Here is a 72,089-nt window from a genome sequence, read left to right on the forward strand (position 1 = left end):
TACCTCCGAGAGGAGCACCCTCTGCATCTGTCCTATCTGATATTGATAAGGAGGAAGAGATTTCTGTCACTGGCAACAAGCGGCACATCCACATTCAGAGTTAAGAAGGGGTTAAACCAGAAGCGCTGTTGCAGAGGCAGGCATCTGCAGGCCCTGCAGAGCAGGGGGAGCCGCTGTGAGAAGGAAAAAAGGGAAAACCAAGGGGGAAAGGAGGGGAGCTCGAGCAGCTCCAGTGTTTGAGCGTGGGAGGAGGGATGTCGGGAGGAGGTGGGGGAGTGGGCTCCTCTTCTGTGGGACCGGACCGGTGTGCGTGCTATGGGGGGTTTTGGACGCTGGAAGTGAGACTGCCTCATATGATTAATATAGATGGTATCATAGTTCAGTGGTGGCCCGTTCCTAAAGGGAAAGGATGGTATTGGTTATGCGGAAAAAATGCTTATAAGATTTTACCCCCCAAATGGAAGGGGGCATGCACCTTAGGTGCTGTAATACCCAATTTTACTATTATCAACAGGTACCCTTCCGGGACCTGGATTAGAAGTTTTGCTAAACGAATTAAGTGAGGGTTTAACCCTATTATTGAACGGCACACCGCATTTCATAGTTTTGTAAGAAGGCTAAATGATGTAATCCATACGTAGCCTCATGAATATGTATGCATGCCCAGGGACTATATAAGGGTGGCTTGCATAGCAATACGGGGACACACGTTAGGAGGATCTATCCCCTGTGTCTCCTGGCACCACAATAAAGAACACCTGTTTGTCAGCTTGAAAACTTTGTTGGCAAGTTTGTTCCTGGAGTTTTCTACGAATCAACACACATATTTTATTCAGCCATCTCTAATTCAGAATTCGTGTAAATTTTTGTCATGGTTTAAGCCCAGCCGGTAACTCAGAACCATGCAGTTGCTCACTTACTCCCCCCCCCACTCCCTGAGGGATGGGGAGGAGAATGGAAAGAATGTAACTCCCACGGGTTGAGATAAGAACAGTCCAGTAACTAAGGTATAACTCAAAACCACTACTGCTACCACCAATATTAATAATGATAAGGGAAATAACAAGGCGAGAGAACACAATTCCTCACCACCTGCCCACCGATACCCAGCCCAACCCAAGCAGTGATTTGGGCCTTCTGGGTAACTTCCCCCAGTTTATATACTGGGTGTGATGTGCTGTGGTACGGAACACCCCTTCATCTAGTTTAGGTCGGGTGTTCTGTCTCTGCTCCCTCCTGACTTCTTGTGCTTCTCCACCCTGGCAGAGGATGAGACTAAGAAAATCCTTGATTGAAATAAACATTATTTAGCAACAACTAAACATCGATGTTATCAGCACCAGTTATCAGTTCCCAAAGTCAAAACCACAACACAGCACCAACTACTAAGAAGAAGAAAAACGACTGCTACTGCTGAACCCAGGACAATTTGATATAGCAAGTATGGCCAGAAGTAGAAACATGGAATTCCAAAGTTAAAAGCATGAGTCTTTATAGCCTGGTATCAAACTGAAAACTGCCAGATTCCCACTTGCCTTGTACTGGAACAAAAAAAATCACTAAAAATATTGAACAGATATTAAATTATTATGTACATAAAACATCTCAACTTTTAGATACAATAGCCACTGCAAAGTAAATTTCACTTTCGCTGCTTAGTCCACAGCTGGCAATCAACAGCAAAAAGGTTTGAAGGCTTTGGCATTTTGTTTCCAGCTTCAGACACTTAGGATGTTAAGTGCTAGCTACTAGGCCTCCTCCACACCAGCACCAAGGAAGGGCCTCAATACAAAGTGAAGAGCAGGTCACACAACCAGGTACCACTCAGCCGTGGAATAACGTTTCCGCAGAGTATCCCTGTTCCCGGAACAGGGCTGCAAGTCGCGGCAGTCACAAACTGATTAAGACGGGCGCGGCATAGCGCTGAAACCACAGGGTGTCCGAGTTACCTGGACTCCAAGCCAGCCTCAGGTCCCCTGAGGTAGCACAGCGAGGACCCTAGCTACTCTCGCTCGCCTCACCCCGGGACTGGCAGGCTTCGCAGGCCGAAGCTTTCCCGGGCGGGCAACTGGTCGCACTCCTTCCTGGGCTCCGCGGCGACAGACGAACACCGGGCGCCCTCTCCGGGTGAAGCAGGACACCTTCACCAACCAAGCGAGGGACTACGGCGCTGCTGGAGGTGGGGACCCGCCTCCGCTTCCGCCTGGGGTCTCTCTTTTCCTCTCTCCTTGGTCGGTTCCGGTTGGAGCTTAGTGGCTGCCATTGGCTTAGTGACCCCATCCGGGCACTCGGTGCAGCGTTATCCCTCATCGTCCTAATATGGCGGAGGTAAGCGATTTAAGGGGGCTGGAGCGTTGAGGTTCAATTGGCTCCCTGCGAGGTTCCGCCACCAGCAGGCCCCCCCTGCACCATCCCCATAAAGCGCTTCTGGGGTGACTCGGTGGTTGGCAGCACTGGGGTAGCAGGAGCCTGTATCACTAGGCCGTGTAGCGCGGGTACTGAGTTCGCAGTCTGCTAGCGGCCGACAGGCTGCAGCCGGACGCGGGTAGGGAGAACGGTAGTCACACCAGGTCTCGAGAGGGTGCGGGACGGATTAGCGGTGGTGCCGCAGCGCGGACGATGGAAAAACGTCTGGTGAGCTGGGAATGAGGAAGAGGCGGCTGGTCCATCTTCCTTTGCCTGTCCCCGTCATGTCCCGCTGAGGCCGGACGGAGTGGAAGCGTTAGGGCGGGCGCGGCTCCTGGTCGGCTTCTGGCAGGAGAGGAGGAGGAAAGGGAAGCAAGCGAGTGAAGGAGGGATGGGAGAGTGAACAGGATGCAGCAGTGAGAAGGGCAAGGGACGGGGACGGGGACGAGGCCGGTGGGGAGCGCGAAGCGGCGGGGAGGGGGGCGTGAAATAGAGGCTTCCTACCTGCTGCTAGGATGGAAGCATCTTGTGTTTCACTTAGTTTTGTTCTCTCCCCGCAGGCTTCCTTTGGGAGTTCGAGCCCAGGTTCGTCCTTATCCGTCTCCTGTCCTAGCACCTAGTCTGCTGCTCACATGCTGCTCTCTCCTTTCTGCTTTTTCTCAAAGTTGCCTTCTCTTGCCTTGTAGTTTTCCTAACACTTCATGTAACTAGTTGTCTGCCCGATTTTTTTTAAGCAAAGATGTGTGCTGTGGAGTTCTTTCCTTAACTGGTCGCAGTTAATAATTGGTTGCTTGGAACCCAAAATTAAAACAAAGTTTTGTAGCATTTTTAAGTCGGTGTCTCAATAAAAGCCATGTATCCTGAAGAGAGGCTGCTTATATTGTTGCTCATAACTGCAGGGTTGTGTAATTTTTTGATTTGGTAATATCAGAAAATGCTTAAAATCATAATGATATGTAATTATTAAGGCTTATCTGTTGTTAAGGTTCTTTGGAATACTTCACATAAGCAAGCATATTTAACATTAGCAGGGCTCCCCATGAAGAAGTATTTGGGGAGTGCATTTGCTTCTGTGTAACTGCTTTCAGCATTAGCTATTTTTAACTTAAAAATATTAGATTTATGGAGCTTGTGTTATTTTGGTTTGGTATATATGGTTTTAAATATTTTAAATGAGATACTGAGTGTTAAGAGTTACTAAAGAAGTGGGACTTTCATCTCAAGTCTGTGAGTGGACTAGAACTTTCACTTGAGTTAAACATAAAATGAATTAGACCAGTGATTAGAAGCAGCAGTCTTGAGCATACATCTATATATGTATGTAAGCATATATTAAGGCAGTTGACAGGCAATTCTTTAAAAGCCGTAGGATCAGGATGTGATGATCAACAAGAGAAAAATTCAACATGTGATGTCATAATTTGAGTAGTAGTATCAGCTTTCTTGAGACCATAATATGAGTAGCATGTGAATAAAAAGCATTTTTGGCCTCAATGTTTCCATGCGGTATGATCGTCACAGTACTGTCTTAAGCTAGCTAAATAGACAAAGCTTACTTTAATTATCTGCATATAAGGAATGGACACTTAGCATAATTGCTGAAAAATTAATTAGATGTTTTAAGACTCAGAAGTGTTAGTGTGTACAACTGTCTCCTTGAAGGCTAGAAGCAGTGCAGAGTGGTTTTGGTTTGGGTGTTTGTCTTTTTGGTGGTTTTGTTTTTTTGTTTGTTTTGTGGTTTTTTGTGGGGTTTTTTGTTTTTTGTTTTGGTTGGGTTTTTTTTTGTTTTTTTGAAAGCACTGAAAATCTGTAGCTGTTTCCTTCAAAACTTCAAAAAAATCTTACATGGAAATAATTCTTAATAAACCTTTTCTTTGCTGTTTGTAAGCCAAGAATTGCAACAGAGCACAGGTATGTAAGAACTAGAAGGGGAAACCAAAAGTGAAAGGGAAATATCCCTAGTCTGTTTTTTCATCCTGAAAGACTTAAGAAAGTGAACATTATAGAATGAAGCAACCCTATGTGCCTTTAAGAATGCTGACTTTGTGGTGCAGAATATTTGCATCTTTAAAACTTGTTGAATATAATTATAACCTTTCTAGCAGTTGACAAAATGCACTTAATAGTACTTTTTTGATTACTTATGAGTATCCTCTTGAGTAATGCAAAAGTGTGTTGGACCACAGAGCTGTCACAATGACTTGTTAATTAATGTGATCCATTAGAAGTATTTTGTTATTTCTGCTATATTTTCCTCTATATTTTTTGAAACTCTATGTTCTTCCTTAGATCAAGGGCTAAGAATTAAATTAGGTTTTTTTAAATCTCATCTGTGAGGCTAAACTAATCTGAAGTGAGTCTTGCTGCTTGTTTTGTCATTAGTAGGAAGCTGATTTGTAACTTAAGTTAGCTGTTTATCATTGAAAAACTATGCTAGTTATCATATAAATAGAATCGGTCTATAAATCAGTCTCATGCAGCATCTGAAATCTTGTAGCAATTGGATTTTATATGTTAATGATGGTTTCAGGGATGTTTTGTAGAGTCTTTTATTTAGTAAAATATTAAGTTGGGATTGTACTTTCTGAAACTTTGTTTCTCCCAAGTATTCTATACTGCAGGAGAGAACTGAACCTATTACTTCAAAGTACAAAAAGGAAAAGTCAGCTAAAATAGATGAATTTGTCAGGTAGTTAGGAATTTGTTCCAGTTATTCCATTGAGAATTCTGACCCTCTATGTAAAAATTCATGCAACCTTATTTTTTTTTTCTGTGGTGTAATTTCATGTGTTGATGTATATATATGAAAGAGAAATTACTCAAATCAGGGTTGTTTTGATAGTTGGCTCTATATCGTCTGAGGATCATGACTTTGACCCTTCTGCTGAAATGCTGGTACATGATTGTGATGATGAGCGAACTCTTGAAGAAGAGGAAATGATGGAAGAAAACAAAAATTTCGGCTCTGAAATTCAAGATTTAGAAAAGGTAAGACTGACTTGCTCTTCTAAATGTCCGTTTATGTTGTACCTCTTAGTGAAAAGATATTAGTGTTAAAGTTCAGGATCTTTTTTCATTTAATAATCTTTTCACTTTGGAAGAGAAATTGCTAAATCAGGTTTTAGAGTCCTCTCATCTAATTTTACTTCTAAGCTTAATTGTCGGAGACTCTATGTCGTCACGATGCGGAGGGAACACAGCACAATCAATATGATTGATAGAAGTGATCTGTTTATTCTGCTTAAGCCTGGGGTATATATAGAGCTAGACTGCTATACACACACATTCTTGGGAAACTCCTGTGGTTTCATTATTTACAGGCACATCCCTTTTTCTAACATCCTTGTTCTTCCCTTCAGGATACTCGTTAACTACAAGGTCAGCTTATCCTTTTGCACAGCTGGTGTTTTACCGAGCTGGGTTTCTTGCTGAATTTTACAAAACTGGTCCCTGGCCAAGTTCATCCATGGGAATGTAACCCTTGCCTGCTAACCACACTTCCACATTTAATAAGAAGAAATTATACATTTTGCATACTATTAAGTGACAGCTAGCTGTGTTTCATTCTGTTGGTTGGATTTTGTTTTTCCAATCTGGAAATACAGCCCTGTTTTGGACATGATGGATCACATTTATTTGCTACATAAGTTGTAGTTCTGTGTCTCATTTTCAACAGTTTGGTATTTGGCGGGTTTGAGATAACAGATTTAACCAGAGAGTATTAGAAGGAATTTATATTTGTTAACTGTTGCTGGTTATGATACTGATTTATCTGTTCTCAATATTAGTTTCTGATATATGTCATGTCACTTTTGTTGCTGCTGTTAAAGACTGGTTTTAGTGTTTGCTGTGCTCTGTAGCACTTTAGAGGTTTGTTTGTTTGCCTGGGAGATTTATCATTAAAACACTGTTCTTGAGCTTAATCAAGTGTTTGGGCTCTGTACTGAAGATATCACCGTATTTTGGGTGCCATCACACAAAAGACAAGTAACAATTATACTTCTTCCTCTGAAATGCTTCTTGAGAAGGAAATACAAAATGTCACCTTCATGACCTTCTGATGCTTTCCTCCCTTGTTACAATAATTTTTCAGTACCTTGAGCATCCTTGTGTAGTCAAAATACTTCTATTGGTATTTCCCGAGAATATTGTTTTGGCTTTTCCTAAGGTTAACAAGCTTAGAATATAGGCAGGTATCTAGAAAGCTTTTAATCTCAGAGGGTCTGGAACTTCACTCTCAAATGATGAAGTGGTAGAATGGGGGCGGGGAATGACAGGACCGGACACCCTGCATATTCCAAAGAGGCACAACTTATCACACTGTGCTTGGGCCTGGCCTGTACCTACCAAAAACTGATATTATGCAGCACCCTCAAGAAGAGAGAGTCTCTGGATCTGAAAACATACCAACAGACACTGTGGCTAAACCAGAGACCCAGTCTTCAACTATATCAGTTACCCCTACAACTAAAAAGAAGTCAACTTGTTCAGTAAGGGATGAAGAAGCTTCTCCTAAGAGGGTGCAGGAGAGAGAATCAGAAGAGGCATCCTGTTCTGCAGCAGATCAGTCACAAGAACAGGAGGAGGAAGGGATTGTAAATCATAAATGAGACAGAAACCACTTGATTCCTATTCCTAAGTGAGGTGTGAGATATGCAAAAAGATTTCAGCAATCGACCAGGTGAGCAAATTCTCACTGGGGGCCAATAGTCAGGAATTAGAGGGTAAGAAAGCTGCCCAGCAGCTGGGATCCCTTTCTATGAATGAGGCCATTGACAGAGGGATTGGAAAAGGCAGGAGTCTCTGGTGGTGACAGGTATCCCTTCAAGGAAGAACTTGCAAATTCCTGAAGCATATTGGTGGTGGTCCATTGGTGGTGGAGGTGATCTATAACAACCTGGTTAATAGCCATGTATCCAAAGGCCTGGATGAAATCCAGTGCATGCGGTCCATGTGGTGAAAGTTTGTATGAAGTGTACTGATGTCATATGCCAATACCCTGGCAATAATGAGCTGGACTGACATGGAGGCACTGACTATGGATGGATTGGTCAGACAACTCTGAAAATACAAAGATAATCTTACTTCTTCCCTACAGGCCTGTGTCAACTGTGGAGAAACTGACTAAAACTGGTTTACTGTTGTGGTGTTTTGCATACTTGTAGCTTGTAACTATATAGGACTGAAGTCTTCAAGTTTTTCTGCATTGCTTTCTTGTAGAGGAATTGTTAGTGTTTCTAGTATATCTTCTGTATTGAAGAAATATAGGCAAATCATGGTCTACAGTATGAATCAGATAAAGAGCAAATTTTTAACTGCTCCTTAGTTTAATCAAGTATATGGTTTTCTTCACTAGTTTGATGGAACTTCGTTATATGCCAAGAGACATGGCTATGAATTATTTCAGTCCTGTACCTGAAAATATTTTAGATCTTTACTTAAGATGACTGCTTTCAATTAATTTTTTTTGCTTGTTTTTACTTATGTTTTTAAAAATGTCTTATTCTGCTTACAAGTATTTGGCAATATGTTGAAATGTTTGTAAATACTTCTGTATTAGGAAGGAAACATGCCACTGGAAGATTTACTGGCATTCTATGGCTGTGAACCTGCAATTCCAGTTATGGCTGGTTCCAGTGCTGATAGCTCTCCAAGTGAACTTGCAGATGAACTTCCAGATATGACTCTAGATAAAGTAAGTCAGAACTGTTTTCCTTGTATTATGGTTTAAGAGCAGAAATCCATGTCACCTTAAGTTACACTTCACTACCTCTTGATGTTACAAAATGCGCATCTTTGTCAATTTCAATATACAGTTAAGAGTTGCTGTACTAGTGGAGGACTTGACAGTGTTACGTTGAAGATTGGACTCGATGATCTTAAAGGTCTTCTCCAACCTAAATGATTCCATGATTCTGTGTTGTTGTTGCTGCATAGGAGTAGGTTTTTCTGTAGATCTGTATATTTAATGTATGCGATGTTCAGAATGTATGCAACTGTAGGTAGGTAATATATTATATTATTTTTTATTATTTTTTTTACACTTTCTGTAAAGCCCCATACAGAGGGGTTCAAATAGTGGAGTATTTAACCTACAGAAACTCCTTTGTGTGTGATTTGGGAAGGTAATGGGTTGTCCGTTATCTGTAACTCTTCTCAGCAAAATTTTACAAAAGTGCCTGGGGGCTGTTTTTATTTCATTTACACACCCCCCCACCCCCCCCCAGTTTAAGAGGTAACAGCCTGTTAAAACTTAAGTATACCTGTGATGCAACGAATGACAGAATTATAAAGATTTCTACTGGCCTTTTTCTTTGGAAGCATTTGGAGGAACATTTGAGATTTGATGCTTGCAGAGGTTACTACTTGTGCATTTATTTTAATAGAAGACAAGGGGGAAATTGAACCTTTGTGTTCAACTCTAAGTAGTTATATTCTGATATTTAGGAGTGAGCTAGCTTTTTAATTGAGAGGATGGCTTGCTAAAATTACTTATGGTAAAATATTTTTAATTAATGTGACTTACAATTTGCTGAATCTAAATGCTCACCAGTCTATACTTAATAGTTGGTCTGAGATTTTATTTTTTTTGTTTTAATGATACAGGAGGAAATTGCTAAAGACCTCTTATCGGGTGATGATGATGAAACACAGTCTTCTGCTGATGACTTGACACCATCAGTTACTTCACATGAGGCTACCAACTTCTTTCCTCGGCCATTAAGATGTGGGAAACCTAATTTTAGAATAATACTCAAAAAGTCTTAGCATTTTATTTATACACATATATATATATATGTACCTTCCTAGTTTAAAATATAATTGCACAGTAGTGATGACTTTATAGGGAATTGAGAAACAGTGCTTTGCAGGATGTTGTATGAAAATGTTGTCCTTGGTTGGTATTAATGATGACCTAAAAGACCTATATTTAGTACTGTGTTCACAGCACAGATACAGTAACTTTTCATAATTAATAGCTAATGTGTTGAGGAACACTCTTTTTCTGATTTTTCAGTATGTTAGTGAATGACATGAATATGTAACTGCTTTTAGTTCGGTGTTTCTCTACTAAAACTTGCTGCTCCTTTAAGCCATTGACTCTTCCATTCAGCCTGTAGATGTGAACTTGGATGTGATTTCTTTGTGATTGTTTCCCTTCACACATTCAACAGTTTTTCATAGGACTTCATCAGTCAAAGTGGTTTTATATGGGATGGGGCCTATGAATCCATAATCTCCAGAATTTCTTTTATCTGTGGAGCTATTATGGGAAAGATCCAAGAACCAGTGGTTCGGTTTTCCAACCTGGACAAGATATTCTTCATTGCTCCAACTCTAGTACACCAGTGAACAAATGAAATACAGTAGGCAACATGGAGGTTTTTTATCATGATTTTAATTTGATGAGGATCTTGAGCTTTTTCTGGGGGATTTCTTCCCTCTAGAGAAGGGGGATGTTAAAGGAGATGTACTGTTGTCACCCCCTCCTTCCTCCTTGGGAAGATTTGCCTTCAAAGACTTGCCTACAACTTTACTTTCTTTGTGATTAACCTGGGGCTGAGTCATAGCCCGGGAAGTTTTCTGGTTTTATCATACCTTTTCTGTAAGGTATAAGCCTTTATTGAAGAAAATTGATGAAGAAAAATTATCTCATTTCCTTTTCAGTGTTAGAAGCATAGCAGATTGTCTCAGTTGCAGTAATAATAAATGTTTCAGTTTTGCAAAATACAGGTACCAGTGCTTTCCGACTTCATACTAGTCTGATAGAAATATAGATCAACGGATTCATGATGAGTGTCTCCCAGAATAAAATTAGGGGCTCCTTTCAAAAGTAAAGTATATATTGTAGTTCTTTGTTTGAACTGAAAATTCTTCCTAGCTAAAAACAAACTTCTTTGTCTCTGAAGCAAACACTATGTGTGATGGAGATAAGGAATCAGAAGGTGAAGGCGTAGAGGCAGACAGTGGTAATTCATCTGAAGAGTTGAGAAAGGTAATAACTATACCTTTAAAAAAGAAGTTAAGAAAAGCCTTGCTATTAAGAAAAATGCATTAAGATTTTATAGTACCTTAATTCTGGAGTTCTTTGCAAAATGCCATGTTAATGGAATTTATAATGCTTCAATACACAGAATATTTAGCTAATACCATTCTCTTGTGACTTTTGTTACATCCTCAGGAAATAATGGTTGGTTCGCAATATCAAGCTGAAATTCCACCTTACCTTGGCAGATACCATAATATTGAAAGGGGTAAGTTCTTCTGACTGTTTTACTTTTTTTTCTAATTTATACAAACCAGTTGATGGAAAAAATGTTCCTTAAATTTATAAGATAAATTATTGTAATATAAATTAAATGGCTTAGTTAAAGTCTTGGAGACATTTAAAAAAAATAAAAAAAATCCCACAAAAAACCTCAAAGCCCTAAAAACCTAACCCCCCCAAAAAAGAGAAATAAAAAAACCCCAAACCCGCCAAGCAAGCATGACTGAAGTAACACAACCACATAATTATATCTCAGAATTGTGATTCTGCAACTTCGAGAGGAAATTCTCAAGAAAACCTAGGAGGATGGATTGCAGTGTTAATTCTGAAGTATCTAGTAATATTAGGAGGCAACAAACTGTTTCAAGAAGGAAATAACTGGGCTATGCAATTTGGCTTACACTGAAGATCTTCAAAATGGTATTTTTCTTTGCTTGTTTTTTGGCAAGCATAACAGTGTGGGTCACAAAATGGTTATGAAAAACAAAGCAATAAACTCTTAAATTTTCATAGAATTAGTAGATGTAGGTCCTGATATACCTTGTTTTTTAAAAATAATATGATGATTTACATATGAAATTCTTCCTGTGTGAATTTAGTTTAGAAACTGTAATTGTGCTACAGTAGGAAAAAAATATCTTTATTAAATAGTTTTATTTAGTGTTTTTAGAAACCTTAATTGTGAGAAAAGTATAGCACACATAGCTGTGGAATTAAAGTAAATATGGAAAGAAATTTCCTCATGGGTGAAACAGCTGTGAAATCAAGGAACAGTTTAGGAGGATATGTTAATAAATGAAGGCCTTCTGTTTTTTCTTCTGCAAGTTAATTGTGTTCAAACTGTAACATTTTGTGGGAATATCATTCTAGTGAAGTATATCAAGTCTTTTCACCATTACCAACTGCTTTTTGAAGACTGATCCTTTGCAATAGTGAAGAATGTTTAGCATGGATGGATCAGGAAGCATTAGCAAGTGAACATAGAATCATAGAATAAGGTTGGAAAGAACCTTAAGATCATCTAGTTCCACTCTCCCTGCCATGGGTAGGGGCACCTCACACTAGCCAGTGTTGCCCAACACTGTCTATTCTTGCTTTGAACACTGCCAGGGACGGAGCAGGATCACCTCCTTCAACCTTCTGGTCATGCTTCTTTTGATGCAGCCCAGGATATGGCTGGTTTCTGGGCTGTAAGCACACACGGGTGATTTGCGTTCAGTTTCTCATTGACCAACACCCCCAAGTCTTTTTCCACAGGGCTGCTCTGAATCACTTCACTTCCCAGCGTGTAGCTGTGCCTGGGATTGCCCTGACCCAGGTATAGGACCTTGCGCTTCGCTTTGTTGCACTTCAAGAGATTGCATTGGCCCACCTCTCAAGTGTGTAAAGGTCCCTCTGGATGGCATCTGTTGTGTTGTATAAGAGACCTAGGGAAGTTTCCCATTTTCTAGGATTCAAGTGTGTTGCTTACTGGTTGTAAGAAATGGAGAAGTAAGCCAGATTTAACTGGGTAGTCCTTTTACTATTTACGCATTTTGACTTCTTGGCTGAGGACTAGAGAAGGGCCAATATCCAGAGAATGATCAGGAAGGTGTTAATCTGATAATTTCTCTGGAATGGGCTGGTGCTAGAAAGAACTGGTGAGAGTATTGTCTGCTGGCATGGCCAAGAGCAAAGAGAGAGTTCCCAGATGGGAGAATTTGAGGAGCTCCTTTTGAGAATATTGGGCATGGACTCCAGCAGGAAGTGCTGGGTTGTCATGGATGATAATAAAGGTTGAAGCTGAGTGTCAGCAGTGTTTGGAGAGGTTGGACCTGGCTGTATGGGTGGAGGTTTCTGTGAAAGCCTCTTCTGTGCTTCCTGAAGAGCTTGTGATGGCAAACGGGTTTGTATTTCTGCTGTGTAGTTACAGCTACCAGAATTGTGCTAGAAGGCAGTTCTGCTCTTCTGTAAACTTTGCACTTGTAATATTATTGCCCCAGAAGGAGTCAGGACAAAGGAGGAGTTTGCTTTGGTAGATGAGGATTGGCTTAGGGATCAGCTATGCAATCTGGACATCTATAAATCGATGGGTCTGGATGGAATGCATCCACGGGTGCTGAGGGAGCTGGCGGAGGTCATTGCTGGGCCACTCTCCATCATCTTTGGTAAGTCGTGGGAAACGGGAGAGGTGCCTGAGGATTGGAGGATGGCAAATGTCACACCAGTCTATAAGAAGGGCAAGAAGGAGGACCCGGGTAATTATAGACCGGTCAGCCTTACCTCCATCCCTGGAAAGGTGATGGAACAACTTCTTCTTGACTCCATTTCTAGGCATATCAAGGATGAGGGCGTTATTAAGAACAGCCAACATGGTTTTATGAGGGGGAAGTCATGTTTGACCAACCTTATAGCCTTCTATGAGGAAGTGACTAGGTGGAGGGATGATGGTAGAGCAGTAGATGTGGTATTTCTTGATTTCAGTAAGGCATTTGATACTGTCTCCCACAGCATCCTCATAGATAAGCTAAGGAAGTGTGGGCTTGACGATCAGGTAGTGAGGTGGATCAAGAACTGGTTGGAAGGAAGAAGGCAGAGAGTTGTGGTCAATGGTGCAGAGTCTAGCTGGAGGTCTGTGACTAGTGGAGTCCCTCAGGGGTTGGTGCTGGGACCAGTGCTGTTTAATATTTTCATCAACGACCTGGACGAGGGAACCGAGTGTACTCTCAGCAAGTTCGCTGATGACACTAAACTGGGAGGAGTGGCTGACACAGCAGAAGGCTGTGTTGCCATTCAGCGAGACCTGGACAGGCTGGAGAGTTGGGCAGGGAGAAATTTGATGAAATTCAACAAGGGCAAGTGTAGAGTCTTGCATCTGGGGAAGAACAACCCCATGTACCAGTACAGGCTGGGGACTGACCTGCTGGAAAGTAGCGAAGGGGAAAGGGACCTGTGGGTCCTGGTGGATAGGAGGATGAACATGAGCCAGCAATGTGCCCTTGTGGCCAAGAGGGCAAATGGCATCCTGGGGTGCATTAGAAAGGGTGTGGTTAGTAGGTCAAGAGAGGTTCTTCTCCCCCTCTATTCTGCCTTGGTTAGGCCACATGTGGAATATTGTGTCCAGTTGTGGGCCCCTCAGTTCAAGAAGGACAGGGAACTGCTTGAAAGAGTCCAGCACAGAGCCACAGAGATGATGAAGGGAGTGGAACACCTCCCTTATGAGGAGAGGCTGAAGGAGCTGGGTCTCTTCAGCTTGGAGAAGAGGAGCCTGAGGGGTGACCTCATCAGTGTTTACAAATATGTAACGGGTGGGAGTCAGGATGATGGAGCTAGGCTTTTTTCAGTGATATCCAGTGATAGGACAAGGGGCAATGGGTGTAAACTGGAGCACAGAAGGTTCCACGTTAACATCAGGAAGAACTTCTTTACTGTGAGAGTGACGGAGCACTGGAACAGGTTGCCCAGGGGGGTTGTGGAGTCTCCCACATTGGAGATATTCAAGGCCCACCTGGACAAGTTCCTGTGTGATGTACTCTAGGTTACCCTGCTCTTGCAGGGGGGTTGGACCAGATGATCTCTTGAGGTCCCTTCCAACCCTTGGGATTATGTGATGTGTGTTTAAAAGCTTTCCATGTTCTTAAGTCATAACAGAACTTTCAAAGGAGATGCAATTTTATTCATTAATAATTTTTCCTGCAGATTTGAGAATATTCATTCCTTCTGTTGTAACTGCCATTATATTTGTGTGTATTAGAACTTAATAACTTTAATTTTGTTTGGCCAGGAGAGTATATGAAGCATTATGTGTAATGTTAATCACATCTACTGATCAGAGTAAAGGGTTTATAGTTTAATCTAGAATTTAAATGTGGGCAGAGACAGGTTCAGGTCAACTCTTGAATGTTTCCAGTATATTGTCTTTCAAATAAGCTACTTGAGGTGCACACAGGATTTCAGTATACTATGAAGGAGGACCTAGGCTTCCATTCTGTGAAGTAAGTTTTGGTGAATTTCAGTTGAAAGTGACCAGTTAGTACATATTTAAAAAAAAAAAAAAAGGCTATTTGAAATATTAAACTAGTATCCTGCACTTGCACTCTTCTATTGTTAACTGTAGTTTATTTGTTGAAAACTGATTCGGAGAAAACTCCAGGAATGAACTTGCCAACAAAGTTTTCAAGCTGACAAGCAGGTATTCTTTATTGCGGCGCCAGGAGACACGGGGGATAACTCCTCCTAACGTGTCCCCGTATTGCTATACAAGCCACCCTTATATAGTCCCTGGGCATACATACATATTCATGAGGCTACGTATGGATTACATCATTTTCCAGAGAGTTCCCCGCATGTGTACAGAATTGTGGTGGTGGTCTCTGAGGGTTATTTACTTCTTCCAACAATCTTCATCACTTCTGGCAGCCTTTGAAGCACATGCAGTAGATGCTCATACCAGTTTAATTGGTTCATTAGCACCAGAGACATAATAATCCTCCTATCCTCCTACTTATCAGCTAGTTTAACTGTAGCCCACCCTGGACACCTGCCATTCCCAGATACTCCTTATCCCTGTGTCCTGTTCTTCTAGACTGTTTTTCTTAAAACTAGGCCAACTATAACGATTTATCTTGTGAGAATTCTCAGTATGTTCTCTAGTTGTACTCTATTTTTTTTCTCTATGTATCATGCACCTCAGTAATTTTCCATTGCTACTGTTACAAAGCCATCAAACTTAACATTACTTAAAATTACTTATAAAAGTTTCTATATCCCATTTTGTGATTTTGTGCCCCTTTGTCTCAAATTCCCCCCTTTTTCTGTCCTTTTGCAAATTCTTTTGCAACATTTTATATATTACCATTACCATCAAAAGTCTTTTTGAAATAATTTCCCGTTTCTACCTGGTGCTTAGTTTCATTCCTTTTCCAATCTTCGTAATTTATCATAGACCGTTTACAATACCAGAGGGAACATCATATCATACCACAAGTAATCAATATTAAAATAATTAACACCAATATTCCTGCAACCAGTTGCCTCAACCAGGACAGATTGGGTAACCATGTAGTTAACTTTTTCCATGTTTCTTCAGAACCCAGGAGGTGTCATCCATGGCCGTTTCATGAAATATCTTAGTTTGTTTCCAAATTTCCTCCAGATCTGTTTCAATTCTGCCACTTCAGTCCGTATAGGAACAACAACTTTCATTGATTATGGAAGAAACCCCTCTTTGTGATGCCAGTAACATGTCTAGAGCCATTCGCTTTTGTAATATCACCTCAGATAGGCTAGTTATCTCTTGTTGTTCTGCCTGGATTATATCGATGTTTTTACTTTCCATTTCCCCTATGGTTGCTGAGATATTTATAATTGCCTTCTCTAATTCACTTACTGCCAAAGATGGAATTAGCCCTTTTACAAAACTATGAAATGAGTTGTGCCATTCAATAATAGGGTTAAACCCTTACTTAATTCGTTTAGCAAAACTTCTAATCCAGGTCCCGGAAGGGTACCTGTTGATAATAGTAAAATTGGGTATTACAGCACTTAAGGTGCATGCCCCTTTCCAGTTGGGGGTAGAATCTTATAAGCATTTTTTCCACATAACCAATACCATCTTTTCCCTTTAGGAATGGGCCATCACTGAACTATGATACCATCTATATTAATTGCATGATTGCAGTTTGAATGGTGACCTACATCTGTGGCATTTAAACAAGCATGATCTCCTACCCTGGTTCCTGGTGTAATACATCTTTGTGCATAGGTGTAGTATTTATTACCTGGGTTAGGATTGACTATTCCAAATGTTAACCTTTCCTTCGAACACAGATTGCTAGTGTTCACCCACAAATTTGTCCATGAGACAGTGTTAGGTATTGGAACTCCAATTAATGGGAAATCCAGGCTTTCTCCTGATTTAGGCAACTGTGCACACACCCAACAGTCACTACGATTAAAACATTAGTAACATTCTGCACTAATTTCAGGTATAAGTTCTGGTCCCAAGCTTGTGCGCCAGTTATCATATGAGTCCAAATTATGACCGATGCAATTTCATACGCAAGGGTACTGAAGGTTCGATCCACCATGTCTTCTCTGGCTCTAGTGCTTTCTTTTTTCTTGAATAATGTATCCAAGCAGGTTGTTCCTTTATCTTCACTGCTGTAAAGGTGATCAATAATATCTGATACGGTCTGCTCCACTTCTCCTGTAGAGGATCTCCTGAAAAATTCTTAACATAAACCCAGTCTCCAGATCTGAAAGGGTGAATTGGATAATCCAAACCTCTTGCTCTTTTCCCTATTATCTCCTCCAATTGTTTTCCCAGATTGATCAGAAACTGTTGGAGATAGCCTTCTCCCACTTCCTGAAGACTTTCTCCTTTAAACTGGGACTGATACGGTCTTCCATACAAAATCTCAAATGGGCTAACCTCTTCTTTTGACCGGGGTTTAGTTCGAATTCTTAATAGAGCCAGTGGTAATGCCTGGTACCAATATAAATTCGTTTCCTGACATATTTTACTAATTTGTTCTTTAATCAGATGGTTCATCTTTTCTACTTGCCCACTGGCCTGAGGCCTATATGGAACATGCAGTTGCCAATCAATTTCTAATTTTTTGCTACTTTCTTGTAACAATTTTGCACTAAAGTACGAGCCTCGGTCAGAAGAAATTGCCTCTGGTACCCCAAACCAAGCTTATTATCTTGTTAAATAATACTTTAATCACTTGTTTTGCATTATTTATTCTATAAGGGAATGCTTCTGGCCAGCCGGAAAAAGTATTCGTTAACACCAATAAATATCAATAACCCCCTTTTTTTTCCGGTAATTCAGAAAAGTCTATTTGCCACTGCTGTCCGGATAACTTCCTCTCCCAGTTGTCCCAGTTTGATTTCTATTTTCAGTCTTAGGATTATTCTTAAGACATAGCTGACATTGTTTTGTCACTAACTGAACTGTGGTGTATAGATTTGTTTGTCTAAATATTTATGCAAAGAGTTGCTACCCCAATGAGTTTTATTATGTTCTTCCTGAGCTAACATCCAGAGCTGGTTATAGGGGATTACAATTCGCCCACCAGGTATTTGAGCCCAACCCTCTATTTTCCTGTCCCTTTAGATTCTCAATCAATTTTCTATCCTCTTTTGAATATCTAGGTTTAGATTTTTCAATTGGTAGTTTGCCGTCAGGGATTAAGGACATGATGTGAAATTGTTCAGCTGCTCGTTTGGCTTCAAAATTGGCCAAATTATTTCCAATTTCTTGATCAGAGCCACCTTGTTGATGCCCTTTACAGTACATAACAGCTACTTCTTCAGGTAGCTGAACAGCTTCCAGTAATTGTAGAATTTCTGTATCATGGTTAACCTGTTTCCCTTGTGTGTTCAAAGGTCCACATTCTTTCCAGATAGCACCATGGACATGGACCACACCAAATGCATATTTAGAATCAGTCCTAATATTTATCCTTTTATCTTTAGCCAGTTCCAGGGCTCTTATTAATGCTATTATTTTTGACTTCTGGGCAGAGGTGTTACCAGGTGAAGGTTTAGATTTTATTTATTTATTTTTTATTTTTTTTTTTTTTTTCCCTGTGAAGTGGTGGTAATGGCATATCCTGCCTTTCATTTACCATTTTTCATGAAGCTACTACCATCAGTAAAGCAAGAATCAGCATCTTCCAGAGGTCTTTCTTTCAAGTCTGGTCGGCTCGAATATACAGTCTCTATGGTGGTCAAGCAGTCTTTTGTTAGTGGTTCTGTCGATTGTTCCTGCAAAAGGATGCTGGATTCACAACGTTAGTGACCGCAATTTCTGTATTATCCTGTTCTACAATAGTGGCCTGGTATTTAAAAAACGTGAAGGAGATGACCTCCTTTCTGCTCCAGGACTACTGATACCACATGGGACACTAGTACAGTAATCTTTTGTCCCAAAGTAAATTTGCAAGCCTCTTTAATATTTGTGATATGAAGCTCCTACCATCAGTAAACCAAGAATCAGCATCTTCCAGAGGTTTTTCTTTTCAAGTCTGGTCGGCTCGAATATACAGTCTCTATGGTGGTCAAGCAGTTGTGTGTTAGTGGTTCTGTCGATTGTTCCTGCAAAAGGATGCTGGATTCACAACGTTAGTGACCACAATTTCTGTATCATCCTGTTCTACAGTGGTAGCCTGGTATTTAAAAAAACATGAAGGAGATAACCAGTGGGCTCCTTTCTGCTCCAGGACTGCTGATACCACATGGGACACTAGTACAGTAATCTTTTGTCCCAAAGTAAATTTGCAAGCCTCTTTAATATTTGTGATAACTGCTGCCATAGCTTTTAGGCATCTGGGCCATCCTTTGCTCTCTTCATGCAGCTGTTTTGAAAAATAGGCCACTGCCCTTCTGTAGGGTCCTAGTTTCTGAGCAAGGACCCCCAAAGCTATTCCCTGTTCTTCACAGGAATATAGCCAAAAGGATTTAGTCACATCCAGGAGTCACAGAGCTGCAGTTCTCATTAGATCTGTTTTAAATTTCTCAAAACCCCCTCTGCTGTATCAGTCCATTCTAAAGAGGGAGAGTTTCCTTTCAACAGTTCATATAGTGGTCTTACCAGAACACCATAATCATGGATCCAAAGTCTGCACCATCCAGTCATTCCCAGGGATGTCCGGAGCTCCTTGACGGTCTATGGTCTTGGAGTCTGGCAAATGGCTTCTTTTCTAGCAGTTCCAAGTTGTCTCTGTCCTCCTGTTATTTCATATCCTAGGTAGGAAACTTGGGTTTGGGTTAGTTGGGCCTTTTGTCTGGATACCCGATAACCATTCAGTCCCAGAAAATTTAACAATTCCACTGTCCACTTGATACATTCTTCCTTTGTTTCTGTAGCAATTAACAGGTCATCCACATATTGTAACAGAGTCCCGTTTGAGTAGGTGGCTTCCGTGATTCTAGTTCTCATGCTAGCTGATTTCCAAAAATTGCCGGACTGTTTTTTTTTAACCCTTTAGGTAATACTGTCCAAGTTAATTGAGTTTCCCTTCCTCTGTCAGGATTTTCCCATTTGAAAGCCAATAATTGTGGCTTTCTTTGGCCAATGGTAAGCAAAAGAAAGTGTCCTTTAAATCCAGGACGGCAAACCATTTCTGATTATTATTCAATTTAGTCAGTCATACGAATTAACTCCTACTGGACGAATATCCTCTGCAATTTTGTTGATTGCCCTGAGATCGTGAACCAATCTGCAACTTTTCTCATCATATTTCTTTACTGTCCAGATAGGAGTATTATATTCCGATTCACATTCAATTAATAATCTATATTTTAAAATTTATCAATTTTTTTTTTTATTCCCTTTGATCTTCTAATTTTAAGGGATACTGTTTTATTCTAATTGGGTAGGCCCCCCTTTTTATTTCCACTTTAACAGGCAAAGCATTTTTCGCCTTACCTGGAACTTCAGGTGCCCATACTCCCACATATACCTGATTAAGGATTTCTTCTATTTCAGGGAGGTCCTCCTTTTTGCTTTTCTGTTGAATTAAACTCAAAACTGCAATTAATTGTTTTTAACTCTGAATTCCATTTTGCCTTCTTTAAATGTTGCTTCTCGCCCTAACAAAGATTTTAGAGAATTTGGCATGCATAAAAATTTATGCATTCCTATTTGTTTTCCCAATTTGTACTTTAAAGGTTTCAGAAAGAATGAATTTTTTTTTTTTTTTTCTTGGTGGCCAGTAGCTCCCACATCTGTAACGAATTCTTTTCTCTCTGATTTAACACCAAATAAGTTGCTCCTGTATCCACTAAAATTCCACTTTATTTCCTCTAGTCCCTAGTTTTAATGTAACCAGTGGATCTGCTAGGGTAGATTCCCCAGGTCCCCGTCAGTTTAGTTCCAGTTCAGTCACCGGAGCCACTCCATGGCACTGCCCCCCCCCCCAAGGCAGTCTCACTTCCAGCATCCAAAACCCCCCATAGCACGCACACCGGTCCGGTCCCACAGAAGAGAAGAGCCCACTCCCCCACCTCCTCCCGACATCCCTCCTCCCACGCTCAAACACAGGAGCTGCTCGAGCTCCCCTCCTTTCCCTCTTGGTTTTCCCTTTTTTTTTTTTCCTTTTCCTCACAGCAGCTCCCCCTGCTCTGCAGGCCTGCAGGTGCCTGCCTCTGCAACAGCGCTTCTGGTTTAACCCCTTCTTAACTCTGAATGTGAATGTGCCGCTTGTTGCCAGTGACAGAAATCTCTTCCTCCTTATCAATATCAGATAGGACAGAGGCAGAGGGTGCTCCTCTCGGAGGTACCTGTAGTACGTGATTTTCCACCTTATGTTCCTGATTACTGTTTTTTAACTTTAAACATCTTTCCCCAATATCACAGGCTGAGCATCTCCAGCTTAACTTTCAGTTTTTCCCTGTCCTTTTCCAAAGCCAAAATTAAGGAATCTGGCGGAGCTATATTAATTTTGCATTCAGTCTGTCACTCCGTGTGATTTCTTAAAGTGAAAAACATATCTGCATACATTACTTCATCCCATTTTCCTTACCCCCTTAAAACAACATTAATTGTAACACTGTATTATAGTTCAGAGTTCCATTTTTAGGCCATTTTTCCTGATCTTCCAAAGTATACAAAGGCCACCATTGGTTACAATATTTTACCAATATTTTCTTATTTACCAAGCCCCCAGGAGACCCTCCAAGTTTTTTCCAGTGTGCCAAAATGCACCCAAAAGGATTCTTTTTCAAGATCTCTTCACTCTGCTGATTTTCCATTATCAATCTCACATTCACACACACACAGACGGGATCCCCAGACATACTCCACACAGTTACAACACTTGAGACAAAGACAGAGACTTAAATTCAACCAAACAAACAACAGTTAATAACACAGTTATAATATCCTGTCACCAGTACCAGAATCACAAGACCAAAATCATTACTGTAACAAGCCACAAAATAGGCAAATACCAGTATAATCAAAAGCAATACTTCCTAACCCTTATAGCTCAGACCATATTGTAACATTAATAGGGGGGGTTTCCTTGAACCCTTTATAGTTGACCAGCCTGTCAGTGTCCCAGGAAGGATGAGACCCTTGTGTCCGACCAGCCTGTCTGCGTCCCACTGTGGGAACCATACTGAACAGCCCACTGTATCGGAGGGTGATTCTACTAACCTGCTCAGGGACCCACACTGACAGCATGACTGAATCAAATCCCTTATGGGCTGTTGATAGCACATTGGACCCAAAACCATTTCCACAAGACACCCCCCTGTGTCTTGTAGGACCTAAATCACAAGATGCCCCCTGCTTAGTTATAACAGTCTGTCACTGATACCAAAATCACAAGACCAAAATCCTTAATATAACAAGCCATAAAATAAATCAAATACCAGTAAAATCCAAAACCTTTTCTGCAAGACACCCCGTGTGTCTTTCAGGACCCAAACCACAAGAAGCCCCCTGCTTCTCGCGGGTGTATACAAACGGACACTAGCAGCCGGGTATACGCCTTTACGTATGAGATTTCTTATCTCGATTTACGGAAGGCTTCCAAACCATGCGTACGCTTACCAAGCCAATTTACCAAACCAAGTTACCAAACCGAGGTGCCCCCTGCACTTTACAGACTATACAAAAAAAGAATACCTTTTATGTGATGGTCCTTGTCTGCTGCCGCAGTGATCCGAATGAGTTGAGGGGTCCCTCCGGGAAAAATTCCCGAGGGCCCTAGGGAGCCCTGTCCTCAGCGGGTCCTGCAGCCGAGCAGAGAGGGTCCCGCCTGGGTCGCCAAATTGATTCGGAGAAAACTCCAGGAACGAACTTGCCAACAAAGTTTTCAAGCTGACAAGCAGGTATTCTTTATTGTGGCGCCGGGAGACACGGGGGATAACTCCTCCTAACGTGTGTCCCCGTATTGCTATACAAGCCATCCTTATATAGTCCCTGGGCATACATACATATTCATGAGGCTACGTATGGATTACATCATTTTTCAGAGAGTTCCCCGCATGCGTACAGAATTGTGGTGGTGGTCTCTGAGGGTTGTTTACTTCTTCCAACGATCTTCATCACTTCTGGCAGCCTTTGAAGCACGCGCAGTAGATGCTCATACCAGTTTAATTGGTTCGTTAGCACCAGAGACATAATAATCCTCCTGTCCTCCTACTTATCAGTTAGTTTAACTGTAGCCCATCCTGGACACCTGCCATTCCCAGATACTCCTTATCCCTGTGTCCTGTTCTTCCTGACTGTTTTTCTAAAAACTAGGCCAACTATAACGATTTATCTTGTGAGAATTCTCAGTATGTTCTCTAGTTGTACTCTATTTTTTTTTCACCCCAGTAATTTTCCATTGCTACTGTTACAAAGCCATCAAACTTAACATTACTTAAAACTACTTATAAAAGTTTCTATATCCCATTTTGTGATTTTGTGCCCCTTTGTCTCAAAACACCTGAATATAATTGTGGTTTTGCTAGTTTATTTATATGAAGATGATGAGTACATATGCATAAATTGACTTGATTCATCTCGTTGTCAACAAGCTGTTCCTCTGTAAAGACTGTCTCGAGTTCAGTCCTTTATCCTCATGGAACCTGAATCCCTTCGCCATACCACAGTACAGAGTCTGTCTCTTAAGTGAGGCTTTTGGGGAAAATGAGTTGCCAATTTAAAAACATCATGATGGTGCTTGATTTGATTACTTCTATATTCCTGTTGTTTGTCTTTGTGAAATAGCTCTTTATGTTATACCTTAACAATGTCACACCTGATGTTGATGTATTCCTGGTTTAACAGCCTATGAAAATGAAGACCATTTACTTTGGAAACCTGATGTGATCTCAGAAAGTAAAGTTAAAGAATACCTGTTTGAAACCTCCTTAAGAACAGGAAATGAAAACATGATATGCAGAATTCCTGAAGGACTACATACACGGGACAACGAACAAGTATGTTTTATATTGTGTTCTGTTTGTGATACATTGCTTTGTAATTAATGTGTTCTCTTTCTCTGCCTTGTGTTATAAAGCTAGTAATATTCAGTTCACCTTGGATGTTATTGGGGATGTTAAGCATGTACTTAAAGTTACAAGTATTTGAATGTTGGCAGTGTTGTGATCTGTGATGTTTGATTGCCATGCTGTTGACAAATCCAGCTTTTCTAATAATTTAATATAACATTTTACATTTGCTTAATTAAACCTTGCCTCACTTTTGGATGGTTTTGCTTTTGGTTGTTTTCAAATTTTCATCCTGTATAAAGATAAATCCTCTTTTTTACATTAGATATGCTCACTGAAAGGCTAGTTTCAGAAGTTTAGATTGGATATTGGGAAACTTTGACTCTTTCTAAAGATAACTTCTATTTTGTAGGCACTGTATGAACTTCTCAAAAGTAGCCATAATATTAAAGAAGCAATTGAGAGATACTGCTCAAATGGAAAGGCATCTCAGGGTAAGAGAGAGTACCTGCCTTTTAAGAAATGTGCATTTGGAGGAAAAAAAGTGTAGTAAAACCTTGAATAAGATTCAGATTGACAAGTACATATTTTTCAATGATATCTTTAGCACAGATTAGGTATAATCTGACTGTTGGACAGACTGAAACTTCTGCTAAAGAACTTTGCAACTTTTTTTCAAGGTTGTAGGATCAGATTTTATATCTTATCTTCCCTTTTCCTCCATTGCTGTTTTAAGAATGGCCCAGACTGAGAAGGATGGGTGGAGATAAGATTTTGCTCCCATAAGACAGTTAATACCACATTACAGTACCTTTTGAGATCATGATCAATTATAATTTGTTACTGTAAAAGTTGGTCAGAGAAACTCTCTAAGACTCAATTTGGAGTTTTAGAAAGCAGGCCTTCTTTATTGCAGCGCTGGGTGCACACATGAGCTGTTTCACAAAGGTGAGCGCACTTAATTGCTGGCAGCAGCTATATATTTAGCATACTCGTTCATATTCATAGATTTTCCAGGAACTAATTATAATATTTGCATTCTAATTATGCATGCGCTTTTTTGCTGAGTGGGGGTCTGTGGTAGTTGCTGATAGTCTTCCTCACTGTGTTTACTGAATGACCTCGGTGCCTGCATATGCTTGCAAGGTCCTAGTGATGAGTTAGCAGCTGGTATGTCCTTGCTTCTGTTCTGTTCCTCTCTGGTGGCACCAAGGCTGGCATCTTTGTTCTTATTTACTGTCTCCTTAGTTGTTATCAATCCCATGATGTTCCTTCCCCCATCAGCTGAACATTCCTTTCTCTCTACATGTTAGCAAGTTAGAACAGTTTGCTGTATTTTACTATGTTAGTCTAAAGACATACACACTACTGTTAGTTTAAGCCTGCAATCTGATTACTTTTATACCAGGGTTAGAACATAGCTGGCTACGTAAGTGAGCCCCACTCTTCATCACTGTGCTAACTTTGTGCTATGTCCAACCCTAAGCTGGTTCTGCTGTATAGTTTTATAGGTCTTCAGTTAGAGTGTGGAGAGATTTGTTTGAATTTACAGTGGAAAATGAGTTAGTCCCTAACTTTATTATTCCCTTTAAGAATCAGAGTTTATAATTTAGCAAAGATGATTGTCCTATATTTTAACACATGTGCTGCATAAAACAGAAGTGGCCTACGAGCCCTGGCTTAGGTTGGTATTTTGCACAGAACTGGATCCAAAGGGAATTTGAGTGTTTACAAGCTAGGCATTGTGAAAGCTAAGTATCTAAGGTAAAGCTGAAGGGAACATCAAGAAATATCAGAGCAGTGCTTCAGAAAAAGCTCTTCTCTAAGAGATCGTGTAGAGCTAAACAATAAGGAAGTATTGGTTGCAGGTCTGTATCCTAAACCCCATACCTCTCTAGGATTTAGGTTCTTATTTTAGGATTGAAAAATACCTCTGCCCCAAATTCTGTCTTAAGGACTAGTACTCACCACCACCACCCCTACCCCAAGTCAGATGGGATTTATACCCTCATGAAAACTGGTAAAGGATGATAATATTGTTAGGACCTGTCTCTTAGAGTAACCATTGTGCTATGATCTACCCGCTGAAGTTCACTAATTTTACATGGGGATCTTCTCTTTGAAATTTGAGATCTGTAGTAAGGAGTGGAAAATTAATGGGGAAAGAAAGGAAATAGCCTTATAGTGGAATGATTATCACCTTCACCTGGGAACGGGAAAGCCTTTGTTTCCAGTATCTGCTTCCAGAGATGTTTTGAAATGTGTGCATTTGGTTTTTTATTGTTCTGTTTTTTAATTTATTTTCTCTATCAGCTTTAAGTGATAGCTGAACAAATCACTATTATGAATGCAAGATGCTTAAAATATCCCTTCTTTGATTTTTTTATATATATATATAGACACAAAGCCATAATTGAGATAGTATAGCAACAGTACTTGAGGCAGAACTGACTTACTCAAACAGTTTGAGCTACTTTGGTTTAAAACTCCTATTCTTTTTTTAGTAACCTTTTTGTTTTTGTTTAGATTTGTAAAACTAAAATTCAGTTTCATCTTAGAGAGATTGTTCCTTCACTCTTTTTCTAACACCCACTGTTCTTTGTATCTGATGCGAGAAGAAATATTCAGAAAAATAATGTTACGGATATCTTAGTGTTGTTATCAAATCTTGTTATCCTCCAGGTTAAGAATTTCAGAAATCAGACTTCGGTTGGTTTTTTGTTGGTTGGTTGGTTGTTTGTGGGGATTTTTTGGATTTGTTTTTTGGGTTTTTTTTTTTGTTTTGTTGTGTTTTTTTTTTCTTTGTTATAAACAAGAATATTAGATTTCAGGCAGGATATCTACAGTAGAGGAAAGAACATGGACGTAAGTAACTGAACTATTAAGGTTTATTTAGAGTGCATTTGGATATTCATACATTAGCAGCACAAATTTTCTCTGTAAAAGGTTAGCGAATGAAAATAAGTTCATCATGATACTTTTCAATTGTCTAGAAGAGATGACAGCATGGACAGAAGAAGAATGCAGAAGCTTTGAACATGCACTTCTGATTTATGGAAAAGACTTTCATCTCGTACAGAAAAACAAGGTTAGTGTTTTACAGTTAAATGGAATAATTGATAGATGATAATGATGCCAGAAATCTGTAAAAGTGATACTTTTTTCAGAAGCCGTGCAGAAGAGTGAAATAAGAACCAACATATTAAAACCAGCATGGCATTTTTTGTGTTACTTTTACCTTTATAATTGGAAAAGCTAAGTTTTACAAGATGAGTCAGTATATTATCTCTGAAATTGACTCTTGTTGACATTGTTTTATGTATTTATATTATGATTTAGTTTAAATGTCTTCGTCTTCTAAAAGTATAGTATTTCCATAGCATTCCAGACAAACAACAATAATGCATACAATAGAACAAATGTAATACTTACTGTCGTGGTTTAAGCCCAGTCGGCAGCCATTCTCTCACACCCCCCCCTTCCTCCCTCTGCTCCCAGAGGGATGGGGAGGAGAATTGAAAGAATGTAACTCCCACCGGTTGAGATAAGAGCCGTCCAGTAACTAAGCTATAATACAAACCACTACTACTGCACCAATAATAATAATGATAAGGGAAATAAAAAGGGAAGAGAATAAAACTGCTCACCACCCACCAACCACTACCCTTATTCGGAGAAAACTCCAGGAACAAACTTGCCAACAAAGTTTTCAAGCTGACAAGCAGGTGTTCTTTATTGCGGCACCGGGAGACACAGGGGATAACTCCTCCTAACGTGTGTCCCCGTATTGCTATACAAGCCATCCTTATATAGTCCCTGGGCATACATACATATTCATGAGCCTACGTATGGATTACATCATTTTCCAGAGAGTTCCCCGCATGCGTACAGAATTGTGGTGGTGGTCTCTGAGGGTCGTTTACTTCTTCCAACAATCTTGATCACTTCTGGCAGCCTTTGAAGCACGCGCAGTAGATGCTCATACCAGTTTATTGGTTCATTAGCACCAGAGACATAATAATCCTCCTGTCCTCCTATTTATCAGTTAGTTTAACTGTAGCCCATCCTGGACACCTGCCATTCCCAGATACTCCTTATCCCTGTGTCCTGTTCTTCTAGACTGTTTTTCTTAAAACTAGGCCAACTATAACGATTTATCTTGTGAGAATTCTCAGTATGTTCTCTAGCTGTACTCTATTTTTTTTCTCTATGTATCATGCACCTCAGTAATTTTCCATTGCTACTGTTACAAAGCCATCAAACTCAACATTACTTAAAACTAATTCTAAAGGTTTCTATATTCCATTTTGTGATTTTGTGCCCCTTTGTCTCAACCCAGCCTGACCGAACTGTGCTCTAGCCCTTCCGGGTAACTGCCCCCAGTTCTACATCCTGGGCATGATGTGCTGTCGTATGGAATACCTCTTTGGCTAGTTTGGGTCAGGTGTCCTGTCTCTGGTTCTTCCTGGCTTCCCCTCCTCCCTGGCAGAGCATGAGACTCAAAGTCCTTGGTCAGACTAAACATAATTTAGCAAGAATTAAAAAAATTAATGTTATCAGCACTGCTTCCAGGCCAAATGTAAAAAACAGCACTGCACCAGCTACTAAGAAGGAGAAAAATGATTGGTACTGCTTAACCCAGGGCAGTATCCACCCTTAATTCCATACCTTTCATGTCATGCTCAGATCCCACGTTTTCAGTATACCATCACTCTTATGTATATACACACACACATATATATATATGTACACACACATATATATACATCCACAGACACAGAGAGAGAGAGATCATTCCTTAGTGCATGGACCAATCCCTATAAAGCTGCTGAGTCCATCCAGTGCATGATGTCAGGCTCCATCTCTTGTAACAGTCTTTCAGAGCCAGGAGAGTGTTATGTAGTCAGTCTGCCAGGTCTCCTCATATTTGTACTTTAGCTGTCGTCCTTCATAACAAAGAGGCTGCTAAGTCCACCCCTCAATCAGTAGTCCATCTCTATGTTGCATCTCTGCCCTGATGGCCTGAAGGGTCATGGGCCCACCAGGCTCAGAATAATTCACCCTCTCCTTCAGCAGTTTTTGCAGCTTGTCATAGGGGACTCCATATAGCTGCCTTAAATCTCTGACGTTTCCAAAGCACTGGAGGGGACAAGTGGGCTAGATACTTGCCCGTACTGTCCGACATGCCCTGCCACTCATGACTGTCCAGACTTGGGGACAATCTCTTGGTCTTCCTCTGTCGTCGCCTAATCCTAGAAAAGACCCAAACCTGACTCTGCTTAACTTTTGATGTCAGACAAAATGGTCATTGTTAAAACACAGTCTGTATGTGTGCCAACATGCTGATCTCCATCACAATCATCAGGCAGGTCTCAAGGGTACCCAAAGGCCATTTAAAACCATCAGAACTCTCAAATGATGCTGCTGTTCTTGTCACTGGGGCTGGTGTAGCTGCTGTGCTTGGAGTTGGATTAGCTGTGCTGTCTGCTGGGGTTGGAGTTTGAGTAGCTGCTGTGCTTGTCACTTGGGTGTGTGGGAATGTCTCCCTCATAGGCTGATCACCCGAGGAGGGGGGAAAAAGATGTGTAATTGCTATACACTTCTGTTATATACCTCCCCAAGTATAGAGGTGGTGACCACACTGGGAACGCAAGCCAGATCAGTTTCATGATCAATGATTCTATTGTATTACAAGTCATTGTCATAAAGTACAGTGAAACAAGAACCTTAGCCCAAAGCCCCCAGCAGATAAACACTAACACAGCAAATACTGGCTGTAAGTAAGGTATGACATGCTGAAACTGCGAGATCAAGAGCAACATCTTTGAAAGCCAATAAATCAGCATTGTGAGGAGTGATTATTAATCTGAAACAGTGAATGCTTATCATAAATACAATTACACACTGTCATCAGATCTGTTGTTATCTCAAACCTGTGTGCCTCACGTTGGGCACCAAAAAGAACTGTCATGGTTTAAGCGCAGTTGGCCTCCGTTTCTCGCCCCCCTCCTCCCTCTGCTCCCGGAGGCATGGGGAGGAGAATGGAAAGAATGTAACTCCCATGGCTTGAGATAAGAACAGTGCAGTAACTAAGGTATAACACAAACCACTACTGCTACCACCAATAGTAATTCATTCATTCATGGCTTGACTTCGCGAACGAAGATTTGGGAAGGGCATTTACCCACGCTTACTACAAGTGCGCTGATGACTAAGAAGGCCAATGTGGGATAGGCAAATCCGGCTACAAAAAGCACAGCAGAAGGTCTCCTTGGGTGGAACAGGTGGGACACGATTCTTCCTGCGTTGTCTTTTCTCCTCGAGACTAGTTCTTCGTGAACTCTCAAAGGAGTCAGCGGCATTATGTATGGTGTGCCTCCAAGTCTCCTGATTGGAGGCCAAGGTGGACCACTGATGGTAGTCAATATGGCCAAGGCTAAGGTATTGTTTCAGGGAGTCCTTGTATCTCTTCTTTGGGGCACCTCTCTTGCGGCTACCAGTGGCAAGTTCACCATAAAACACGATCTTGGGGAGGCGGTGATCCTTCATTCTAGAGACGTGCCCTGCCCAGCGCAGCTGCAATTTCAGCAATATGGCCTCGATGCTGGTGACCCCTGCCTGTTCGAGGACAGTGACATTAGACACATAGTCAGTCCAATGGATGTTTAGAATTGTACGGAGGCAGCGCTGATGAAAGCGTTCCAGGAGTCGCAGGTGATGACGGTAGATGACCCATGATTCAGACCCATATAAAAGAGTAGACAATACAGTGGCTCTGTAGACACTGATCTTTGTACTTTTCTTCAGGTGTTTATTACACCAGACTCTTTTATGGAGTTTTCCAAAGGCTCTATATGCCTTTGCTATTCTGCTGTCTATCTCTTTGTCGATCGTGGCATCCGAGGAAATGATGCTTCCCAGATAGCTGAACTGCTGAACTGTCTTAAGCTCTGACTCGCCGATGGTAATATGGGGATGGCGATGATCTTCTTGGGGTGCAGGTTGGTAGAGGACTACTGTCTTCTTCAAGCTGACTTCCAGCCCAAAAACCTCAGCCGCCTCCGCAAAGCAAGATGTTAAACGCTGCAGAGCTGCTTCTGTGTGGGCAACAAGGGCTCTTAAGAGACTCTTAAGGCCATACAGCAGGTGAAAACTGGCAAGGCAGCTGGGGTTGACGGAGTCCCACCTGAAATATGGAAGCATGGAGGCCAAGCACTCCACGCTAAATTTCATGAGCTAGTTGTGTGCTGTTGGGAACAAGGCAAAATACCGTCAGACTTTCGTGACGCAGTCATCGTCACTCTGTATAAGAAAAAAGGTGCCAAGTCAGACTGCTCAAACTACCGTGGTATAACTCTGCTCTCCATTGCTGGTAAAATTCTTGGAAGAATACTATTGAACAGACTAGTACCTGCCATCGCAGAAGAACTTCTACCTGAAAGTCAGTGTGGTTTCAGGGCTAATAGAAGTACCACAGACATGGTATTTGTTCTCAGACAACTGCAAGAAAAGTGTAGAGAACAGAATAAGGGGTTATACGTAACTTTCGTTGACCTCACCAAAGCTTTTGACACTGTGAGCAGGAAAGGCTTGTGGCTGATCTTAGAACGATTAGGTTGTCCCCCCAGGTTCCTCAAAATGATTATTCTCTTACATGAGGATCAGCAAGGCCAAGTCAGGTATGGTGATGCACTCTCTGAGCCTTTCCCAATAACCAATGGTGTGAAACAAGGTTGCGTTCTCGCACCGACCTTATTCACAATCTTCTTCAGTGTGATGCTCCAAAGGGCTACAGCAGACCTCGACGAACAAGACAGCATTTATATTCGATATCGTACCGATGGTAGCCTATTCAATCTAAGGCGACTGAAGGCCCACACTAAGACCCTAAACCATCTTGTCCGTGAACTGCTCTTTGCTGATGATGCCACCACCAATAGTAATAATGATAAGGGAAATAACAAGGGAATAGAATACAACCACTCACCACCTGCTGACCAATACCCAGCCTGACCGAGCAGTGATCTAGCCCTTCCAGGTAACTGCCCCCATTTCCACATCCTGGGCATGATGTGCTATGGTATGGAATACCTCTTTGGCTAGTTTGGGTCAGGTGTCCTGTCTCTGCTTCCTGCTGGCTTCCCCTCCTTCCTGGCAGAGCATGACATTCTGAAATTCCTTGGTCTGGGTAACCATTTGAGCAGTAACCAAAAACATTGGTGTTATCAGCACTGTTCCCAGGCTGAAAGTCAAAACTAGGGCACTGCACCAGCCACTAAGAAGGAGAAAAATAACTGCTGCTGCTGAACCCTGGACACTTACTTAGAATATTTCAGTTGGCAGGGACCTACAACAGTCATCTAATCCAACTGTCTAACCTCTTTAGAGCTGACCAAGAGTTAAAGCAATTTATTAAGGGCATTGTCCAAATGCCTCTTAAACACTGACAGACTTGGGGCATCAACTGCGTTTCTAGGAAGCCTGTTCTAATGTTTGACCATGCTTTTGGTAAACATATCTGAAACTATAGATCTTTTTCTAAGTCTCCTGATTTGTTTTGTTCCAGGTACTAGAACACTAAAACTAACAATATTGCAAGAATAGGGGATTTTGGGAGAGTACAAAATGGACTTCTTTGCATTAGTCTTGTCAATTCTTCTTGCCGCCTTTTAGGTAAGAACCAGAACAGTTGCTGAGTGTGTGGCTTTCTATTACATGTGGAAAAAGTCAGAACGTTATGATTACTTTGCTCAGCAAACAAGATTTGGAAAGAAGAGATATAACCATCATCCAGGAGTTACGTAAGTAAAACATTCTTGGAATATGTTTTCTGTTGTAAATGGTAAATGTAGAAGATAGTTTTTAATTGCCTTCATTGCAGTGTAATGCTGAAGTGCCTGTTGCAAATGAAATTAAATCTGTCATCATTTTTAGGCCTTGTTTTTCTGTTAAGTAACTCATTATGAATACCATATTCTTTAAGGGACTACATGGATCGTTTGGTAGATGAAGCAGAAGCCCTTGGAGAAGTACATTCTTCAGCCTTAACATCTCGTACTCGAACAGAAACTATTCCTGATCAACAGCTAAACATTCTGAACTCTATTACTGCTAATGAGCTGACAGGTAAAGTAAGAGGAAAAAAAACAACAAACCAACCCTCACAAAACCTTTCTGTTTGTCCTTGTTTAAGCCTAGCCAGCAACTAAGTGCCATACAGCCACTTGCTTGCTCCCCCCCAACTTTCCCTCCTGAGACAGATGAGGAGGTGAATCAGAAGAATGTATAACCCATGGGTTGTGATAAGAATGGTCTAATAATTTGCATTAAGTAAAATTATAATAGAAATAATACCAATAATAACAATACTAATAATAATATTAATAGGGAGCAACAAAAAAAAAAGGAGAAAATGAAAGTGATGCACAGTACAGTTGCTCACCACCCATTGACCGATACCCAGCCTGTCCTGAGCAGCGATTGGTCCCTTCAGGATAATTCCCCCCAGTTTATATATTAGACATGAAGTGCTGTGGTATGGAATGCCCCTTTGGCTAGTTTGGGTCATGTATCCTGTCTGCTCCCTCCTGGCTTCTTGTGCCCCTCCTCACTAGCAGAGCATGAGAGACTGAAAAGTCCTTGATCAAGGTAAGTGCTACTTAGTAACAACTAAAACATTGTTGTGTTATCAGCATTATTCCCAGACTAAAGCCCCAAAACAAAGCACTGCACCAGCTACTGGGAAGAAAATTAACTCTATTCTAGCTAAAATCAGGACAGTATCTGCCCCTTATTTATGTCATGCTCAGGCCCCACACTTTACAATAAACCATCACCTTTTCTGTCTTTTTTTTTTATTTATACACACACACTCTCGCATATCCACATACAGATATCATTCCCTTCGCCTACAGATCATCCCTATAAAAGTCTGTTGGGTTTATTCAGTCAATGATGTCAGGCTTCATCTGTTGTAACAGTGTTTCAGGGCAGGAGAGATGGTATACAGTGCTAGATTGTTGCCTGCTGCAGCCAGTTCTGATTTCATCACCACTGTGCTTACCCAGCTTCCTTAAAATTCATTCTTTGTTAGTATAATGATCAAAAGGGAGCTAGGTTCAGGCCCCAATCTCTGCAGTGCTGGAGGTGACTTCTAGCTGCTGTGGACAACTTCTAGCACCTATATAACACTTTGAGCTGCTATGGAAGTGTTATATAGCAGTCAATAGCATAAAATAGAGTTCATTGGTGACATTTACCTAAAATCAAATTCCCTTGAGGTACATACTGGATTTCCCCATTTCCTCCATTGCCCACCAAGTGCACACAGGTCCTGGAGAAAAAGCAGTCCCACAAATGGGTTTCCCTTTGCCTGTAGCAGGAATATCCCAGACTGTCTTCTCCAGCATATTCTTTAGGTGCACCAAAGGAACATTATCCTCTTCTAGAGTATGTAAAAGTTTTGATTGGGCCAGGTCAGCCTGATTGGCAGATCCACTAATATTGACTAACAAAGGTGGCTTCTGCTAAATGTATATCCCAATGTTTGAAAGCCCCAATACCCATTGCTCTCAGTGCAGTCTTCAACAGTCCATTGTACCGTTTGATTTTCCCAGAGGCTGGTGTGTGATAGGGGATGGGATATAACCTCTCAGTGCCATGCCCTTTGGATCAAGTTGTTCTGGAAATGAGTCCCGTTCTCTGACTTAAATCTTTCCGGGGTGCTGTGTCACCACAAAACTTGTATTTCAAGATCCGGGAAGGTGTTCTTAGCAGTGGTATGGGGTACAGTGTGTGTTTCCAGCCATTCAGTTGTTGCTTCTGTCATTGTAAGCACTGGGGCAGGTTGGTGGGAATGTGATATAATAAATCTGCAAGGCCTTCCTATATTTGTACTTCAGCCATCGTCCTCCATACCAGAGAGGCTTTAACTGCTTGGCTTGCTTAAATGAGGGACATGTTTTGCATTCATGAATAACCTGGGTGATAGCATCCATGGACAAGTCCATCCCTAAATTACAAACCCCTCTATGTTGCATGGCTTGAAGTACCATGGACCCTTTGGGCTAAAACTAATTCAACTTTATGCTGCCAGTCTAGATCTGCACAAGCCACTTCAGTCTTAGCAGCCTGATATATGTGTTGGTTATTCTGATGTTCCTCAGTGGCCCAACTCTTGGGTACCTGAGCATATAACTGGTGTACCTTCATCATCAGGTTCTGCACCCGGGCAGCGATATCTTGCCACAGTGCAGCAGCCCAGATGGGTTTACCTCAGCCTTGCCAGTTGTTCTGCTTTCATTGCTGCAACTACGCCCACAGGGCATTTGCCACCATCTATGAGTCAGTATAGAGAGAAAGTAATGGCCATTTTTCTCATTCAGCAATGTCCAAGGCCAGCTGGATGGCTTTCACCTCTGCAAACTGACTCGACTCGCCTTCTCCTTCAGCAGTTTCTTCAACTTGTCGTAGGGGACTCCATACATCGCTGATGCTTTCCCACAATGCAGCAGGACCCATCAGTAAATGAGGCATATTGTTTCTCACTTTCTGACAGTTTATTATGCAGTGGTGCTTCTTCAGCATTTATCACCTCCTCTGACATTCTGAAATCATTATCCTCTGGCCAGTCCGTGATGACTTCTAGGATTCCAGGATGATTGAGGTTTCCTATTTGGGCTTGTTGTGTGATTAGTGCAACCCACTGAGGGGTTGACCTCAAGTCTCCCCTGGAGCTTTCTGACAGAGGCTCCAGGTAGGACCTTTCTCCCCAGTGGTGGTGTAAAACACATTTTTCACATCTTGCCCAGTCCGGACTGGTGCAAGGGCTACTGCATGAATTATCTCCCATTTAATTTGTTGAAAGGCTTGTCATTGCTCAGGACTCCGCTTGATATCATTTTTTTCTGATCATGGGCCTATAATCAGACTGTAATTTGGGATGTGCATTCTCCAGAACCCCACAACACCTAAGAAACTTGTGCTTCTTTCTTATTAGTTGGTGGAGACATTGCTGTTATTTTGTCGTGTCTATTGGGTTCTGACAGTGTCCATCTTGCTATTTTATTCTCAGAAATTGATTTTTCCTGTGCAGGTCCCTTAACCTTACTTTGTTTTAATGCAAAACCGGCCTTCAGAAGGATTTGGATTATTTTTTTCTCTTTCTAAAAACTACTTCTGTTGTATTGCTTTACACAATGATGTCGTCAATGTATTGTCAGTGTTCCAAAGCTTCTCTCCATTACAGTACGTTCTGCATAAGTCTGTGACCGATGGTAGGGCTGTGTTTCCACCTCGGGGGCAGTCAGTTCTAAATGTACTGGACTTTAGTGTTATGGGGATGAAAATAGTTGTGCTGCCAATTGCTGGAGTTTGTGTAGTCATGGTACTGGTCATTAGTTTGTGTAGCTAGGGTGCTTGTGGAAATTGAAGTGGTTCTAATGCTTGTTGCTGCAGTATGAATTGCCATAGTTTGTGCACCTGGGATTTGAGTAGCTATAATGTGTGTAGCAAGGACTGAAGTAGCTGCAGTCCTTGTCGCTGGAGTTTGAGTAGCTACAGTGCCTGTCACTCGATTTTGAGTCCCTTTTTTTTTCCTCCTTTGAGCCACAGTGCTTCTTATAGTGGTTGGAGTAGCCACATGTAGCTATTTTAACCCTAAGCAAGATCTGAGCCATATTCAACAGTGTGCTGGTTCCTAGCAAAAGAACCAAGCTGGTTTCAAGGCTATACAAAGGGTATTCAAAATTGTTAAAATACATGGATACTGCTGTAATTATCCCGGAGGAGGATATAGGAAACTGAAGGAAGATGTTTCTGTTACCAGTTGGCTTTCAGAGAAAAGGCCAAAGGTGTAATCATTAGTAGTTCCCACCAGATGGCTCTCGAGGGACAAGGGTGATAACAATACTGAGTGCACATACCACATTAGTCTCATGATCAGCAATTCTGTCATCATAACCCAGCACTGCAGAGTATAACAGAATTATAACTAAGCCCAAGCCCCACGAATAAACATTACCCCAGGGACCACATATGACAAGAACAGTATTACATAGCAAACCAGTGGGCATGAACTCTGAGAACAAATGAAGCAACACTGGCCAATGACTATTACAATATAATGAATGCTTATACCAGAATTGTTTTAACATTCTCTGGTCGTATCCATCTTTATGTCAACCCTTTGAGCCCCATGTTGGGCACCAAAAATGACTGTCATAGTTGAAATCTAGCTGGTAACTTAAGTACCATGTAGCTGCTCGCTCTCTCGCACACACCCCCTTCCCTCCTCCCTGGGTGGGATGGGAAGGAGAATTGAAAGAATGTAAAACTTGCAGGTTGAGGTAAGAACTGTTTAATAATTGAAATTGAGTAAAATATAATGATAACACCAACAAAAACAATGCTGATAATAATGATAGGGAACTCCCCCCCACCCCTCCCAGTTTGTATACTGGGCATGACGTGCTATAGTATGGAATACCCATTTGGCTAGTTTAGGTTGGGTATCCTGTCTGATTCCTCGTGGCTTCTTGTGCCCCTTCTCACTGGCAGAGCATGAGAGACTGAGAAGTCCCTGATCAGGGTAAGTGCAACTTAGTAACAACTAAAACGTGTATTACTAGCATTATTCCCAGACTGAAGCTAAAACACAGTGCTGTACCAGCTACTAGGAAGGAAATTAACTCTATCCCAGCTGAAACCAGGACATTGTTGTGACTCTATAAGCAACTATCTTGTTTACATTTTGTGTTCATCTTTTCTAGCGTTGACAAGCAGTGTAGCTACAGTCTGCCATGATTCAGATGTGAACTGCCTGGATGATACCTTTCCTCCTATGGACAGCTTACCCCGAGCACCGGTTAATCATGTGCCTGTTGGAACAGAGGAATTGCTTAACTTGCCTAGCAGTGGTGAAAGTGATTGTTTTAATTTGTTTGAGACTGGCTTTTATCATTCAGAGCTAAACCAAATGAACACATGCAGTGAGGAAACAGAAAGACCTGTGAAGAGATTGAAAATGGGGATTGCTGTCCCAGAATCTTTCATGAATGATGTCTCTGTAAATAATCTTGGTGTGGACTTTGATAACCATGCACACCATATTACCAGTGCCAAAATGGCTGTTTCAGTGGCTGACTTCAGTTTATCTGCAAATGATACAAATGGTTTTATTAGTACCCACGCTCTTCACCAACATACAGCCCTTCACTCAGAATGACTGTGGAAAACTAAACAAACAGTGGGTACTTTATGCAGTAGTAGTAAACTTAATGGGAACTATCAGGTTTGCCTAGTCTTTCACTGGAAGTTTGAATTTTGACATCAGTGATGTCTCTTCATGTATAGAACTATATCTTGATTTATCAAGAGTAATTTCTTTTTTCAGTCCATAAATGTGGAAATGTTTGGTAGAATTTGGGACTGTAGAGAGAGGCCACCATTTCAAAACCAGCACAGAAGTTCTGAACTTATTGGAGTGGCTTTTTAGTCTAAGTTACTTTTGCCATAAGAGATACAGTGTAACAACATTTACAGGTACTGATGCTGATTCTCTGCTCAATGTAGCTCCCACCCTCTTATAAAGGGAGGTATGGGTTTCTCTAACTTAAACTGCACAAATATAAAAGGATTTTTTTTTTTAATGGAACCTTCTCTTATGTGATACTAGAGTACTTCAGTTTAAAACCCAGCAAGTTCATCTTGGTGGAAGCTAGCACAAGGGACTTAACATGAGTAAAGTATGAAGACCTACACTCGGATGCTGTTGCAAAATTATAGACCATGGCTACCTTACATAGAAGTAATTACGCTGTCAGTTATCTGTGTACTTTAAACTTACTAGCTTAAACAGATGCATCGTAGGCTATTGTATTCAGATGGGGTTTGTCCACAACTTTGAAGATTAATGCACCTGTGTAACTTAACTTTCCTAAGGCAGCTGATGTATGAAAGCTATAGTCTGCACAGTTTAGGATTTACCACTAAACAAACAGTCTGTGTTTTGGAAGACATCTTAAATTATTTGGAACACTGCAGTTCAAAGTGTTACAGTTTTGAGGGACTAACTAATTTTATTAAATTAGAACATTGAAGTAGGTATCTAAAAGTTTTTCTTCAAAGTGGATTGCATCTATTTGTTTTGGCAAGTCACTGGCTCAAAAATGGCACTTAACTACATTGGTCAAATAAAGGAAAGGATAAGTAAAAATGTTTCCCATAAAAGCAACTATTTAACTTGAGTAATTTTTTACTTTGAACATTGACTGCAATTTAGTCATCCGCAAAGTTTGTCTTGCAAATGTTTTTTTCCAATTCTTGTGGAAGAACGTTACTTCAGTAGAATGGCCTCTTTCCCTCTGTACTTTTTCTTTGCACTGTTTGTATTACAAATTTAATTGCCACTAATTTGTTTTCATTATTGAAGTAATTAAGTTTGTGTTGGTGATATTTGTAATAGTTGCTTCAAAGTTATGCTGAGTAATTAGAAAGTAGTGACTTTAATAATTGGAAGGGAAGAGGGTATTATGTGTACTGTGAACTGTATTGATATCCTGAGTTTCAAATGCAACATATGGAGTTTTCTTTATAGCACTGTAATGAAGATTGTCTTGAAGCATTTATGCAATAGCACATTTACCATGTTAAAAGGAATTTGTTTAGCGCAGTGGACAAAAATAATTTTGTAATCACTTCTTAGCATATACATCTGAAATATGTAATTCTAGTAAGTACACAGTTAATGGGTAGCCTTGGCCCTGTGTTGTACTCTTGACATTTTTAGCCAAGTTGTCAGCTTCTTGTTGCTGTGTTTTGTGCTGAACACACCTTGTTTATTTTGTTTTGAAACATACCTTGTTTTGAATGTTTTTACCTTGGTATGTTTTGAAACATACCTTGTTTCTTTTGTTTATGAATCAACACATTTTATGTAATTTTGTAAAATACTGACCATAATCCTTCATTGTTATACGTTCAAATTTATGGGTTTACAGAAAGTGGCTGGTCTGTATAAAAAACATACAAAGATTACTGAATGGTTATACCAGTTGCACTTAAATGAACATGCCCATTCTTATTAGCTGATACAGTAATATATTCAATTTATCTATGCATTGCTGGGCTCTTAATGTAGATGGAGTCTTGTCTAAGGTTTGGGTTGTCAGCAAGTTGAATGGACACTTTAGTTATTAAATACTTTTGACCAAAATTCAGAAAATGAGAGAAAAAATAATTCCAGCTAGTCTAATAGATTTTTAGATGCTGATCATATTTAGCCTGTTGGCTAGCTAGCTGATATTGTTTACTTTTAATTCCTTGTTAAAATGAGGCAATAATTTGCAAGATTTTGTAAATATGTAAAATCTTCATATCTTTAGATACCTGTTTCAATATTTTCTGACTACTTATGTGTATAGTAACATTTTTGTGTGTGCTTGATGTAGCATTCATAAATTTGTACCCCTATGACTTTATCCATGTCAAATAGGTATTTATTGATTTTTTTTTTCTTTCAGAAGCTGGATTTAATTATTTTTCTCTCAGTTTAAACATTTAAAATTGAGAACTTGTTGCTGTTTATTAAAAGAATTGTGTTTTGAAAGTCAGCATGAAGATAAATTAATTTCAACTGTATGAAGAAATTGTATTGCCTTGGTTCTTTGATGGTGAAGCACAATTCTTATAATAAACTGATGAATACTTTGTCCTCTGCCGTACTTTTTCTTTATACAAACAAACCAAAAATCCATAATGGGCAATTGCAATGTTGGTAAATATATTCTTTTTATATACAGGGAATCTGAAGAGGTTAGCTGATTAATTTAAAAGTGTAAATTGGCATTTTGATTATAGCAGTATTTTTACTTTGGTTGCATGTATGTCATCTTTTCATGCTAGGTTTTTAAATGTTAAGTTTTTCTCTTGTTATGGTCAAACTGCTGAATTTACTTGGAGGATACTAAATTGTATACTATTAGGTCAAAGAATTGTGCAATTGTTTCCTGTTTTGAATTTTTAAAACTGAGGGTCAAAAATGTAGTAGTGATACTACTAATTTAACCAAAGTTTTTAGGTGAATATTTCAACTTTGAATGTAAACTAATGGATAAACTGACCAACAGGGACACTATTTGCCCAGCATTACAAGCACATTGTCTACAGATGGGGAAACTAAATACAGTAATTTATAAAATAATGACAAGGTTACTATACTTTTTTTTTAATATTCCTGGTTTTCATTGGAAGAAGGAAAATGCTATCAACTGTAAAATACAGTAGGTATGGTTATAGCCCTCTTAATAAAACAGTTTCCAGTTATTCAAAGTACATACCCTATGCATAATAACATCTTTAGTGAAAATTGGAACATGTTTTTAATATCAGATGTTCAAGAGGAAGTTGCTGTTGTTGCGTTGGTTTTAATATTTGAACATAAACACTGATTTTTTTTTAAGCATTATTTTGTATTTGTTGTACTTTAATACCTGGTGTACAAGTCCAGAAATAAATGTCTGGAAACTTTTCTTTACTTGTAAAGCCTTTCACGCATCTGCATTATGTCTGCTACTTCCTTTTCAGATTTATTTAGCAAAACGTGTTCAGTTATTAAGATACTTGCATACTGTTGAAGTGCACACTACCACTTTACCTCATGTACAGATGAAAAATTCTATAAGCAGCTGGGAGAATTTTCATGATTGTTAGCACTTGTTCTTGCAGGGGACTTCAATTTTCCAGATGTCTGCTGGAAATACAATACAGCAAAGAGGAAACAGTCTAGGAGGTTCCTGGAGTGTAAGATAACTTTTTGACCCATCTGGTGAGTGCCCTGCTGGACCTGTTCTTTGCAAACAGAGAAAGACTTGTGGGTGATGTGATTGTTGGAGGCTGTCTTGAGTACAGCAATTATGAAACGATGAAAGTTTCGATTCCCAGAGAAATAAGGAGGGGGGCTAGCAAAACTTGGACTTCTGGAGTGCTGACTTTGGCCTGTTTAGGGGCCTGGTTGACAGTTCTTTGGGAGGCAGTCCTCAAGGACAAAGGAGTCCAGGAAGGCTGGACATTCTTCAAGAAGGAAATCTTAAAGGTGCAGGAGCAGGCCGTCTCCATGTGCCAAAAGACAAGCCAGCATGGAAGACGACCAGCCTGACTGAACCAAAGGTTTGGCTCGAACTGGAGCGAAAAAAAATAGAGTTTATAACCTTTGGAAGAAGGGGCAGGAAACTCAGGAGGACTACAACAATCTTGTGAGGTTATGCAGGGAGAAAATTAGTAGGGGCAAAGCCCAACTAGAACTTAATCTGGCTACTGCCGTAAAAGACAATTAAAAATGTTTCTATAAATACATTAGCAACAGAAGGAGAGCCAAGGAGAATCTCCCTCCTTTATTGGATGTGGGGGAAAACAGTGACGAAGGCTGAGGAAAAGGCTGAGGTACTTAATGCTGCCTTTGCCTCGGTCTTTAATAGTAAAACCAATTGTTTTCAGGGTACCCAGGCCCCTGAGCTGGAAGACAGGGATGGGGAGCAGAATGAATCCCCCATAATCCATGGGGAAATGGTTAGTGACCTGCTACACCACTTAGACACAGGTCTATGTGACCAGTTGGGATCCACCTATGGGTACTGAGGGAGCCGGCAGAAGTGCTCACCAAGCCAGTTTAAATTATTTATCAGCAGTCCTGGCTAACAAGGGAGGTTCCAGTTGAGTGGAAGTTAGCAAATATGGTGGCCATTGACAATAAGGGCCAGAAGAAGGATCTGGGGAACTATGGGTCTGTCAGTCTGACCTTGGTGCTAGGAAAGTTTATGGAGCAGATGGTCCTGAGTGCCTTCATGGGGCATGTATAGGACGAGCAGGTGATCAGGCCCAGTCAGAATGGGTTTATGAAAGGCAGGTACTTTTTGACTAACCTGATGTCTTCCTATGACAATGTGACCTGTTTAGTGGCTGAGGGAAAGGCAGTAGATGATGTCTACCTGGACTCTGTAAAACCTTTAACACCATTTCCCACAGCATTCTCCTGGAGAAACTGGCTGCTCATGGCTTTGACAGGTATACTTTGCTGGGTAAAAGACTGGCTGGATGGCTGGGCCCAAAGAGTGGTGGTAAATGAGTTAAATCCAGTTGACAGCTGGTCACAAGTAGTGTTCCCCAGGGCTCAGTATTGGGGCCAGTTCTGTTTGATATCTTTATCAATGATCTCAATGAGGGGATTGAGTATACCCTCAGTGAGTTAGGTGGGAGTGTTGATCTGCTTGAGGGGATAAAGGCTCTGCGGAAGAATCTGGACAGGCTGGACCCATGGGCTGTCAAGACCCGACTGGAGAAAACCCGGTTGCTGGACCCTGTTTCAGTTTGTGATCCCAAGAGTGAAATTAAGACACAAATGAGGTCAAATACCATAATAGATTAGTAAGTTTATTACAAAAAGACAGTTATTATAAAAAAGGAAAATTATTGTAATAAAGGGGATAGCGATAGGACAGATTGGAAAAAAATGTAGAAAATTAAACAAGGATTTGGGGTGCAGAGAGAGAGAGAGAGAGAGAGAGAGTGGTTCACCACCATGGATCCAGCAACATCCTGGGGATTCATTGTTGGTGGTGGTAGTTTTTTAGAGTTTGTAGTCAGTGTCAGAACAGAGTGTCCCCCAAGAGTCCATAGTAGTCGGTGGTGGGTGTCCTCATGGAGGTGCCCTTATGGAGTCTTTCCCTTGAAGGTACCCCATGGAAGTGTCCTGATGGAGTTGCTCTCATGGTAATGCCTCATGGAGGGTGTCCCTCAGGGTGTGTAGTAGTCATCGGTGGAGGCTGTCCTCACGGAGGTGTCCTCCTGGGGTCATCCTCGTGGCAATGGCTCCCTGATGATGTGCTTCTTGGTAATTACCTTTTTCCTTTTTTATAATGGGTTTGGGCGAGTACCTCTGTTCTCCATGTCATGAATTACACATTCCTGGTGGAGTTGCCCTGGTCTTGCAGCCAGCTCTTCAACTGCATGTCTGCAGCAATTCTTGGGATAATGGGTAGCAATTCCTCACACCAATCCTCTAGGTAATGGAGGGAAGAGTCTTAGCTCTTTCCCACTCTTTACTCAGGCAATGGATATTGGAGTCTTAACTTCTCCCACCCATCTCTGAGACAAAAGATAGGTGGAATTCCATCTCAGCTTCTCAGACCAGTCTTTGAGACAATGGGCAGTGGAGTCTGATTTCAGATCACTCTTTCACATGGTCCAAGGCCAACTGAGGTCCAACAGGGTTAAATACCGGGTCTCACACTTGGGTCACAATAACCCCATGCAATGCTACAGGCTTGGGGAAGAGTGGCTGGAAAGCCGGCTGTCAGAAAAAGACCTGGGGGTATTGGTTGACAGATGTCTGAATATGAAGCTGGCAGTATGGCCAAGAAGGCCAATAGCATCCTGGCTTGTATCAGAAATAGTGTGGATAGCGGAACTAGGGAAATGATTGTTTCACTGTACTTGGTATGGGTGAGGCAGCACCTCATGTAACGTGTTCAGTTTTGGGCCCATCACTGCAAGAAATGCATTGAGGTGCTGGAGTGTGTCCAACAAAGAACAGTGAAGCTGGTGAAGGGTCTAGAGAACAAGTGTTATGGGGAGTGGCTGAGGGAACTGGGGTTGTTTATCCTGGGGAAAAGAAGGCTGAGGGAAGACCTTGCTCTCCACGACTACCTGAAAGGAGGGTGTAGCAAGGTGGGTATCAGTCTCTTCACCCAAATAACAAGTGATATGACAAGAGGAAATAGCATCAAGTTTTGCCAGGGGAGGTTTAGATTGGATATTAGGAAAAATTTCTTCCCTGAAAGGCTTGTCAAGCATTAGAACAGGCTGCCCAGGGAAGTGGTGGAGTCACCATCACTGGAGGTATTTAAAAGATGTGTAGACATGGTGCTTAGGGACATGGTTTAGTGGTGGACTTGGCAGTGTTAGGTTAATGGTTAGACTTAATCTTAAAGGTCTTTTACAACCTAAATGATTCTATGAATGAGAAAAATGAAAATGTAACATATGGAGATGCAGATAAAGTAGTAAGAAATAATTTCTCTCAAGCACTAAACCATTATGTCTTTAGCATAGCAAAATCTTCGATGGGACTTAAATGTAGCTCCAGAGTAATGGATCACAGCAGTATAACCCAATTTTCAAATTGAATCGTAAGCTGTCGAGAATATGTTCCTGTTATTTTGTGTAAGAAAACCTGCTCAAATCCTTAAATCCATTTCAGATTAGACTACTTGAAATGCATTTTGTTTGGTTGGTTTTTTCCCTCCAAGAAATTTACCACTAATCTTGGACCCTAAAAAGCACTGTATTATTTTTAAGTTCTTACATACCACTTCTGTCAAAGGACAGAATTATTTACTTCTATGGTTTCCTCGGCTAAGAATGCTTGTTTTTGCAATGACTGGCACAATAACTCTTCACGGAAATTATTTATTTGTTAAAGAGATAGGAGGGCAAGCTGATATAAATTGGAACAAGAAAGCAGTAATTTGCCAAGTAATTAAAGTGAACTTTGCTTCCCTTTCTTCAGGAGCTAAGATGAAGAGATACAAGCTAAGTGTCTTCAGTGATGGTTGATACAAGATGCAAAGCAAAATACCTATCCAAAATACCTATACCTCCCTTTTTCCAGTTGTTTAGCATAAAGATCAATGTTGCTAGACAAAACAAATCATAATGACTAACACCATCTAGTCCTTTTTTTTATTTGATGCAATTAATTGTTAGCCATGCAATTCTAGAATCATAAACATGGTTTTAGTATATTAAAATACATCGATATCTATATATGCACACAATGTCGGCTTCTGCAAAGATTTTTAGTTAATCTCTTGATCATTCAAACACCTGTTTTCCTGCTATCCCAAATCAACAGGGATTCCAGTTAACAACTTCCTGCAGAATTACAATTGACTGTTACTACCAGCTTTGCCATTTGAGCTAAAAAGTCAAAAGTCAGAGCCTTGCAGACCAATTCTCTTTAGAAAAGCCTGGTGAGAGCAGCTGAGTATCTCTTGATGCAATCTCATTTATGCAAAAATCTGATTTCACGATCTGAATAGCAGCAGGCCCTCGTGGTTTCCAAATCGATACTGTAGTGTGAAAGGCTCCATCCTCCTGCCAAGGAGGTACATGGATTCAGCCCAACCTACTAAACTTCTCAGCCTCTCACACCCTCACAATTTAGCAAGTTGCATGAGGATGATAAGGGGGTTGGAGCACCTCCTGTATGAAGGCAGGCTAAGAAAATTTGGGCTGTTCAGCCTGGAGAAGAGAAGGCTGCACGGAGACCTCATAGCAGCCTTCCAGTATCTGAAGGGGGCCTACAAGGATGCTGGAGAGGGACTCTTCATCAGGGACTATAGTGATAGGACAAGGGGTAATGGGTTAAAAATTAAACAGGGGAAGTTCAGGTTAGACATAACAAAGAAGTTCTTTACTGTGAGGGTGGTGAGGCACTGGAACAGGTTGCCCAAAGAAGTGGTAAATGCTCCATATCCCTGGCAGTATTCAAGGCCAGGTTGGACGGAGCCTTGAGCAACAGTCTAGTGAGGCATCCCTGCACATGGCAGGGGTCTGAAACTAGATGATCTTAAGGTTCTTTCTAACCCTAACCATTTTATGATTTGAGCTCTGGTGCCTGCATGAAAATTACCCAGTCAAATAATCTTTTAAGAGATAGATTGTAATGAATAGTTTATTAATATTAACAAACAATAAATAGATTGTATGGGTGTCATGGTTTAAACCCAGCCACTAAGTAAGTACCACCCAGCCACCCTTTGGCTAGTTTGGGTCAGGTATCCTGTCTCTGCTCCTTCATAGCTTCTTGTGCCCCTCCTCACTAGCAGAGCATGAGAGACAGAAAAGTCCTTGGTCAGGGTAAGTGCAACTGAGCAACAACTAAAACATTAGCATGTTATAAGCATTATTCCCAGACTAAAGTCAAAACACAGCACTGTACCAGCTGCTAGGAAGAAAACTAACAGCTGAAACCAGGACAATGGGTAATTTTACTGGGGCATTAATTAGATTGCACATTTCATCAGAAATAGTCAGAATGAGTCCTCCTCTTAGACATTGGTGGTGTCTGTTTGGTGGTAAGGAATGGCCACACAGGGAATTAGAATGACTTTCAGCTTTAACACAGAAACAAGAATCTAAAGACAACAAGGAAAAGTCTGATATACCTGAAGCTATTTCCATAGGCACTTTACTGGGACCAGTTTTGCCACTCTCCCATTTTCCTCTCTCCTGCTCAGTCACCATGTTGTGCTGCTTCTTCCTCAGGAGTAATACCTGACTGTACTGCCTCCTCCTGACAAGTTTTGTCCTGGTTTAAGCCCAGCATGTCACTCAGAAACTGTGCAGCTATTCGCTCACTCCTCCCCCCCCCCTTCCTCCCCCACTCCCAGAGGGATGAGGAGGAGAGTCAAAAGAATGTAACTCCCACGGGTTGAGATAAGAGCAGTCCAGTAACTAAGGTATAACATAAAACCACTCCTGCTGCCACCAATACTAATAATGATAAGGGAAATACCAAGGGAAGAGAATACAACCACTCGCCACCCACAGACCAATACCCAGCCTGACCTGAGCAGCGATCTAGCCCTTCGGGGTAGCTGCCCCCAGTTTATACACTGGGCATGACGTGCTGTGGTATGGAATACCTCTTTGGCTAGTTTGGGTCAGGTGTCCCGTCTGCTTCCTGCTGGCTTCCCCTCCTCCCTGGCAGAGCATGAGACTCATAAAGTCCTTGATTGGAATAAATGTTACTTAGTAACAACTAAAAACATTGGAGTTATCAGCGTTGTTCCCAGGCTGAAAGTAAAAAATACAGCACTGCACCAGCTATTAAGAAGGTGAAAAATAGCTGCTACTGCTGAACCCAGGACAGGTTTGTTTGTTTGTTTACTTTCTATAGCCACCAGCAGACAAAAAAAATAATAATAAAAATAAATTCAGTTGCTGTTGCCAGTTGCCAGCCAGGTCTTGCTTTCCCTCCTGTATGAGCAGTCTCTGAAGCAAGTTGTTAGGTTTCAGTATTTCAGGAAGGAGAAACCAGTCCACATGTCCTCTTAGTGATATGCAGTCTGCATTTCAGCATTGTAATCCTCCACTCCTGTGCAGCATTCACATCTAGGAGTAGGCAAGAGCAGTAAAGCAAACCATTCTCAATAAATGAGATTCTCTTCATCAGCACTGTTGGGCTCCAGGCCTTGGGATCAAAAATCCAGGTTGACGCAGACACAACTACTGTTAGTGAAGGAAGAGTTATGTGAACTGTAACAGGAGCTTGACCCCTACAAATCGATGGGCTCTGACAGTATCCATCCGAGGTTGTTGAGGGAGCTTGCTGATGTCATTGCAAGGATGCTCTCCCTAATCTTTGAGAAGTCATGGAGATCGGGGCACATCCCAGAAGTCTGGAAGAAGGCTTATGTCACCCACATAAGGGCTCAAAGAAGGATCCAGGAAATTATAGGCCTATTAATCTTACCTCAGTCCCTGGGAAGATTATGGAGTGAATCCTCCTGGGGGCTATCACAAGTAAAATCAAGCATATGATTGGGAAAGCCCAGCATGGGTTCACTAGGGGCACATCGTGCTTGACCAACCTGATTGCCTTCCACATCAAAGTAACCTGCTCGGTTGATGTCGGGCAGAGTGGTGGGCATTGGCTACCTGGATTTCTCCAAGGCATTCAATATGGTTTCCCACCACCTCCTGTTCTGCTGACAGGCAGGGTATGCCACGAAATGACCGCATGCTAGCTGTATAATATGCAGAGTTTATTAAAAAAGCACACTAAAGCCATTAAGCATACTAAAGCAAACAAGCACACTAATATGAATCAGGTATATATCTCTTATATGTATATAAGTACAATAAAGCAAATCAGAGATATGTGTATAAGTACAGAGGAAAGTTAGCAATGCATCAAATCATTACTGCATAGAGAGAACAGAGATTAAGAAGAAATACATCACCAAGTACCACTGAATCATCATCCAGGCCCACACCTCAAGCTGGGAAGCCCCATTGCAGCCAATTCCAGGAGTCTTGGGTAATTGGGAAAATTCCTATACGGTGCATCCACCCATAGGTGAGGCTTCTCTCGTGGCCACAAGAGGGTCTTGCTTTTATACCCTTAGAAAAAAAACCTAAACAGCTTTATGCCAGATCTCTAATTGTTTACAGTGCAGCTGTGGCAAAGAAAGCCAACAGGATGCTGGGTTACATCAACAAGAGCATCACCATCAGGGATAAAGAAGTCATTATCCCACTCAGTGATTATTAGGCCACACCTGAAATACTGTGTTCAGTTTTGGTCCCTGCTATACAAAAATATGTGGATGGGCTGGAGAGGGTGCAGAGAATGGCCACAAAGATGATCAAAGGACTGAGAATCTTGTCATATATAGAAGGGCTGAGAGAACTGGGTTTGTTCAGCCTTGAGAAAAGAAGGCTCAGGGGAGACCTTATCACCATGTTCCAGTATTTAAACGGTGGCTCCAAAGAAGATGGGGACTCCCTTTTTACAAGGAATCACATGGAAAAGGCAAGGGGTAATGGGCACAAGTTACTCCTGGGTAGATTCCAATTGGACAGAAGAGGAAAATTTTTCACAATGCGAACATTCAGCCATTGGAATATTTTTCCTAGGGAAGTGGTGGACTCCCCAACACTGGACACTTTTAAGATTTGTCTGGACAGGGTGCTGGGACACCTAGTGTAGGTCTCGCTTTGCCTAGAAAGGTTGGACCAGATGATCCTTGAGGTCCCTTCCAACCTGGTATTCTATGATTCTATGATGCTTCTATGTAATGAGTTGTAAACCTTATTTCCACAGTTAGATGTCAGATAGACATTTAATATTTATTAACAAGTGTATGAGACAGCTGAAGTAATTTCCTTGCATGACAGCATCTCAGCCTGGAGAAACAGCACCTGCCTTTTCTGGCATACTGAGACTAGTATCCCCACCTACCCCATAAACCCTGAGCTATTGAGCTAAGCAACACTGCAGGCCCCCTCACAACCATCCTCCTCTTCAGATATCAAGAGATGCCAAATAACCTCCTCCCAGAGAGAGCTGGGAAAAAAGCCAAGCTCAGGAGAGAAGGGATACTCAGAGTGATGGAGGAGGAGAAGCATCCTCTTCAGTAGACTGGAGGTCACCACCTGCCCTGATCTGTTGCCACAGTTAAGACACAACAAGGACTGCCACTAGAAGTTGTCCCCAGCATCTTCACAAAGCTTGTACAACCCATGCTGAGCCACACGACACTGTCTCATAGCTCTCCTGTTTAAATCTTAAATCAGTGGGACGGGGGAGAGACTTGGGGAAAAAAAAAAAAAAAGTAAAATTTGTGGGTTGAGATAAAGACAGCTTAATAGGACAAAAAAGGAAGGGACAATAATAATAATAGAATTAGACTATACAAGTGACACACTATGAACTTACCACATGCCATCTGATGCCCAGCCAGCTCCTGAGCAGTGGCCCCCAGCCAGCTTTCCCCCTAGTTTATATACTGACCATGATGTCATATGGTCTGGAATATACCTTTGGCCAGGTTGGGTCAGCTGTCCTGGCTGTGTCTCCTCCTACCTTGTACCCCCCAGCCTACTTGTGGTGGGAGAAGCTGAAAAGTCCTTGATTTAGTCTAAACATTGGCTAGCAACAGCTAAAGCATCAGTGCTAAAACAACATTATTCCCATACTAAATCAAAAAGCCAACTCTATACTGACTACTAGGAAGAAAATTAATTCTATCCCAGACAAAACCAGGACAAGGATATGTAGATAAAACCATCCCTTTCAGTACAAAAATTAGGTAACAAAGACTCGAGTTCCAGCAGGCACCGGGTAACTTTGGTTTTGAATAATACTGAACCCTAGCATATTTAGCAGAACTTACTGAGGGAGCTGGCAGATGTTGTTGTTCTGCCACTCTCCATCATCTTTGAAAAATCATGGAGAATGGGAAAGGTGCCTGATGACTGGAGGAAGGCCACTGTTACTCCCATCTTCAAAAAAGGCAAGAAGAAGTACCAGTGCAACTACTAGCCAGTCAGTTTCACCTCCATCCGTGTAAAGGTAATGGAACAGGTCATTCTGGAGGTCATCACCAAGCATGTAGAAGAAGGTCATCAGGAGTAGTCAGCACAGATTCGCCAAGGATAAATCTTGCTCCATTACTCTAATAGCTTTTTATGATGACATAGCAAGATGGGTTGATGAGGGGAGAGCAGTGGATGTTATCTACCTTGACTTCAGCAAGACTTTTGACACCATGTCCATAACATCCTCATAGGTAAGATTAGGAAATGTGGGTTAGATGAATTGACAGTGAGGTGGACTGAGAACTGACTGAATGGCAGAGTTCAGAGGGTCATGATCAGTGGACTAGAATCCAGTTGGAGGCCTGTAGTCAGTGGTATTCCCCAGGGATCAGTACTGGGTCCAGGCTTCCACTTGTTTATCAATGACCTGGATGAAGGGATAAAACGTGCCCTCAGCAAGTTTACTGATGATATGAAGCTGGGGAGAGTGGCTGATAAACCTGAAGGCTGTGCTGCCATTCAACAACACCTTGATCAGCTAGAGAACTGGGCAGAGAGAAACCTAATAAGGTTCAACAAGGGCAAGTGTAGGGTACTGCACCTGGGGAGGAAGAACCCCAACTGCCAGTAACTGTTGGGGGCTGACCTACTACAGAGCAGTTCGGTCAAAAAGGACCTGGGAGTATTGGTATATAAATTGACTATGAACCAGCAGTGTGCCCTTGTGGCCAGCAGGGCCAATAGTATCCTGGGGTGCATGGGGGGAGTGTGGCCAGCTCCCTCTCTACTTGGCTGTCCTGGGTTCAGCAGTAGCAGTCATTTTTCTCCTTAGGAGCTGGTGCAGTGCTGTAGTTTTGACTTTCAGCCTGGGAACAGTGCTGATAACACCGATGTTTTTGGTTACTGCTCAAATGTTTACCCTGACCAAGGACTTCCTGAGTGTCATGCTCTGCCAGGGAGGAGGGGAAGCCGGGAGGAAGCAGAGACAGGACACCTGACCCAAACTATCCAAAGAGGTATTCCATACCACAGCACATCATGCCCAGGATATAGAACTGGGGGCAGTTATCCGGAAGGGCTAGATCACTGCTTGGTCGGGCTGGGTATTATCAGTTGGCGGGTGATGAACGGTTGTGTTCTCTTCCCTTTTTATTTCCCTTATCATTATTACTATTGGTGGTAGCAGTAGTGGTTTTGTGTGATACCTAAGTTACTGGACTGCTCTTATCTCAACCTGTGGGAGTTACATTCTTTTGACTCTCGTCCCCATCCCTCTGGGAGTGGGGGAAGGAAGGGGGGTAGTGAGCAAGGACTGTATGGTATGAGTTACCAGCTGGGCTTAAAACAGGACATTTCTTTTTGGCATTCATTATGGGGGTCGAAGGGTTCAGATAGCGACAGATCTGACCAGAGTATGTCTAATAGTATCTGTGATAAGCATTGATTGTTTCGGAATAATAGTCACTCATCACAATGCTGATTTATTGGCTCTCAAAGTTGTTGCTCTTGATCTCACAATTCCAGCATATCGTACTTTTATCGTGCTTTTAAACCTGAGAAGAAACTTCTTCTCAGTGAGGGTGACGGAACACTGGACCAGGCTGCCCAGGGAGGTTGTGGAGTCTCCTTCTTTGGAGACATTCAAAACCCGCCTGGACACGTTCCTGTGTAACCTTATCTAAGTGTTCCTGCTCCGGCAGGAGGATTGGACTAGATGATCTTTTGAGGTCCCTTCCAATCTCTAACATACTGGGATACTGTGATACTGTGATACTTACAGCTGGTATTTGCTGTGTTAGTGTTTATCAAGTGTGGTGCTTGGGCTAAGGCTCTTGTTTCATTGTACTTTATGTGTCTGTGTCTGTGTGTGTATGTATATGGGACAAAAGCAATGGTATATTGAAAAATGTGGGATCTGAGCATGGTGTGAATGGTATGGAATTAGGGTTGGATACTGTTCAACATAGTAGTCATTTTTCTCTGTCTTAGTAGGTGGAGCAGTGCTGTGTTTTTTGACGTTCAACCTGGGAACAATGCTGATAACACCAATGTTTTTAAATTTTGCTAAGTAATTCACTCTTATGTTGCCAATCTAAGTCCATCTGAGCCACTTCAATCTTAGCAGCTTTATCCACTTGTTGGTTGTTCTGGTGTTCCTCAGTGGCCCGAGTCTTGGGTACATGGGCATCTACATGGCGTACCTTCACCACCAGGTTCTGCACACAGGCGACGATATCTTCCCAGAGTGCAGCAGCCCAGATGGGTTTACCTCTGTGTTACCAGTTGGTCTGCTTCCACTGCTGCAACCACCCCCACAGAGCATTTGCCACCAGTCAGTACAGAGATAATGTACTGGCCACTTTTCTGCTTCAGTGATGTCCAAGGCCAGATGGATGGCTTTCACCTCTGCAAATTGACTCAATTCACCCTCTCCTCTGCACCTTGTTACTGGGGACTCCATACAGCTGCCTTCCATCTCCAATGATTTCCCGCAATACAGCAGGACCCATCAGTAAACGAGGCAAAGTGCTTTTCACTTTCTGACAGTTCATTACATGCTGGGGCCTCTTCAGCACGCGTCACCTCCTCCTCTGGTGACATTCCAAAATCTTTGCCCTCTGTCCAGTCCATGATGACTTCTAGAATGCCTGGATGACTGGGATTTCCTGTTCGAGCTCATTGTGTAATTAATGCATCCCACTTATTCCAGGTAGCATTGGTTGCATGACATGTAGAGGAGACCATGCCTTTGACACTCCAGGAGACCCTCTAGCCCAGCAGGGGCAACCAGGGTGCCAGGAGGAGCTGTGCTTCAGTGCCAATCAGAGCTTTAGGTTAGACTCAAAGTGCGAGGGGGTTGTAGCTGGGTTTGAACTAGTGGGGCATTGTTCTAGTATTAATGAAGACCAGAAGGCCTCCCGCCTCCCAAGGGTGCCACTAGCGTGCTCTGCTCACTCCCTGAAATGCCTGTACACCAATGCACGCAGCATGGGGAATAAACAGGAGGAGTTAGAAGTCTGTGTGCAGTCTAAAGGTTATGATCTGGTGGCAATTAAAGAGACATGGTGGGACAGCTCACATGACTGGCATGTGGTCATGGATGGCGATGTCCTTTCTAGGAAAGATAGGTCAGCAAAGCAAGGTGGGGGAGTTGATCTTTATGTGAGAGCGACTAGAATGTATTGAGTTCTGTCCAGGGGCAGACAAGGAGCAAGTGGAAAGTCTGTGGGTATGAATTAAGGGACAGGCTGGTACAGGTGTGGGGGTCTATTATAGACCTCCTGATCAGGAAGGAGTTGATGAGGCTTTCTACAGGCAACTGAAAGCAGCCTCACAACTACATGCCTTGGTCCTCATGGGGGATTTTAATTACCCTGATATTTGCTGGAAGACTTACACAGCCAATCATTCACAGTCTAGGAGGTTCCTCCAGTGCATTGATGATAACTTCTTAATGCAAATGGTGGACAAACCAACTAGGAGAGGAGCGCTGCTGGATCTAGTACTCACCAACAAGGAGGGTCTGGTTGAAGTGGTGATGGTCAATGGCAGCCTTGGCTGCAGTGACCATGAGATGGTGGAGTTTAGGATCCTGTGTGGGAGGAATAGAATACCTAGCAAGGCCACAATTCTGGATTTCTGAAGGGCCAACTTTGGCCTCTTCAATCAATTGCTAAGGGAAGTTTCATGGGAAAGGGTATTAGGTGGTAAAGGGGCTCAAGATAGTTGGTCAGCATTTAAGGACCACTTCTTCCAAGCTCAGGATCAGAGTGTCCCAATGGGTAGGAAATCAAGTAAGGGAGCCAGGAGACCAGCATGGTTAAACAAGGAATTGCTGGGCAAACTCATGTGGAAAAAGAGAATCTATGGATTATGGAAGGAGGGGCTGGCCACTTGGGAGGAATATAGGACAGTTGTTAGAGGATGTAGGGAGGCAATTAGGACAGCTAAGGCCTCCTTGGAACTTAATCTTGCAAGTCGGGTTAAGGACAATAGAAAGGGCTTTTTCAAATACATAGCGGATAAAACTAACACAAGAGGCAATATAGGCCCACTGTTGAACGAGGTGGGTGCCCTGGAGACAGAGGATTTAAAGAAGGCAGAGGTGCTGAATGCCTTCTTTGCCTCTGTCTTTACTCCTGCAGACTCTCCCTGGGGGCCCAAGATTCCTGTAGCCCCAGAAGGAGTCAGGACAAAGGAGGAGTTTGCTTTGGTAGATGAGGATTGGGTTAGGGATCAGTTAAGCAATCTGGACATCTATAAATCGATGGGTCTGGATGGAATACACCCATGGGTGCTGAGGGAGCTGGCGGAGGTCATTGCTAGGCCACTCTCCATCATCTTTGGTAAGTCGTGGGAAACAGGAGAGGTGCCTGAGGATTGGAGGATGGCAAATGTCACACCAGTCTATAAGAAGGGCAAGAAGGAGGACCCGGGTAATTATAGACCGGTCAGCCTTACCTCCATCCCTGGAAAGGTGATGGAACAACTTATTCTTGACTCCATCTCTAGGCATATCAAGGATGAGGGGGTTATTAAGAGCAGCCAACATGGTTTTACCAAGGGGAAGTCATGTTTGACCAACCTTATAGCCTTCTATGAGGAAGTAACTAGGTGGATGGATGATGGTAGAGCGGTAGATGTGGTTTTTCTTGATTTCAGTAAGGCATTTGATACTGTCTCCCACAGCATCCTCATAGATAAGCTAAGGAAGTGTGGGCTTGACGATCAGGTAGTGAGGTGGATCAAGAACTGGTTGGAAGGAAGAAGGCAGAGAGTTGTGGTCAATGGGGCAGAATCTAGCTGGAGGTCTGTGACTAGTGGAGTGCCTCAGGGGTCGGTGCTGGGACCAGTGCTGTTTAATATTTTCATCAACGACCTGGATGAGGGAACCGAGTGTACTCTCAGCAAGTTTGCTGATGACACTAAACTGGGAGGAGTGGCTGACACACCAGAAGGCTGTGTTGCCATTCAGCGAGACCTGGACAGGCTGGAGAGTTGGGCAGGGAGAAATTTGATGAAATTCAACAAGGGCAAGTGTAGAGTCTTGCATCTGGGGAAGAACAACCCCATGTACCAGTACAGGTTGGGGACTGACCTGCTGGAAAGTAGCGAAGGGGAAAGGGACCTGGGGGTCCTGGTGGATAGGAGGATGACCATGAGCCAGCAATGTGCCTTTGTGGCCAAGAAGGCCAATGGCATCCTAGGGTGTATTAGGAAGGGTGTGGTTAGTAGGTCAAGAGAGGTTCTCCTCCCCCTCTATTCTTCCTTGGTTAGGCTTCACCTGGAATACTGTGTCCAGTTCTGGGCCCCTCAGTTCAAGAAGGACAGGGAATTGCTTGAAAGAGTCCAGTGCAGAGCCACAAAGATGATTAAGGGAGTAGAACATCTCCCTTATGAGGAGAGGCTGAGGGAGCTGGGTCTCTTTAGCTTGGATGAGACTGAGGGGTGACCTCATCAGTGTTTACAAATATGTAAAGGGTGAGTGTCAGGATGATGGAGCTAGTTTTTTTTTCAGTGATGTCCAGTGATAGGACAAGGGGTAATGGGCGTAAGCTGGAGCACAGAAGGTTCCATGTGAACATCAGGAAAAGCTTCTTTACTGTGAAAGTGACAGAGCACTGGAACAAGTTGCCCAAAGGGGTTGTGGAGTCTCCTACATTGGAGATATTCAAGGCCCACCTCGACAAGTTCCTGTGTGATGTACTCTAGGTTACCCTGCTCTTGCAAGGGGGTTGGACTAGATGATCTTTTGAGGTCCCTTTCAACCCTTGGGATTCTGTGATTCAGTCAGGACACAATAGTTACGGTTTGTCTCTACTCTCCATTAGACTTTCGCACCAGACATATGCGGTTAGTAAAGGGTGAGTGGGTCACACTGATGATTCCTTGACTCTCCAGTCTACAGACAGCTTATGGATGGGAATCAGGGAGTCTTGGTTGGTGCAATATTGCCACAGGTGCACTGTAGTGATTTGTCCCTCTCTGGTATGACCAGGATGACAACACACCTCACTTAAGTGTTTTACTAGTTTTTCCAGAGTTTGCAATTGTTCACTGGTGAATTTCCAAAGCAATGGAGGGGCCCTCTGGCCTAAATACTTGCCTATACTATCCTACACCCCCTGCCACTCATGACTATCCAGCCTCGGTGAAAATATCTTGCTCTTCCTTTATAGCTATCTAACCCTAGGCAAGACCCAAACCTGACCTTGCTTAACTTTTGAGATCAGACGAAATGGTAGTGGGTAAAACACACTCTGTATGTGTGCCAACTTGCTGATCTCCATCGCAATCAGCAAGCAGGTCTCAAGGGTATTCAAAGGCCACTCAAAGCCTTCAGAGCTCTCAAATGATGCTGTAAACGGTCTGGTGGGGAAGCTGGGGGTGTACGGGGATATATCTTCTGCATATGTTGACCACCTGAGAAGGGAAAAAAGGACATGTAATTGCTAAAAAATTCCATTATATACCTCCCAAAGTATAGAGGTGATGACCACACTGGGAAAACATACTAGCGCAGATTCATGATCAACTGGTTGTTGTATTAGAAGTCATTACCATGAAGTACATCAAAACAAGAACCTTAGCCCATTTCTCCCTCAGCCGATAAACACTAAACCAGCAAATACCGGCTGTAAGTAAGTTATGTCATGGATGCTTTAAACTAGATGTGTTGGGGGAGGGGAGCATCATTCCATCCCAACACACCCTGTCAATTGCCAGCACCTATTATAAATGCTCAGAGCAATGTAGAGATATTCCAGATGCTCCAGCCAATGAGCCGGCTTCATTTGGACCTCGGCTCAGATGCCTCTGTATAAACGCCCGTGGCATGGGGAACAAACAAGAGGAATTAGAGATGTGTGCACATCTATGGAGGTATGATAAAATAGGCATCACAGAAACATGGTGGGATGTCTCCTATGACTCGAGTGTTGGAATGGAAGGTTACAGGCTCTTTAGAAAAGACAGGCCTGGCAGACATGGAGGGGGAGTTGCCCTTTATGTTAGGGATAGGCTGGAGAGTATGGAACTCACTCTGGGGACAGGTGATCAGTCAACCGAGAAATTGTGGGTCAGAGTTAAAGGGAGAACAGTGATGAGAGACATTACTGTTGGGATCTGTTACAGACCGCCTGATCAAGAGGAACCTGCAGATGAAGCACTCTACAGACAGGTAGGAAAACCCTCATGCTCACAGGCCCTCGTTCTCATGGGTGACTTCAACCACCCTGACATCTATTGGAATGACGGTACGGCCCGGCACAAGCAATCCAGGAGGTTCCTCGATTGTGTGGAAGATAACTTCCTTCTGCAAGTAGTAGAGGAGCCGACAAGGAGAGGTGCCATGCTTGACCTCATGCTCAGCAACAGGGGAGGGCTTGTTGGAAATGTGACACTCCAGGGCAGCCTTAGATGCAGCGATCACAAGATGGCAGAATTCTTGATCCTCAGGACAGTGAGAAGAGTGTGCAGGAAGCTCGCTGCCCTAGACTTCAAGAGAGACGACTTTGGCCTCTTCAGGAGCCTGTTTAGTAAGGTTCCGTGGGATATAGCCCTAGAGGGCAGGGGGGCCCAAGACTCTTGGTTGGTCTTCAAGGATCACCTGCTACAAGCTCAGAAGTGTTGCATCCCAAGTAGATGGAAGTGCAGCAGGAGGGCCAGGAGACCTCCTTGGATGGATAAGGAGCTGCTGAGGAAAATTCAAATGAAAAAAGAAGCTTATAAAAGGTGGAAGCAAGGACAGGCAGCCTGGGAAGAATACAGGGATGTTGTCTGCGAAGCTAGGGACCAGGTTAGGAAAGCTAAGGCCCAGTTATAATTAAATTTGTCTAGGGATGTTAAGGATAACAGGAAGGGATTCGATAGGTATGTAGTGAATAACGAACACACTAGGCACAACGTAGGCTCCCTGCAGAAGCTATCAGGAGAACTGCCTACACAGGATTTGGAGAATGCTGAGGTTCTAAATGACTTCTTTGCCTCGGTCTCCACTGGCAGAGGCTCTGACCACACCACCCAAGTCTTGGAAGGCAGATGCAGGGACTGTGAGAATGAAGACCTTGGGCCCATTGTAGAAGAGGAACCGGTTCAAGACCATCTTAAAAACCTGAACATGAACAAGTCCATGGGACCTTATGAAATCCATCCGTGGGTCCTGAAGGAGCTGGCAAATGAAATTGATAAGCTACTGCACATCATATTTGAAAAATCATGGCAGTCAGGTGAAGTTCCCAATGACTGGAAAAAGGGAAATGAAGCCCGCATTTTCAAGAAGGGGAAAATGGATGACCCAGGGAATTACAGACCAGTCGTAATAGATAAGGCAGGAAAAATGAGGTTAGATATAAGGAAGTCCTTTCCTGTTTGGGTGGTGAGGCACTGGAATGGGTTACCCAGGGAAGTTGTGAATGCTCCATCCCTGGCAGTGCTGAAGGCCAGGTTGTACAGAGCCTTGGGTGACATAGCTTAGCGTGAGGTATCCCTGCCCATGGCAGGGGGGTTGGATCTAGATGATGTTAAGGTCGTTTCCAAACTTAACTATTCTAAGATTCTATGATTCGATAAGGAAAAGTAGCCAAAAAATAGAACTTGGAGTTATAATACTATTTTGCAGTTAATGTTTTGTAGAAGAGAAGGTTGTCGTGGTTTAAGCCCAGGCCAAATTCAGAACCATGTAGTTGCTTGCTCACTCCCCTCCTTTTTCCTCCCTCCACTCCCAGAGGGATGGGGAGGAGATTGGAAAGAATGTAACTCCCATGGGTTGACATAAGAACAGTCCAGTACCTAAGGTATAACACAAAACTACTACTGCTACCACCAATAATAATAATGATAAAGGAAATAACAAGGGAAGAGAATAAAACCGCTCACCACCTGCCCACTGATGCTCAGCCCGACCCAAGCAGTGATCTGGGCCTTACAGGTCACTCCCCCCACTTTATATACTGGGTTTGACATGCTGTGGTATGGAATACCTCTTTGGCTAGTTCAGATGTCCTGTCTCTCCTTCCTTCTGGATTCCCCTTCTCCCTGGCAGAGCATGAGACTCAGAAAGTCCTTGGTCACAGTAAACATTACTTAGCAACAACTAAAAACATTGGTGTTATCAGCACTGTTCCCAGGCTGAAAGTCAAAAACACAGCACTGCACCAGCTACTAAGAAGGACAAAAAATGACTGCTACTGCTGAATCCAGGGCAAAGGTGAATGGAATGAAGTGCCATAATGTCCTGGGTTTAGCAGCAGCAGTCATTTTTCTCTTTCTTGGTAGCTGGTGCAGTGCTGTGTTTTGACTTTCAGCTGGGAACAGAGCTGAAAAACAATAATGTTTTGGTTTGGCCAAGGACTCTGTGGGCCTCATGCTCTGCCAGGGAGGAGGGGAGCCGGGAGGAAGCAGGGACAGGACACCTGACCCAAACTGACCAAAGAGGTATTCCATACCACAGCACATCATGCCCAGGATGTAACTGGGAGTTACCCGGAAGGGCAGGTGGACTGCAGGGTTGGAGGAGGTATGGGTCGGTGCTTGATCGGGCTGGGGGGGGCAAGTTATCGGTCACCTGGTGATGGGGTGTTGTACTCTCTTCCCTTGTTATTTCCTTTATCATTACTATTATTGGTGGTAGCAGTAGTGATTTGTGTTATGCCTTAGTTACTAAACTGTTCTTATCTCAACCCGTGGGAGTTGCATTCTTTTTGATTCTCCTCTCCGTTCCCCCAGGAGTAGGGGGAGGGCAAGAAGGGGGGGGAGTGAGTGGACAAGCTGTCTGGCTGTGGGTTAAACCACGACACATATGTAAATTTATTCTTTTACTTGAGACAGTGAACAGATTGACAGAATGAGTGTAAGCTAATCAGTTGAGATAATTTGGTGATGGCATTAACTTCAGAAAATAAGAAAACAAAGAGTTGTTGTTCAGCTGTAATATTGGAAGGAGGTGTATTAAGTGTGTAATACCAGGAGAGGATGAAATGGAATTAGAAGCAGCACCCCCACAGAAGGGACAGAATTTCCCTCCTTCACGTGTAAGGGAAAGAAGTGTTGAAGCAGAACCAGACTGTAGTGGAATGGGGGATGAGATGGAAGAAGTAGTAGTTCATTCTCCAGTGTCTCGAAGAACCAGACAACAATCCCAATTGTTAGCCCCTTTGAGGCAGGGAGTAAGACAGAAGGGGCCAGTATATGTAAATGTGCCATTTTCAATCATGGACAGATGGCATGGAAACAAGCAGCAGGGTTATAAAGAGAGGATCCAGAGAGGGTAGGAAGGGTAGTGGAGATAATTATTCAAACTCAGGATCCTGATTGGAATGGTCTACAAGTAATATTAGATAATTTATTGGTTAGTACTGAGAAGTAGATGGTATTAAAAGTTGCAAAAGCACAGACAGAGGCAGCACACATGAATGAAACCATCCCTGGAACTTCAAAGCAGAATTTTCCTTCAGGAGATCCCCAGTGGGATCCAAATAGCATAGAGCATAGAAGAAGGCTAAATTGATATAAAAAATGGGTGTTGTATGGAGTAAAGCCAAGGGCTTTAAATTGGTCTAAATTATATGAGGTAAAACAAGATACGAATGAATCTCCCTCAGTGTTTTTTGGAAAAATTAAAGGAAACTGCTAGAAAATATACTGACTTAAAATTGGAACCCGAGGCAGAACAACAACAATTGGCTTTGATTTTTATGGGCGTCCTGGGTTCAGCACTAGCAGTCATTTTTCTCCTTAGGAGCTGGTGCAGTGCTGTAGTTTTGACTTTCAGCCTGGGAACAGTGCTGATAACACCAATGTTTTTGGTTACTGCTCAAATGTTTACCCTGACCAAGGACTTCCTGAGTGTCATGCTCTGCCATGACAGGGGAATCCAGGAGGAAGGAGAGACAGGACACCTGACCCAAACTAGCCAAAGAGGTATTCCATACCACAGCATGTTATGCCCAGGATGTGGAACTGGGGGCAGTTATCCGGAAGGGTTAGATGACTGCTTGGTCTGGTTGGGTATCAGTCAGCGGGTGGTGAGTGGTTCTATTCCCTTGTTATTTCCCTTATCATTATTATTATTGGTGGTAGCAGTAGCTGTTTTGTGTTATACCTTACTTACTGAACTGTTCTTAGCTCAGCTCGTGGGAGTTACATTCTTTTGATTCTCCTCCCCATCCGTCTGGGAACGGGGTGGAGGAAGTGGGGGGAGTGAGCGAGTGGCTGCGTGATTCTACGTTACCAGCTGGGCTTAAACCACAACAATGGGACAATCATTACCCAAAATAAAAACTCTAAAAATTAGATGGAGAGCGTTCTAGAAATTTAAATAAAATGCTTGAAGAAGCATGGAAGGTTTATAACAATCGAGAAAAGGAAGAAAATCAAAGAAAAGGAAAGAAAGAGGTAGAGAGAGCGGACAAATAGCTCTTTCAACAGGGAATCATGGAATCATAGAATGATAGAATAGTTATTAGTTATTTACGAAATAGTAGTCATTATGTTAACTATTAGTTGACAGTTATTTATGACTTAGTTATTTATGAAATAATTAGTAGTTATGTACTGCATAGAATGCAGTAAAGGGAAGAGGATGAGCCAGAGGAAGAGGAGGTTTTAGGAACTTTGGTAACTGAGAACATAATGCACCCCTAGGGATGGATCAATGTGCATATTGCAGGGAGGAGGGACACTGGAAAAAAGACTGTTCTAGACTAAAGGCAAGTCAGGGAGAAGCTGCAAGAATGATGACCCTAGACAACTGAAGAGTATCGGAGGGGAACCCACTTGAGCTTCTGGTTATATTTAAGCTAGGAGATGATAGGGTTGAATTTTTTAGTAGATGTAGGTGCACCATAGTCTGTTTTAAACACTTGCAAAGGGAAATTAGGAAATGAAATGGCCAGTATAATTGGAGGGTCTGGAAAGCAAGAAAACAGACCGTTCCTTCAACCCCTAGATTTGAAATTTGGAAATAAGTTAATAACACATGAATTTTTGTATGTACCAGACTATCCGATACCTTTGTTGGGGCGAGATTTACTTTTCAAATTAAATGTGCAAATAGTGTTTGGTAAAGGAGAGATTATTTTAAAGATACCAGAATTAAAGACGGGAACTATTGATGATACAGGCGAAAGTTAAGGAACAAATATCACAGGAGGTAGATCAGGCTGTTATACCTATAGTCTAGAATACAGACATAGCTGGTAAAGCAAAGACAGCACAGCCTGTAAAAACAGAGTTGAAAGAACAGGCAAGACCAGTGAGAATCAAGCAATATCCAATTAAGCTGGAGGTTAGACAAGGAATTCAGAAATTGATTGATAAATTCTTAAAGTCTGGGATTCTTGAAGAGTGTGTCAGAATATAATATTCCAATTTTACCAGTAAGAAAGACTTCGGGTGAATATAGATTGGTTCAGGATTTAAGGGCTATAAATCAAATAGTTAAAGACATATATCCTGTAGTTGCAAATCCATATATACTTTTAACAGCATTGAGAGAGAATCATCAGTGGTTTACAGTGCTTGATTTAAAGGATGCTTTCTTTTGCATACCCCTGGAGAAGGAAAGCCAAAAATTATTTGCTTTTGAGTGGGAGAATCCACAAACAGGATGAAAAACACAATTAACATGGACAAGATTGCTACAAGGATTCAAAAATAGTCTGACAATCTTTGGTAACCAGTTGGCAAAGGAGCTGAAATGGTGAAAGCAAAGTGACACAGAACCTAAACCTGAATATCTGCTTCTACAATATGTGGATGACATATTGATTGCTACAGAAGAGAGGCTAGCCTGTATAAAGGTAACAATAGACCTTATAAACGATATGAGGTGATTACAAGACATAATGACTTGTAATACAATAGACTCATTAATTATGAAACTTATCTGGATTGTGTTCTGTCCTGAGTTTAGCAGTAGCAGTCATTTTTCTCCTTCTTGGTAGCTGGTGCAGTGCTGTGTTTTGACTTTCGGGCTGGGTACAGAGCTGAAAACAATGATGTTTTGGTTTGGCCAAGGACTTTGTGAGCCTCATGCTCTGCCAGGGAGGAGGGGAAGCCGGGAGGAAGCAGAGACAGGACACCTGACCCAGACCAAAGAGGTATTCCATACCACAGCACATCATGCGCTGGATGTAACGGAGTTAGCCGGAAGGGAGAGTGGACGGCAAGGTTGGAGGAGGTATCGGTCGGTGCTTGGTTGGGCTGGGGGGGCAAGTTATCGGTCGCCTGGTGATGGGGTGTTGTATTCTCTTCCCTTGTTATTTCCTTTATCATTACAGCAGTGATTTGTGTTATACCTTAGTTACTAAACTGTTCTTATCTCAACCCATGGGAGTTGCATTCTTTCTGATTCACCTCTCCGTTCTTCCAGGAGTAGGGGGAGGACAAGAAGTGGGGGGGAGTGGGTGAACAAGCTGTCTGGCTGGGGTTAAACCATGACATGTTCCCACTGTGGTCATCACCTCTATACTTTGGGAGGTATATAATGGAAGTGTTTAGCAATTACACATCTTTTGTTTCCTCCTCAGGTGGTCAACCTATGAAAAAGACATTCCCTTACTTTCCCAGCTCCCCCACCAGACTATTTACAGCATCATTTGAGAGTTCTGAAGGTTTTGAATGGCCTTTGGATACCCTCAAGACCTGCTGCTGATTGTGATGGGGATCACCATGTTGGCCCACATACAGAGTGTGCTTTACCCACAACCATTTTGTCTGATCTCAAAAGTTAAGCAGAGTCTGGTTTAGGACTTGTCTAGGATTAGACAACTATTATGGGAGGATCAAGAGGTTTTCACCAAGGCTGGACAGTCATGAGTGGCAGGGTGTGTGGGATCATATGGACAAGTATCGGGCCCCTCCAGTGGTTTGGAACTTCACCACTGAACAAGTGCAAAATTCAGAAAAATTAGTAAAGCACCTAAATGAGGTGTGTTGTCATCCTGGTCATACCAGAGGGGGACAAATCACAGCAATGTGCTGGGGCTTGGCCTACGCTTATAGAGCCTTGTTCAACACTATCCAGCACCTTCAGAGGGAAAAAAAATGTCTCTGGATCTGATGGCAAAGCAATAGACAGCACAGCTACTCCAATTCCAAATACATCAGCTACACCACCCCCAGTGACAAGTACAGCAGATACTCAAACTCTGCCTACAACAGATAAAGAAGCTACTCCAACTCCAAGCCCAGCAGCTACACCAGCTCCAGTCACAAGTACAGCAGATACCCAAAACTTACAACAGACAGCACAGATAATATAATTCAAAGCACAGCAACTACACCAACTCCAGCAACAAGTACACCACATACCCAAACCCCAACAGCAACATACAGCGCGAGTCCAGCGCAGGGCAACTAAGATGATGAAGGGAGTGGAGCATCTCCCTTATGAGGAAAGACTGAGGGAGCTGGGTCTCTATAGTTTGGAGAAGAGGAGACTGAGGGGTGACCTTATTAGTGTATACAAATATATAAAGGGGGAGTGTCACGAGGATGGAGCCAGGCTCTTCTCAGTGGCAAACAATGATAGGACAAGGGGCAATGGGTACAAACTGGAACACAAGAGGTTCCACTTAAACTTGAGAAGAAACTTCTTCTCACTGAGGGTGACGGAACACTGGAACAGGCTGCCCAGGGAGATTGTGGACTCTCCTTCTCTGGAGACATTCAAAACCCGCCTGGACATGTTCCTGTGTAACCTTATCTAGGCGTTCCTGCTCCGGCAGGGGGATTGGACTAGATGATCTTTTGAGGTCCCTTCCAATCTCTAACATACTGTGATACTGTGTGATACTGTGAATACAACACCTCACCACCTGATGACTGATAACTCGCCCCACCCCGCCCGACCTAGCAATGACGGATACCTAGTCCAACCCTGCAGTCCCCTAGCCCTTCCGGGTAACTCAGTTACATCCTGGGCATGACGTGCTGTGGTATGGAATACCTCTTTGGCTAGTTTGGGTCAGGTGTCCCGTCTAAGCTTCCTCCTGTCTTTCCCTCCTCCCTGGCAGAGCATGAGGCTCAGAAAGTCCTTGGTCAGTCTAAACATTTGAGCAGTAACTCAAAACATCAGTGTTATCAGCACTGTTCCCAGGCTGAAAGTCAAAAACACAGTGCCGCACCTGCTCCTAAGAAGGAGAAAAATGACTGCTACTGTTGAAACCAGGACAATTATCTAAATATTCAAAAGCTTGTTTTAAAAATATAAAAAAAAAAAAATAAAATACAATGGAGAAACACAAGCAACTGAAACAAGCCCTTGTTTTGCAATACATATTCAGATTGCCTAAATAAGGAAAGATTTATATTTGCTAATTATATCAGAAGCAACGGAATCATTTCGCTAAAAACCATAAAATAGCAGATTAACTTCCGAGATACTTCTCAGTGGCTCCAGAACTGATCTAACCAAATCAACTCGCTTGACTTGGCATTTAATTTTTATACTTCTGTAGTAATGTGACATTTAATGTTAGATCTAAGGACATAAGCAAAATGAGGTTCGTAGATACAAAGTAGTTCCTTCCTTTAATTATTACTTTAAAGGTTTTTACTGTTTGTTGCTGCCCTTTATCTAAGCATTCTTGATTGATATACCTAAGATACATACATCAGCTGATATTCATGTGTCAATCTTAGAAATGAAGTCTTTCTATATCAAATGCTGCATATGAAATTGTATAAACAGTGAAGTGTATCAGAAATATTTTCTTCACATCATTAAGCACATTTACATTAAAATAAGCAAAGGAAAAAATTTGTTCTAAACCTTTTTTTATTATAAAGAAAACCCACCAAAAGAGGTACCAAGTATGCTATAGAAAATTGGTTCAATGGGGTAAAAACTTAATTAAAACATCTTGATATATTTAAAATAATAAAGGATAAAATTAAGCCAAATTTCTTAACCCAGAGATTTTTGTCAAATTTGTTTGCACATTAAGGTACTTATATAAGTTAGCTCTTAAGCTATGGAAGGCTTAGGAATTCATCACATAGCAAATATAATTTCACTGTGAAAGTGAACTTTGGTAGAAGAATCTCTATAGGACACCTGAGGTAGTAGAAACTGAAATAAACATCAGTAGACATTATTTACAAGTTAAGTACCAAAATATTATGAAAACAAACAAACAAAATAATTACACAATATAATTTTCAGTCCAGCTTTGATCCAAAGAAAATAAGAATATTGCACCACATCTGCATTTTAAAAGCACTGTAATTACCAGCAAGCTGAGGGAAGCACAAACTTGAATTCATTTGGACACCTAGAGTAAGTTTGAGTTTGCAATGTAGTAGGCATGAGGAGCTACAAAGTAATACTGATTAACTGAATTTCATCAGTTTACATTTCTGCCAGAAACAGTATAAATCTGACAGCTGATCTTCCAGTACATAAATTGGCAAGAGGGAATCCTCTAAAGCCTGCACATAAGAGACTTGGAAAAAATCTTATTCTAATAAGGAATTCTAAAGTGATAAAGTACAAAACAGAACTACCAAACTTCGCATTTTGGTATTATCTTTTTAACTATTCAAAGTCTAACAAACCTTCAAAACAAAAGAATGGAAAGATTCCAAAACAAATACATTCACAACTAATGACACTGCTTTTATTAGTATGAGCACTATCATCCCTGTAAACTTAAAGATATTTTACTTCCAAATTGTATTGTACATTATTAATGTACTACAGTTTATTTAGTTTATCCTGAGTCATTGAAAATAACCAGTTTATCTCAGTCCAACAATTCAACTGGCTTCTGAAGAGTTAAAACATGAATCTTTTTTGGTTGCTTTCTTTCTCCTCAAAATTGATTAAACACAATGACAATTTAGAAAGACTCACACCCCCTTAAGGCAAAAGAAAAGCTGTCATTTTCCTTTGACATTACATGCATCAGAATCTAAAAAACTGCCTTTAAAATTATTTAAACAACACACCTGATAAAATCACAAGTTTTGCACTACAGGTGAAGCCTTACTTCACATTTTACTTAACTTTGTTTTTTCAAGTCTTTTCTTGTTAAAATAAATACCTTATGGTAATATTTAGCATTTTCAAATTAAATTATCACTAATGGCTATAGTAAATAAATGATGCACAACAGAAAGAAAACAGCAGGTAAAACTTGTTATCAGCAGGGGATGCTACTTCAGTTTTGTCACACAAAGAATGAGATTTTCTCATAGGTGGCCCCAGCACCCACTGAAGTACAGGACAAAGTCTCCCATAAATCTCCCAGAAATTTCAATAGGAGCTGGGTTTGGGGCATTTGACATGGAATGTCTCTATGTGATTTTTTAGAAGAAATTTTTATATGAAAAGAAGGCTTAAAGTTTAGCACAATTCAGACTAAGTTGTTTTATGATTTTTTTTTTTTTAAATAGCCTATACTATCAGATGGCATTTTATTTTATTCCAGATTTCCAGCAAATCTGTTTTAAAAACCTGTCAGCAAGATGTTCCATAACACAGTGGCATCTTCTTCTAAAGACTGTTTTAAAAGATCACCTTTCCCTGAAAGTTAAGAATACAATAAAAACAAACTTTAATTTCAGAAGTAATTACATGAATCCTGCTGCAATGTCCATGGTCTGTGCTGACCCTGTCTGCAAAGTATATGTTGCTGCTTTTGTAAGTAGCTGTTTGCTCATTGTATTCCAGTAATTTCCAACTTCATTTTTGAAAGGGGGGAGATATATGAAGTCAGGAATCCTAATAACTGTTGTCAAGCACCACTACCTTTTAACCATCATCTGAAAGTGGTTTGAACAAAATCATCAGCAAGAGTGAAATGGCATGACTCCACTGGTCAAATATAAGGAAATGCTACAGTGAAAAGTGTTAATACTTGTATGACCAGATTCTTTCCAATCTCAAAGAATATGTGACTAATTCTAACTGTGAATATATAGTAAGATTTTTGTTCTTTGAAAATTTCACTGATATTTTGTATGCAATTTGCATAGAATTATTTACAACTCTTGAAAAAAAAAATTAGTTAATTTGCTTTCATGTGTATTGTTTTTTCCTTTCTCTTAGAAAACCTTAAGAGCCATTCTGGTATATACTTTCTTGTCATACTTTAGCAGAGAGGACTAAACTACAGCAACTTCTCAAGCCAATTGTAGAAACAATATTAGTTAAATGTGCAGATGCTAAGAGGTATGGTGTCTCATGAACTTCTGATGGATTTTGGATTGTTACTGAAATGTCTTGACGCTTCACTTGTTGCTATTTTACATGGAACTAGGAGACCATTTATAGGTGGTGAAATAAAATGTGTGGATCATATCTATAAATGTTTTTGTTAAAGTCTAATTGCTACCAACTGACTTCTGTCTTGAAAGATGTAGGGTTTGAAGGCACCTGATTATATTTTTTACAGCACTTACGGATCTTAAATGAAGCTTTGCTTGCATAAGGCCTTTTTCCGCCTTAAAACGAAGGAAGATATGTTGGTGCAGTCATCAACAATCCCTTCCATCTCAGTTGATATTGCTTTGGTATAATTCTCATGACCCCTTTAAGCAGTCAGTAACTACCAGTCATCAAATTTTGTATCTTTATGTGTTTCCTACTTCAACAAAAGCTGTTGTACATGTATGTCATGAAGTGTAAACATAACACTGATACACTTTACTTCATAGCATAATGTTAGGAGACAGCTATTCTGAGTGAATGCATTTGGCAGTTCTATCTTGAGTAGCCCTTTTCTTCCCCTCCCAAACTACCCCATCTGCTCTGCCAGACCAACCATTTCTTCAGCTGTACTGTAAACTAGATGCAGAAGTGCATCAGTTTGATTTGGGTTTTTTTCGCTTTCAGTTTAGTTCCTAAGCAGCATTGCTTCTGAAACTGCAACTAGAGATGCACTGGCAATAGTTTAACAATAGAAAATATAAAATTAAAGGTGTAAGTGAAATAGAACTGTTTCTTATGGTGCTGGATTCCTGGATTTGGCCTGTTTGTACAAAAGGATGATATCCTAATGTGTATTTGAATTAATTTCTTTTAATAAAGAGATTATTGCCTGAAAGTCTTAATGTATATGAGAAATTGGAAACATTTCTATTTGTTTTTTTTTTATTTATTAGTGATAGACTTTACGCTTCTGGAAGTATCCTTGCAAAAAATGTCACAGCTCTATTGGTAGCTTACAGATAGAAGATTATAGAACTGTATTTGAATAAAGTGTGTGAAAGAATTTTTTAATACAATTCCAAGTTAATGATTATTGAAATGTAATGATTGATTTTGTTGTTGTTATTGTTGAAAGCAATTGCTAAAAGTTGCTTGGGGCATTTCTTTTCATTTCTCAGTCAAACAAGTCAACTTTCAATCTCAATGCTATTGGAGATGTGTAAAGGCCAAGTAGGAGAGCTGGCAGCTGGGAGCAAAATACTTAAATTTGGTAATAATAACTCTTCATATATAATTGAATTATAATTACAACCAAATATACTGAAGTGTTTTAAATTTAATACAGGTTTTATCCTGTATTTGCCAGCATAGCAAAGAGCACAGTGTTGGTCTCAGAAGTTTGGGTTGGGAGGGTGCTGTTAATTTGAACGCAAATTGTTTATTTCTGTATGATGTAGTGCTGTTCTTTATTTAGATTAGAATTTAGATTGCGTGCATATCTAACCCTTAATTTATCAACTTTTTTAATAGGGTCTGTTGGTATTGATGGTGTTGATTATGTCTTAAACTGTATTCTTGTAACCCAAAATGAGTCTAGAGACTGGCAAGCTCTACTGGGGTGACTATGTCTAATAGACAGACTTCTGTTGGAATTTCCTGCTGAATTTTATCCCCACATTTTCAGTGGAGGTGTTTTACAGGCTGATACTGTAGTAGACAGGTACTCACTGTAAGGCTCTTCTCCAGACAGGTATGTGACTGTTATTCTTTGTAGTCGAATGTGTTGCTAGTGATTTCTTCAAAAATTGGTTGTTTTCATTCCTGTAAACAAAAAGTGCATATTTGTATGTGAAAGTGCACCTGCTTTACAGAGTAAGTGATTGCTTTTTTTTTTAACTTCTGAGCTCCGATTCAGTAACCAGTGAGCCACCAAAGCCAGTGCCCTTGGTTCAGCAGTAGCAGTCATTTTTCTCCTTTTTAGTAGTCGGTGCAGTTCTGTGGTTTTGACTTTTGGCCTGGGAACAGCGCTGATAACAGCGATGTTTTTAGTTGTTGCTAAGTCATTTTTACTCTGACCAAGGACTTTCTGAGTCTCATGCTCTGCCAGGGAGGAGGGGAAGCCGAGAGGAAGCAGAGACAGGACACCAGACCCAAATTAGCCAAATAGGTATTCCATACAACAGCACGTCCTGCCCAGGATGTAGAACTGTGGGCAGTTACCCAGAAGGGTTAGATCACTGCTGGGCTTGGGCTTTAGGAGAAGAGGAGTTTGAACTTGGTCAGAGTATGCTGAGCGACCTTAATTCTTTGGGGAATTAACTTTGAACCAGGCTCTATAATTTTAGCTCTGTGGTTAGCTAACCTCAAGTGAGAAAAGTGGAGCAAAAGAAGCAGAACAAAGGGGACAAAAACAAGAAGTAGAAGAAGGAACTGTCGACTTCACACTTCAAGACTGCCTCTGGTAAGAAAGAAAGAAGGGTCATTGTAGTAGGTGATTCCATTCTGAAAGGAACAGAGGGCCTGATATGCAGAGTTGACCCTCATCATAGGGAAGTGTGTAGTCTGCCTGGAGCCCGGATCAGGGATATCACCAGGGCGCTCCCCAACCTGGTGCAACCGACAGACTACTACCCGCTGCTGGTATTCCAGACGGGTGAGGGAGGAGTTGCTTCCCGCAGTCTGAGGGAGATAAAGAAAGACTACAGGGCCTTGGGGCGGATGGTGAAAGACTCTGGGGCTCAGGTGATCTTCTCTTCGCTCCTTCCATCTTCTATTGTTGATGTGGGACTGAATGGGAAAATTCAGTCCATAAACGATTGGCTTCGAGGCTGGTGCTGCAGGCAGGGCTTTGGATTCTTTGATAACGGCTGGTTTTATAGGGCACCGGCCTGGACATTGGCATGTGGGAAAGGTTTATCACACAGAGGCAAAAGGATGCTGGGGCACGAATTAGCAGGGCTCATTTGGAGAGCCTTAAACTAGATTCGAAGGGGGATGGGGTTGTAGCTGGGCTTGCCTCAGTGGGACAGAGCTCCAGAATTGATGAAGACTGGGAGGCCTCCTGTAATCCTAGGGTGAAATCGGTGTGCTCAGCTTGCTCCCTGAAAAGTCTGTACGCCAATGCGCACAGCATGGGAAATAAGCAGGAGGAGCTAGAAACCTGTGTTAAGTCAGGAGATTATGACCTGGTGGCAATTACAGAGACATGGTGGGACA

The 72,089-nt window shown here is 41.7% G+C and overlaps 1 protein-coding gene across 10 annotated transcripts; it reads left to right on the top strand.

Annotated features, from left to right (window-relative positions):
- The first annotated feature begins 2,241 nt into the window (after positions 1-2,241).
- LOC133218184 (mesoderm induction early response protein 3-like) lies at positions 2,242-39,435 on the top strand. 10 transcript variants are annotated; one of them, XM_061364350.1, is made up of 14 exons: positions 2,654-2,822; positions 2,967-2,991; positions 4,295-4,317; positions 5,249-5,394; positions 7,967-8,101; positions 9,013-9,133; positions 10,317-10,402; positions 10,589-10,661; positions 23,448-23,602; positions 24,027-24,108; positions 26,608-26,702; positions 32,288-32,415; positions 32,598-32,740; positions 37,384-39,435. In XM_061364350.1, exons 4-14 carry the CDS (start codon positions 5,296-5,298, stop codon positions 37,836-37,838), a joined length of 1,572 nt encoding a protein of 523 aa, XP_061220334.1. In that variant the 5' UTR covers positions 2,654-2,822; positions 2,967-2,991; positions 4,295-4,317; positions 5,249-5,295; the 3' UTR covers positions 37,839-39,435. The 10 variants fall into 10 exon arrangements, with proteins under 10 accessions (XP_061220332.1, XP_061220330.1, XP_061220331.1 ...); XM_061364348.1 differs by lacking the exons at positions 2,654-2,822; positions 4,295-4,317 and adding an exon at positions 2,242-2,328 and having other exon boundaries at positions 23,451-23,602; positions 26,611-26,702; XM_061364346.1 differs by lacking the exons at positions 2,654-2,822; positions 4,295-4,317 and adding an exon at positions 2,243-2,328.
- The last annotated feature ends 32,654 nt before the right edge of the window (positions 39,436-72,089 follow it).

The sequence above is a fragment of the Neopsephotus bourkii genome, unplaced genomic scaffold (genome assembly GCF_033783945.1).
Source record: "Neopsephotus bourkii isolate Nb327-2 ecotype Australia unplaced genomic scaffold, CSIRO-AGI_Nbou_v1 NB_1233, whole genome shotgun sequence".
NCBI classification, from domain to species: Eukaryota; Metazoa; Chordata; class Aves; order Psittaciformes; family Psittacidae; genus Neopsephotus; species Neopsephotus bourkii.

Bases quoted from the DNA above. Each gene is read 5' to 3' on its own strand.
- LOC133218184 (XM_061364341.1), top strand. From the start codon at position 5,200: ATGTATATATATGAAAGAGAAATTACTCAAATCAGGGTTGTTTTGATA. The intron at 24,109-26,607 runs GTAAGAGAGAGT...TCAATTGTCTAG, and splicing joins AAATGGAAAGGCATCTCAGG to AAGAGATGACAGCATGGACA. The intron at 26,703-32,287 runs GTTAGTGTTTTA...GCCGCCTTTTAG, and splicing joins ATCTCGTACAGAAAAACAAG to GTAAGAACCAGAACAGTTGC.